The sequence below is a fragment of the Musca autumnalis genome, unplaced genomic scaffold, assembly GCF_047663935.1.
Source record: "Musca autumnalis isolate F117 unplaced genomic scaffold, ASM4766393v1 scaffold_1, whole genome shotgun sequence".
In the NCBI taxonomy this organism is placed as follows: domain Eukaryota; kingdom Metazoa; phylum Arthropoda; class Insecta; order Diptera; family Muscidae; genus Musca; species Musca autumnalis.
Window position 1 is genome coordinate 396,230 of NW_027411644.1, and position 51,349 is coordinate 447,578.

Consider the following 51,349-nt stretch of genomic DNA (forward strand, 5'->3'; position numbering starts at 1 on the left):
AGAAAAAACGACAACGGCGACGAAAATCTTAACAAAGCAAAGATTCCAATTTCTTCAGAAATATTCTTGCTGTTCAAGAGATTAAACATTAACTCCGAATTTCCAGGAGGCGCAAAGGATGGTAAACAACTTAAAAGTTGCGAACTACATAGCAGAGCGTTCTTCAAGTAGTCAGCTGTACCCAGATATCTCCAAAACCACATGTCTGACTCTTGAATAAATTTAAATTAGAACAAAATGTAAAATACATTTGTTTTCATTCCAAAAATTTATAAAAAGGAAGATGTTTTTTTAAAAGACTTCATTTTCGCACAAAGGCGTACATAGTCACGTTTTTCGGGACATTGGCTTTTTTATCTCGAATTCAGTAATACTTACGTAGTTTGTTGTTCAGCAAGAAATATTAAGAACAGAATGGCCTTTAATTTAATGCTTTATATGGACAAAAAGCTTTAACCATTCCAGAGAAATGGGTCGCCGAAGTCGCTATTTTTTTTGCATATTTTTTGCATATTTTGAATATTTTTTGCATATTTTGTGCATATTCAAAATAAATACAAAATATGACCCAGTTATTGAATTCAATTTTCTTTGAAACGAATTTTGGTCCAATCAGAATCTTTGTATCTTTAATATGCAAAATCCGATGTCTACTTATTTGTTATAATTATACCCTACACCACTATGTGGGGAGGGTATTATAAGTTGGTTTTGGCCAAAAAGTTTGTAACGCATCGAAATAATGGTCGTAGACCCATACTTATATACATATACCAAAATAAATGTGTCAACGAGCTGAGTCGATCTGGCTATGTCCGTCCGTCTGTCCATCTAAACCTTGTAATCACGCTACAGGTCGCAATTTTGATCGTCACCAAATTTTGGGTTTTGATGAGGATCCCGGAGGGGAAGAAGCCTATTGATTTTGGTGATGCTCGGATAATATTTAGGTCTCGGAATGGGCAAAAAACTTATTTGGAGAAAAAGTCAACGTTTTTTCCAAAGCGAATATCTGCGCATCTACAATGGGTACATAGGTTGTCGTAGGTGATCAAAAAACGAAGATATCACAATAGTCGCAAATACAACCCAACTTTTAAATTTTGCGATTTAAATCATAATGACGAATATCACAGCTTTGGCTGGGGAGCTTCCAAAAGCACAGCCAAACTTTGAAAGTAGAATATCCCAGCTTTACAATGTTGCAAAGTAGGTTGGCATAGGTGGCCAAATAATGGAGATATAGCAATAGTCGGTAATACATCCCATTTTTCATTTTTTTCCCCGAAATCGCTCTACAGGTCGCAATTTTGATCGGATCGTCACCAAATTTTGGGTGTTGATGAGGGTCCCGGAGGGGAAAAAGCCTATTAATTTTGGTGATGGTCGGATAGTATTTAGGGCTCGAAATGGGCAAAAAACTTATTTGGAGAAAAAGTCAACTTTTTTTCCAAAGCGAATATCTGCGCATCTACAATGGGTATATCAAAAGCAAAACCTGCTAATGAAAGTAGAAAATATCACCTTTCTAACGACGCACAGTGTTGCCGCGTGGACAAAAATCAAAAAATATTATGCAAACTTTTACATATGTTTATGTTTATACCCTATACCACAATGTGGAAAAGGGTATAATAAGTTTGTTTTCCCAAAAATTCATGTAACGCCGCGAAATATTCGTCGTAGACCCCTCATGTGGTATACCAAACTTCATATCTCGACGAGATAAAGCGATTTAGCGATGTGTGTCCGTCCGTCCGTCTGTCCGTCCATTAAAAATTGTAATCAAGCTAGAGGCCGCAATTATGGACCGATTGTCACGAAATTTAGTATGGAGGTCGGGTTTGGACCAGAATAGAACTGATTAGTTTTTGGCGATGATCGTGAAATGTTAAAGGGATGAAATGGACCAAAAACAAAATTTTTGCTCGATTTTGTAGCCGCTCTGTAGGTCGCAATAATAGTCCGATCGGCGCGAAATTTTAAACGTAGTTTTGGTTTGAGATGAAGAAGTAGCGTGCAAGTCAACGGTATGATCGGATAATATTTAGCGGGTTAAATTGATCAAAACTTTTGTGTGAAAATTGGTAAAATTTCTAATGCACATCTTATAACAGCTAGCCCGGAAAGCTAGTGCACAGGGATAGTGGTATAGGGTATCACATGGTCGGCCCCGTCCGACTATAGTCTGTTCTTACTTGTTTTTTTTTACAGTAAACACATCCGATACAAGGAATCTGAAAGAATTTTGTCGATATGTGCATCCATAATGAAGTTATAGCTCTTTAAATATGAAAAATAGTTCCCAGGTAATCTAAGGCGATAATCATATGAAAATTAGACGACATTTAAAATAACATTTTCTGAAAAATTTGTTGATAATACTAAAAGTTTTGGATGGGAATTTGATGAGTGAGCTATAAATATAACGTTTTACTACAAAAAGTTGACATTAAGTGCGCATGGGCAATGTACCGTTATCAAGAAATCAAAATTTAAATTTGATAAAAAAAACAAAATTCTTAATATTTAGTAGAGCAGATCTTTTGATTGCCACCCATTGCCACCTTGGCTCCTGTTTTCCGTTAATTGGACATCTCTTCCAAATCAAAATGTGTAATAACATTCTGCCCATCCCTGCAACCTTATGAGATACATCTGTTCAGATTTTATATAGCCCCCATATATATCTTTTCCCGATTTTGCTACAACTCGTTCAATTTTGATCGAATAGCATTCAAATTTAGTATGTGTTTTTTTCTTAGGCCCCTGAGTGGCTACACCGATTTTAGCAAAAATCGGTTCAGATTTGAATATATATATCTTTCCCCGATTTTGCTATAATTCGCTCAATTTTTGATGAATAGCCTTCAAATTTAACATGGGATTCCTCAGGCCCCTGTTCAGTTTTACCGTTGACCTGGGTTTATGAACGTTTGCACAAGTACTTATAAGGCCACAGGCCTATGAAAACATCCCATCTTAAATTCAAAGGTTATTTTTCAAAAATTTACCGATTTATAGCAAAATCGGTGAATGATATATATGGAGGCTATATCCAAATCTGTACCGATTTTTGCGAAATCAAATCAAAATCGGTAAAACTGAACTGGGGCCTGGGGAAACGTCCCATGTTAAATTTGAAGACAATTCATCAAAAATTGAGCGATTTGTAGCAAAATCGGAGAAAGATATACAGTGCCCGAAATAAACATAGGTTCACATGTAAATTTTTATTTTTTTCATAATTGCGATGACTTTTATATGATTTTATAATTTTGTATTATGGAGTTGGACACTCCCCATGATATTAATATATCAATTATTTGATTTTCCGACAAAATAAAAATTTGTGCAATTTTAAAATTTTTTCCCTTATTTTTGGTGCGAAATAATGATAGGTTCAGGGCAATTATTGGGGATTTGCAGGTATAAATTTGAGGAAAACTTTTTACAAATCTTTGTTTTTTTAGATCGCCGATGTCCAACGAGTAACTTAGTTTAGATGTTGTCTCCGAATTATTTTCAAAATGCAGATTTGTTCAACACTTTAAAGCAGTTTTCAAGAAACAAATTTTTAACGTGGGAGGGGAGGCGAATCTGTGGTTGTCAGAGGCAAGGATCATTTCAAATTGCATGAAAAGAGTAACAATCAAACAACTAAATCCAATTTTTTAAAAAGTTTCATAAATTGGGCGCAAATTCCAACGTCAAAAAGTCTGGAGGGTTCTTTTACGCCGCTTTGACGGCAAGAATCGCTTATTTTTCCCATTTATTGCAGTTAAAATAATTTTGCATCTCAAAACAACAGTCAACTTGATCTTCAGGTATCGAAAATGCGAGGTAAACAAACGTTAGTAAGCTCGAATCGACCAAGGAAGAATACAAAAATTGCCAAGTAAAACTGCAACCGAGCCCAAAATAGAAAACCACCAGATTTCGACTAAAAACTCTATGAACTTTCATGCAAAATGGCTAGGATTGATTTTTTTAATACTCAAACAATTTCCCATCCATTTTTCATAAGCATTTTTACCTAAACCTACGTCTGTTCTTCTTCAGGCTCGATTGCTGTTTTTCTTGACAATTTTTGTATTCTTCCTAGGTCGATTTTAGCTTACTAACGTTTGTTTACATTGCATTTTCGATACCGGAAGATCACGTTGGCGGTTGTTTTGAGATGCAAAATTATTTTAACTCCAATAAATGGGGAAAATAAGCGATTCTTGCCGTCAAAGTGGTGTTGGAGAACCCTTCAGACTTTTTTGACGTTCAAATTTTGCGCCCAATTTATGAAACTTTTTAAAAAATTGGATTTAGTTGTATGATTATTACTCTTTTCATGCAATTTGAAATGATCCTTGCCTCTGACAACCACAGATTCGCCTCCCCTCCCACGTTAAAAATTTGTTTCTTGAAAACTGCTTTAAAGTGTTGAACAAATCTGCATTTTGAAAATAATTCGGAGACAACATCTAAACTAAATTACTCGTTGAACATCGGCGATCTAAAAAAACAACGATTTGTAAAAAGTTTTCCTCAAATTTATAGGTGTAAATCCGCAAAAATTTCCCTGAACCTATCATTATTTCGCACCTAAAATAAGGAAAAAATTTTTTAAATTTTTATTTTGTCGCAAAACCAAATAACTGATATATTGACATCATGGGGAATGCCCAACTCCAAAATACAAAATTATAAAATCCTATAAAAGTCATCTGAATTATGAAAAAATTACAAATTTACATGTGAACCTATGTTTATTTCGGGCACTGTATGTATATAGGAGCTATATCCAAACCTGAACCAATTTTTACGAAAATCAGTGAAACTACTCAGGAGCCTAAGAAAATATCACATATTAAATTTGAAGGCTATTCGATTAAAATTGACCGATTTATAGCAATATCGGGGAAAGATATATATGGGGCTATATCCAAATCTGAACCGATATGGACCAAAGTTGATATTTTTCATTCCTGTGCCCTCATAAGTACTTGTGCAAAAATTCATCAACCTAGGTCAACGCCTTCTATTTTTGTCCACATTTGTATGGAAGCGGCAACACTGTGCGACGTAAAGTAGGTTGTCGTAGGTGATCAAACAACGAAGATATCACAATAGTCACAAATACAGCCCAAGTTTTCAATTTTGCGATTTTAATCATAGTGACGAATATCACAGATTTGGATGGAAACTTTCCAAAAGCAAAGCCTTGGTATGAAAATAGAAAATCCCATCTTTACAATTATGCATAGTAGGTTGGCGTAATGCATTCCGTCGGTAATGCATTCCATTTTCCGATGTTTTTGTAATCACGCTACAGGTCGCAATTTTGATCGGATCGTCACGAAATTTTGGGGGTTAATGGGCGATCCACAGAGGAAAAAACCTACTGAGTTTGATGATGGTCGGATAATATTAAGGTGAGGAATGGGCTAAAACCTATGTATTTAGAGAAAAGGTCAACGTTGTATTTCAAAGTCAATATCTCTGTTTCTTTAAGATGTATATCAAAAGCAAAACATGGCACGGAAAGTAGAAAATATCACCTTTACAACGATGTAGGTTGTCGTAGGTGGTCAAACAACAGAGATATCGCAGTAGTCGGTAATACTTTCTTTCCATTTTCCGATTTTTTTGTAAACACGCTACATGTCGCAATTTTGATCGGATCGTCACGAATTTTTTTGGGAGTTTATGTGTGTCCACGGACGAAGAAGCTTATTAAGTTTAGTGGTGGTGGGATAATATTCAGGAGTCGGAATAAGCAAAAAGCTTATGTGGAGAAAAGTCGACGTTTTTTATGTGAATATCTCCGCTTCTAGTAGGAGTATTCCAATAGGAAAGGCCGTCAATGGAAGAAGAAAAGATCTCCTTTATATTGATGCAAAGAATGTTGGCGAAAGTGGGCAAACAACCGAGATGTCGCAAAAGTCAGTAATATATCCAATTTTTCCATTTTTTGTAATTACGCTACAGGTTGGAATTTTGATCGGATAGTCACGAAATTTTGGGGTTTGATGGTGGCCCCACAGAAGAAAAAGCCTATTGATTTTGGTGATAGTCAGATAATATTTAGGGCAAACCCGTTCGTGGGTATTGATTTGGTTACGAAGTTTTTCGACAAATCACACACACGCGACCCGAACGCAAAGTAAGAGAGCAAATGTTTTGATTTTTTTACTTCAGTCTTGTACTGAATTTCATGCAAGCAGGTTGATGCCGCTTTTTTTTGTTTATTTTTGGGTACACAGAAAAGATTTTGCAGTTGTACAGCAAATATGTGGAGGGAAGAATTTAAAAATGATTTTTGTTTTGTATTAATATTTTTAATGACGCAGAATGCCTCGTCTGCAATGCAACAATAAAAAATGTATGTATGCTTAGAAAGTCTTAAAAAATCATTTTTATATACAATTTGTTTTTTCTCTCAAAAAAATTAACATATGAAGCCTTTACCTAATCAACTGCGTGTTGCGTGTGCGTTCAAAAAAACAAAAACAAAATACATGTATTTGTTTTTGTTGTCAATTTGAAATACATGTATTTTGTTTTTGTATTTTTGAACGCACACGCAACACGCAGTTAATTAGGTAAAGGCTTGAAGAAAAATACTTTTCAAATTATGAAGTTATTTATATTATTTTTAATTTAAGTCATACAAAGCGAACGCGCCAACAATATATTTTTCATTTCACACTCAATATGAAAATCATCACACTGTTTTGTCAGTGTAATTTTACCCACACATAAACAATTTAAGCGCTCGCTCTTCTTGGTCGGCTATGATTTAGGGGTCGTAATGGGTAAAAACGTATGTGGAGACAAATTCAAAGTATTATTCTCTGTGAATACATCGGCTTCTAGTAGGCGTATTCCAACGGTAAAGCCTGTTAATGGAAGAATAAAATATTACCTTTACATTGGAGTAAAGTAGTTGGCGAAGGTGGCTAAACAAGGGAGATACCACAATAGTGGGTAATGCATTCAATTCTTCCACTTTTTGCAATTGCGTTACAGGTCGCAATTTTGATCGGATGGTCACAAAATTTTGGTTGCTTATGGGGGTCCCAGAGAGAAAAAGGGAATATTATGTTTGGTGGTAGTCGGATTATATTCCCTAAAAGAAATGTTTACCAGTGAAAAGCTTATGCAGAGGAGTAGTGGTGTAGGGTATCACATGGTCGGCCCCGTCCCGACTATAGTCTTTGCTCACTTGTTTTTAATTATTCCTTATGTTGTGGTGTTTGTATACTGGTTCTCATTCACTTTCTTCATTTCACTTGGCAAAACCCGTGCCATTTATATCAAAGTCATGTAGAATGTGTATATACAACCAAATAAAAAATGTTAGTTAGTAACAATCGCGTGATCGGGGTTCGGAAGAATAATATATTATTCGCCTGCACTAACAACAGCGAAACGTAATACAAATTCGAGGAAAGATCGCCGAGAAGCATAGCAGAAGACTCGTCGTAGCGATTGATTATAAACAATAATTTTTGAGAATCGTCTACGAATGGCAAATTACTCGCGTGGGTGAATTTTATATAAAAATTCCCTAAAAAATTGCTGGAAAGAAGCGCAGAAGAATAATCTGATCAAAAAATCGTCCAACAATCTTCGAAATGTTTGCAGGGAAGCAAGCTGCAGAGATTTTGTTCTGTGTTTATTGCAAGGCTGTTCAAAGTGCGCACTTTTCCTGTCGGTGTGTGTCAATTTTCTCACTCACACAATTGAAAAAGAGAGCTTTCCCAGTTGTTCGGGTAACTACCCTGTAGGAAGTGTGGGGTCATGTGTTGACATGTCGCCACTTTGTCTACTAATATGGTGACAAAGTCAACACTTTGTCACCAGGTTGTCAACTATTGATACCTTTACCTTAATAAGAAGAAGCATTGTCTATATTGACAGATGATAGCCCAACGAAGCATCTATCATCTTTTTTTAATTTTCTTAATTGTTTGGCGTAAAATAATTTTTGCGGTTGGTGAAAAAGGTGTTTTTGTAAAAATCAATAAAATATCGTGAAAACTTAAAGCATATAATTTCAATAACAAGTATGAGCAAAAGAAAATATAAAAGACATGTGAAAAATAAACAATTCTATAGCAAAGTACGAATTCTGAGGCGACTAACAACATTTGTGGTGAAATTTCGACAATTAGACATTATGTGGAACCTTTAGAGAAGATTATGGAGCCTGATGTATATATTGTCCCGTCTCGCTGGAAATACTGAATGCAACAAAACATAATAATGAATTACAATGTTGAAGAATTATTTGGCAAAAATCGATTGTGAGATTTTGCCAATGTTATGCAGCTGTAATAGGCAAGCAAATTTAAGGACATATTTTTTATTTATGTTTATTTATAAATGTTTATTCTTTCCAATTCCTAGATGTTATATCAACATTCAGCGAATCGCCTGATAAAACATTAAGTGCAACAGAAGAAGAACTATTTTAAGCAGACAAGTCATTGGTGCGACTTGGCCAAGAAAATAAAACGAAAACGTTTTTTATTATTTATATGTTAAAATGTTTAAGCAGCCTTGAAAACATTGTCTTTATTTACTAATTTTTACTTATGTGGAATCTTTGGCTTAGCCATTTAAAAAGATAAAAATACTGTAATGCGCAATATGTACATTTTTAGCGCTTTTAATATTATTTGTTTTATTCTTTAATGAAATATAGTATTTAAACAAATGTGTAGCTTCATCTCCTTATTAAACGTACTATATAGCTGTTTTATCTATGAAAAGTTCCTAATAAGCTAAAACATTTAGTATTGAAAATCTGGTACTATTGACTCACTACCTCCAATGTCTATACTGACTCACTACCTCCATTGTCTATACTGACTTACTACCTCCAATGTCTATACTGACTCACTACCTCCAATGTCAACACATGGTTCCTCAGGAACTACTGACTTACTATTGACATACTAGTTCCATTGTCAGTACTGACTTTCGAATGACACGTTCATACAAAATGTCTATAGGAAATTACATTAGTTGTCTACAGTTTGTCAGTAGTACTGTTGACAATGTCAGTAGTAAGTCAGTATAGATTCACTATTGACATTTCCTACAGGGTAGCGAATAACTAGCAATTTTGCTGGCTACTGCTAAACACCCCTAGTTACCGCCCAATCTACTCGCAATGTTATAGACTGGTGAATTTAACATGGGGATGTCATAGGAAGGGGTCTATTGCCCCCTCACTGCATTACCAGTAACCAGGCAATTCGATAGTCTTGGGAAACTCAATTGTCCCCTCATTGCATTACCAATAACCAGTTAAATCGATAGTTAGAAATGATAGCCAAAATCACTAGTATGTTTTGATCAGCTAAATGGGTAAATGCTTAACGTGTAACGGATATTATATCAGTTTAAAAAAATATAATTATAGCAGTTAATCTGTATATGCGCTAACCACGCTTTATTTAATTACATGACGTGTATATACAGTATCGGCCAAAACTAAAGCACCCCCTCAGTACATATTTTTAAAATGAAATTTTTTTTAAGAAAACAAAGTTGTAATTTGTATTTGTATTTTTCGTTTTCTTTATTTATATCCATATTAATAGAAAACACAATCAGAATGTATTCAGAATGTAATAAACAAAAGTTAAAATTCAAAAATCATTTTAGGTCGAAAATGTAATCGGACAAAACTAAAGCACCCCCCTATTTGAAGTATAACAAAAACCATTGAAATCAATATTTCGTTGGGCCTCCTCTATTCTGGATGACACAATCACATCTTTTAGACATAAAGAATTCTAAATAATTAATTATTGCAGGCGAAATAATTGATTTTCGGAAAATTTAGCTTAAATCCTCAAAATACTGAAAATCGGAACTTATCGCTATATGGGGGCTATACCCAAACGTGGACCTAGGACAACGATCTTTGGTGGATAGGTTTTGTGACCACTAGGAACCCTAAGTACCAAATTACAGCTAATTTAGTGGGGAAATATGGCTTAAAAATTCAAAATACCGAAGATCGGAAGGTACCGCTATAAGGATGGTATACCAAAACATTACCCGATATTGTTTATATCCATTTAAAAAAGATACTACAGCCTCTTCTGTTCAAATACAAAATCGCTTAAGTTTAAAAATTAGCAAAAGAACGATTCACAAAAGAACGGTAGACGTCGGCTTATTCAGTCGACGACGACCAACAAGCAATATTTAGGATTTAACAGTTGCCCACTTGGTACACGTCTTTTACCATCTGAATACATTAAATTAAATATAGCTTCATCGGAAAATAGCAGTATCCTCCATTTTCTAATCCAATTCACTTTTAGTCGATATTAAAGGTTTCTTGCTGGTCGTCGACTGAATAAGTCGACGTCTACCGTTCTTTTGTGAATCGTTCTTTTTCAAATTTTTAAACTTAAGCGATTTTGTATTTCACCAGAGGAGGCTGTAGTATCATTTTCGGATGGATATGAACAATATCGGGTAATGTTTTGGTATAGCATCGTTATAGCGGTACCTTCCGATCTTCGGAATTTTGAATTTTTAAGTCATATTTCCCCACTAAATTAGCTGTAATTTGGTACTTAGGGTTCCTAGTGGTCACAAAACATATCCACCAAAGATCGTTGTCCTAGGTCCACGTTTGGGTATAGCCCCCATATAGCGATAAGTTCCGATTTTCAGTATTTTGAGGATTTAAGCTAAATTTTCCGAAAATCAATTATTTCGCCTGCAATAATTAATTATTTAGAATCCTTTATGTCTAAAAGATGTGATTGTGTCATCCAGAATAGAGGAGGCCCAACGAAATATTGATTTCAATGGTTTTTGTTATACTTCAAATAGGGGGTGCTTTAGTTTTGTCCGGTTACATTTACGACCTAAAATGATTTTTGAATTTTAACTTTTGTTTATTACATTCTGAATACATTCTGATTGTGTTTTCTATTAATATGGATATAAATAAAGAAAATGAAAAATACAAATAAAAATTACAACTTTGTTTTCTTAAAAAAATTTTCATTTTAAAAATATGTACTGAGGGGGTGCTTTAGTTTTGGCCGATACTGTACATACATATATCACAAAGGACTATTTAATTTAATCTTTTGATACTTGTTATTGAAACTTGTGTGTGAATCCATGAACTAGAACTGTATATTTGGTCCCGGGAATGTTCATCTCAAGTGTCCTTCAGATAATTCAGAAGTACCTGAAATAAAATGTAAAAAATGTAATGAGATAATAAAAAAAAATCTATTGTCCCAAAAATATCGATACTTACCAAATATTCTTCTGTTCTTCACGTTTGTTGTATCTTCATTTAACAACAAATTTTCCACATCTACGCATCAAAATACGTCTCAGAAAAAAATTAAATTAAATTAACATTTTTTCTATTTTGTTTTCAAAAAGAGAAATAATAATTTTGAAAAGAGATTACAAGAGAGAAACTTTGTTGATTACACTATCCATCGGTAGTCTATAAAATGGTCAATATATTACACTCCGCATTACCAGTAACTAGTGTATTGACATGGTAGGCAGGGAAGCCCATTTCCAGTGACAAAAGCAGGCTATAGTATATTTTGTGTGCCATTTTTGGGTGTAAAGTAACTAGGATCAATGAGTAACTAGTTACATAACTATGTCAAAATAGACAATTGCTATTTCTTGAACAACTGGGTTTGTTTTTGAAATGAAAATTTTCAATGCACACATTTTTTCCATTACACAAGACAACCCAACAAACCAACATTACTCGAACAAATCATCATATTTGAATTATAAATTCTTGTGTAGCCACTGGAGAATAAACAAAACTTGATTCTCTTGAAAATAATGAATGTGTATGCTAATTATTTGCTTATCCGTGTAATTGTAGAATGTATTTATACGAATTGTTTTTCGTAAATTTTATAAAATCAGACAGAATGGTATGTTGGGAAACTATCAAAATGTTTGTGTTTCAAAACCAACACAATAACAAAATGTGTTTGTATGTGTGTGAGCAGGCCTAGTTTATTGTGACAATGAACACATTCAGCCCAATCATGAATATTCTTGCGGAATACAACTCTCGCGGAATAGATTTTTCTCGAGACAACATTCCTCCTATCATGAATAATGTGAGAAAAATAATCATTGAAATTGGCAGCACTGAAGGGTATTTTTCATACCCTGTAGGAAGCATGGGGACATGTGTCGACATGTCACCACTTTGTCTACTATTATGGTGACAAAGTCAACACTTTGTCAAAAGGTTGTCAACAATTGATACTTTTACCTTAATAAGAAGAAGCATTGTTTATAGTGAACAATTTGGTACCAATGTCTCCATATGACCCTTTATGTACTATTGACTCACTACCTCCAATGTCTCTATTGACTCACTACTTCCAATGTCTCTACTGACTTACTACCTCCAATGTCTATACTGACTCACTACCTCCAATGTCAACACATGGTTCCTCAGGAACTACTGACTTACTATTGACATACTAGTTCCATTGTCAGTACTGACTTTCGAATGACACGTTCATACAAAATGTCTATAGGAAATTACATTAGTTGTCTACAGTTAGTCAGTAGTACTGTTGCCAATGTCAGTAGTAAGTCAGTATAGATTCACTATTGACATTTCCTACAGGGTACCTTGTGTGCCCTAATTGTTGGGAAAACAAAGAGAAATTTTTAAGTGTTTGTGTTTTTAGACAAAATCAACAAATTTAATCAAATAAATTACACTTTTATACATCAAAGACATTCAGAAGATGTTACTAATTATGAAAAATATCAGATGTGATTGGAAATTTCTAAGAAGACAGTGCAATTGACTCCATTGTGCTATGGAACTGCCACTATCATGAATGTGTTGGAAACGAGTGTTTTTTAATTAAATAATGGCAAAAATTGAAAAAATACGAATTCTGAAATAAAAATAATTGAAAATATGCTTTTATCCAGTTTTTTTCAATAATTGTTGGTGCAACAATTTTGTATGTCCAAAACTCTTTCATGCCATCGTTGATCGGTACAAAAAGTGGAGAGTGACTGAGTTTGCAAAGTGATGATATTTTGTAAAATTTGTTCAATTTTTAATAAATTTCCAACCACAAGTTAAAGATTTTAGTATAAAATCCTAACAAAAGTGTTTATTTTGCATGTTTTGTACAAATTTTGTGGGAAATACTAATATTTTTTGTAAACTCCCTTCAGTTTTGCAACAACTAACAAATTTACAAAAACAACATTGTTGTTATTGAAAATTAATTGTCAAAGATAAATATTGAATAATAGGGTCGTTCCAAATTTTTTTTCAGGGAAACAAACAAATTTGAATCAAAATGTAAATATAAAGCATAAAGGACTGTCGTAGGTCATTGCTATTACACGTTTACTGTGAAAAGAAGAATTTTATGGTAGCAAATTTCGAAGTTTCGTATTTCATGAGTAGACCCTATTACATTTTGAAAATTAAATTTACAAAAAAAGTTAGATTACAGCTGATTGTCAGCAATACACAGCTGACTGAACTGGGTTGTAACGTTAGTTTCAAATTCCATACGACATTTTATATATTTATTTCTATCGAAATACATTAGGGATATATATTTTTTGAGGAAAAAATATATCATTCCGAAAAAAACTATTTCCCAGAAAGAATTCTTCATAACAATGATATGTAACATCCTCCAAGTCCGAACGACGAGCCGCACAATAAAGCACCGTTTAGAGGAGGTACAACGTTTGTTAATATGTGAGGTATTTTGTTAAATTTGAAAAAAATAAAGCCATAATAAACAAGTGCTTCTTTGATTTGAAAAACAAAAGATTGAAACAACTTCTCCTTTTTCAATGAATTTCCAGCGACCCGAAAAAATTTTGCAAGAATTCTACTTTCTGCGAGAAATTATGCATTTAGTGGAATGATGTGGAAACATTCAAATTGAAAATGTAACGAATTTTCATTCATATTTTCCAAAATATTCAATCAAATGCGAAAAAATATTAGTTTTATAAATTCCAATAATTTATAGACATTTCCATGTACCGGTGACAGTAACGTTACAAAAAAAAAAAAAAAAAAAAACAAATTCCTTTGTGCTTGTTGTTGAGTTGTATTTGTTGTAGTATTTACTTTACCTTATATTTGTTCTACCATGGAGAGCAGTAGTCAGAGATGGTCTGTATGAAAAGTTGTAAACGTCGAAAACGTCATATACCCGTAGAAAACGTATAAAAAGTAGTAAACGTCATAAACCTCAAAAAATTTATGTTACCTTCATATTTTTCACTTAATATTAATTCTGCAAGCCTGTCTTTGTTATTGAAGAGCGTCCGTACCTTTTTTGAAAATAACAGCATATTTTTATTAATATTTTAATTCTTAAAATAACTGAAATAATTGAACAATAAATTGGATTGGATAGGATACAATATATTCCGAACACTACCACTACTTTACGTATGATTCAAAGAATTTGCGGATGAAGTAATAAAGAAACATACATATGTATAATGTTCATATAATATAAAAAAATATATAAAATGTACATTTTAGAGTGAAATCTTGTTATGCCTGTTTTTTAATGAAGTCTTATGCCAGACTTTGAAAATGTTCATGTCCGTGAAAATGGGTTTATAGGCAAGAGGTGTGAAGGGGGTGAAACTCTGTACACAAGGTTCTGTAATCTGAAATTATTCTTTGTGTTTAAATTCGTAACTCTCAAACCAATTTTAAGCAAGGGAAATATCAAAATTTTCATTTGATTTCATATATGTGTGTGGACGTCAATGAAAAGAGAATAACAAATAATTTTCTATTGAAAATTTTCATAGTCTGGCATAAGACAAAATAGGATCTCAAAAAATAGTAATAATAAAATGAGTTTTATTATTGCTCTGTTCCAGAACCTGCAAGAAGCTACTATTTTTACTACGAAAACATTTTTTCCTTTATGTTATCGGAAAAAATAGTAAAAATTAGTAGATACTTGCAGTACTAGAACAGACCATATTATGAAAAAACTTCGATTTTTAGGTTATAAAATTCGGTTGTTCATTCTGTCAAAAACCTTGTTTGTTTGGCTAGGTTTACGACGTTTCCGACGTATGTAATATACGTCAGAAATGTATGTCAGATACGTCATAATTGCAGACAGTCCATCTCTGCCAGTAGTATGAAAGAAAACACGAAGAGGGCAAGTCCAAGAGCGCCCTCTCGCAGAAGTAGCGGACTACAATTAATAATAAAAAAAATATATTTTTTTGCTTTTTGCAAATTGCAGAGTAACTTTATTTAAACACATACATAGATAACAAGTTAATAACTACGTCGAAATTTCGGTTAATATGATTTTGTAGCATATTCTTGGTATATTATAAAATACTTTTTTTGTTTTTTTTTATTAGCATGACTATGCATGCTTAGGTTCTGCGCTTAGTATAATAAATGTAGACGTATGTAGGTATATCATAGACTAATAAATGTATAGACAAAAAAATTCAATATTTTGTTGAATATTTTTATATGAGGATGTAGATCCGGCCAAATAATAGCAAAATATTGTCTTTTGCCACAATAAATAGTTTAAAAATTTATAGTTATTGCTATTTTAAAAATTGAGTGCATATGCAACGGTTTCAATTCACAGTCAGTGAGAGGAATTTTGTGTCGATACTTTTATTAGTGTATGGATATATGCTTATACGTATGTTATATACATATGGATGTCTGCAAAATGTGTATCGGCACAAATATTTAATTATATTCTTAATTTTATATCTTCCAATATCTGAAAGAGTTTAATAAATTTTCTTTCGATAGCTTGAGTCATGCGGTCTATATCGTTACGAACGATTGCTAATTCCAAGGCAGCATCGGTAAGGGAGCTTCCGTCTCCCCCACACTTCTTGGAGCTTTTGGTGTTTTCGTACCAGCAAGCCATCCCATCAATGTAATCGTCAACCAATTCTGGAGCTATAGAGTCTTCCATGAAAGAAATGTCGCGTCGCTTCACAAACGACGTCATTAGCAACTGCAAAAAATCGCAATTCCAATTATTTTGCTGAAAATAGAAATACTGTAGGTCCTTCAGATGATCAAACATTGTAATTTTAAGCGTGAAAAGAGAATTTGAGGAAATATCAAGCGACTTGAGATGAGTCTGTTTCTTGAAAATACCCTCATCCAGATCGTGGAGGCCTGTAGAACTTAGATTCAAACGTATCAATTCGGTGAATCGGCGAAATGGACTACCTTGCAGAGAACCCAAAGGGTTGTGTGATAAATCCAACACAGTCATATTCGATGCATTCGGAATATGTGGTATGTCTCTTAGGGAATTGTTGCGCAGTTCTAATTCCTTGACAATGGCGTTAGTGGTCAGTTTCCGCATATCGCAGTTGTTGGCTACAATCGTATCCAATACCGAAAAGTTCAGCGTTAATTCATGTAGAACATTATCGGAAAGATCTAAAAATACAATCCTCCGATGGACCTTAAATACTTCCGATTTAAATGACTTGAAATTATTCCCCGCTAAGGAAATGTGTGTAAGATTGAGGTTCGAGTCAAATATACCTCTTGCCAATGATTCCAACCGGTTTCGAGCCAAATTAATATCGATTAATTTCCGCAACGGCACAAATACACCCGAAGGCAGGGACTCGAGCTTATTACCTTCTAGAGAGAGTTGTTTCAGTTCCTTCAAACTCTGAAAGCTATTGTTATTCAACGCTTCCAATCGATTGTGATTTAGCATTAACACATTGAGATTATCTGCTCCCAAAAATGTGTTCCGCGGAATTTCCTTTATGCGATTGTGTCCGAGAAACAAATTCATCAAATTGCTGGCCCCTTCGAACTGTGGTCTCTCAAAAGTTTCAACTGAACAGTTTTCCATTCGCAAGACCTGTAGATTCGGAAACGTATCAAACATCAGATGTGGTATTTTTGCAATGCTAGAATTCACAAAATTTAGTATTATGTGTTTTTCGACTGCACTCTGAGACATTATGACATAGTCAGTGCGCTCAATTACAATACCGCCACAAACACCATCCCGACAATGATCTTGCATCCATATCCGTCGTACTTGGCCGCTTTGAACCCTGCCGATTCGAATGACCACAACAAGTCCAATCCAGATAAGTGTGCACGTAAAGAATTGATTAATTTTGGTAACTTCCATATTTCTACTGTTTCAAAGCTCGCGTAATACGAATTCTATAATCTGAAAACAATATTTGGATTTACTACATACATATGTATAATAAAAATGTTTTGGATTGTTTTCTGGAAGAAAAATGTTTCAAATACGTAATATGGATTTTAATTCTATGAAAACTTGAAATGCAAAATATTTTCTTTATAATACCCTAGACTGACTGCAGCGTTAATTTGCATTAACTGCCTTAATTCAAATTAATTCGTGCATTATGGCAATGCTGTAAAAGAGAGCCCATATTCATGTAGGAGAGAGAGCATATTCATGCTCTGAGACACAATTTGCATTGAAAATCAATTGTCTTTTGTCAAATTTCCATGTTTAAGAAAATAAAAAACGAAAACAAATCAGAAAATTTCGCGTTTCTTTCAAATAAGTAGTGGTCTTTCTCGAATAGACTAGCAGCTAATCGTTTTTCGCGCCTTCTATCAAATCTATTTTTAAAATTTTTATTTTCACAAGCATTTCATTACCCACCATACCAATTCTATCGAAAATAATATCTTCTTCAAATGTTCCTTTAGAGTTTTGCGACATTTTTTAATATTAAAAAGACTCAAAAATATCGCGAATAAATTAAATTTATTTTTGCATTATCGTGGTGAAAATGTCAACGGTTGAAAGTATATTTGTTTCGCATATTTTGGAGAACTTTTGTAAAACTTTATGAAATGGTCTGCTGGGTACAAACAAACAACACAAACAGCTGTTTTATAAATGCAGAAACTATCGTCTGTCAGGTTAAAAAGTTAATTCACATTAAGGAATTTTTAATGCAAATTAACTCTGCCGTCTGTCTAGGGTATAATAGTCCATAGTCCCAATTTACATTAGGCCATTTTCCTTGCGGCAATTGTCAGTTTGATGGAGAGTAAGGTGAGTCATATGGTAACCCTTTGCCTCTCAACACCCTCTCTCACCGACAAACTTGCAATTGCCGCAATGAAAATTGTCTAATGTAAACATGGACATATTTATACCCTACATATAATGCCCTACAATGTGAAAAGGGCATTATAAGCTTCTTTTTCCGAAAATTCATGTAACACCGCGAAGTATTCGTCGTAGACCCCCCATTGTTGTATACAATTTATATCTCGACGACATAAAGCGATTTTGATGCTTGGTTTACATTCGGCGTCGTTTCCTGATTTCGAAAGCGTTTCTTGATTTCGCGCGGAATCAAGCAAAATTTATCATGATTTCGCATACAAAAATTAAATCATCTCATTTCGTGATTTCAGCGAAATCAACATCGAAATTACAGTACTCATGATATACAATCCTGTTAAAACAAGTAAAAAAGGATCAGTCGGCTTTGCCGACAGAGATATACCCTCAGCATGTGTGAATTGAAACATTTTTTTTCCAAAAACGTATATATTTAAGCGGTTATGACAATTTTAAGCGTATGAAGCGACAAATATCGCGTGTACTATTTTAGCTAATATTATCGATTTTTGGTGCGGGAGGTACCGGAAGGAGTGGACCTATAAGCACCACCTTCGAATTGCATCTAATATTCTAATATTCCAATAAATATTACGATATGGGTAAATCCTGCGTGACGAACGCTACATTTGTACGCGTTTTCGGGCAAAAATATTAAAATTTTTTGAACTTTCCAGATAGATGCATTGAATCTATACATGGTATTTAATAGAATTTGAGAGCACTTTCAAATGCCATAAAACAATTTTTTTTAACAAGTATAATAGCGGAAAAAATTGATTATAAGTTATTGTGACGCACGCCACAAAAAGTGGAAGTAGCTTCCGACCTTGTGCTATGTTTTCATAATTTTTAGCAAATTTTGCATAATAAAGCACACAAAATGAAAATTTTAAAAGAAAGATGAGTATAAGAGTATTCTAAAACAAGTTATTTTTGGGCAAAAAATTTTGTATTTTTTTTGCAAAATCAGCGAACCTAATGTGACGCACGCTACGTGATGCACGCTACATTTTTTCCAGTATATAGTAAATAAAAAACAGTGTAATTATTTTATTGTAATTATTTTATTATTTTTATGTTTTAATGAATCTGACGTTAGTGCGATTTCGAGCGCATTTTTGTTATATGACGAAAAATAATATTTGCTTTTAATTCCGGGAATGCTCTTAACGTTAGCCCATCTCTTCGAAAGAATTCCAGCTGATTTTTATATATAACTTCTGCTTATATATAAAATGAAAATACCATTTGTATTCATTTTTGCCAAGTTAAAAAAAATTATGGGCGTTATTAAGAACAATATTCGGAGCTTTTACCATTTTCCAATTTTTTTCTTTACGACAGCTCCGATTCCGTCTACTGCACCCTTTCCGTGAGCAGTTGCAAAAAATCCCACTCAAATTATTCTTTGAAAAAGGGTATACTACTTAAAATGAATTTGTTTTTAAATCGACTTGCACATCCATCAGAAAATAAATATGACTTTGAAATATCATTTCATTTTTTTAATTTCTTAACAATTAACTGAACTCAAATTGCTACGAAAACAGAATAAAACAAAAATAGAATACAAGAGAAAGTGAAAACAGAATTAAAAGGCAATTTTTTTTTTATTTTTTGGGACAACTCAAATCGTGACGAACGCTACAGAAATTAATGCACTGTAATTTTTTTATTTTTTATTATTGTAGATTTTTTTCTATTTCCTTAAAAGCAGGATATTAATTTAATTTAACTTTATAGATGAATTAAAAAAAAAGAAATTTCTGCCCACAGTATAAAAAAAACATAATTTTTCGTGACGAACGCTACACCACTTGGATCTGTCTTTTCATACCTAATTTCACTTTTTCCAAAATAGTAAAACATAATATTTTCTGTCAAAATCTAAGAGAATTGAGTGAATAACAATATAGCTTTTGAGTTTACCACTTATGTTAACACTAAAGTAATAATATGAACATGTAAAAAATGTACAATTTTTGTATAAAATTAAAAAACCTGAGGTAGGGTAGAATTTAGTAATAATTTTTGTGTTAATAATGATAGAAAAAAAAAGTTTTTAACATATTTCTAAAATTAGATATCCAGTCTAATCTTCTGTGAAAAAATAAATTAATTTGGATAAAATAAAAAAATTTTTTGCTGGTAGACTGTTTCTGGGATTTGCCCATATGTGTACAAAATTTCAGCCATCTATCTCAAATCATTAAAATGAAAAAATCTAGTAGAAAGGTTTTTTCTTAAAAAAATATTAAAAATTACCTGATTGGAAAATTTTTAAAAAAATCAGGGAAGGAACTCTATGCCCTATTCCTATAAGTCTTCCTTTATTATAGTTTGGATTTTACGACCAAATTTATAGCGTTCCAATTAAATTAAAGTTAAAAGTGGTCATTAAATATCAATGAGGACATTCTTGGCATTAACATTTAATGTGAACATTATATTTTTAATGTCCCATAATTGATTTATTTTGCGTTTTCACATCCATCCAATAGTAAGAGAAAATATATAATAATGGCCCTGTGACAATTTGCTGCATATTGCCTGGTCGTCGAGTGTAAAAAAATAAAGAGCAAGTGCGGCATAATTTAAATATGAAACTGGTAATCCTTTATTATTTTACCTCATAAACCCAAGCAACCAAGGTACGTACATGAATTACAACAACTAACCCTGCGTTTACAAATAACAGGACAGTTGAGTTCATGTATTGATTGTCAAAAACCCAAAACTTGCCTGTGTGACGTAGGCGTCCAGACAACTGCAAAAGCAGTTGTAAAATTATGAATAAATATCATCAATTTTTTGTTTGTTTTCCATTTACATATTTTGTTTTTGTACATATTCTTTTGTTTTCAGCACATTTGAATTATTATCTCACTTCTTTTTCACAAAAATGTCAAAAATTTGTTAACCCGACTGTCTTCGAAGAAATGATGGACAGCTGGGAGACAAACGACAAATATATGTATGTGTTAGTAAATCAGAGTGGTATTTGAAGACAAACTGTCTGGTGTAAACGCCTAGTAACAACTTTACAAAAACAACATAAAACCTCTTTACTAGGCGTTTACACCAGACAGTTTGCCTTCAAATACAACTCTGATTTACTAACACATACATACATTTGTCGTTTGTCTCCCAGCTGTCCATCATTTTTCCACAGACAGTAAGGAAGACAAATTTTTGGCATTTTTGTAAAAATAGGTGAAATAATAATTGAAATGTGTTGAAAACAAAATATGTGAACGGAAAATAAAAAGAAATCGACGATTTTCATTCAAAATTTTAAAACTGTTTTTGCAGTTGTCGGGACGCCTACGTCACACAGGCAAGTTGTGCGATTTTGACAATCAATACATGAACTCAACTGTCCTGTCATTTGTAAACGCAGGGTTAACAAGAAAATAAAATGTCAAACAAATAAATATTGAATAATATGAGCTATCGTCCTAAAAATGATCATTTAAATTAAATATAAAAACAAGTAAAAAAAGTATCAGTCGGCTTTGCCGACAGAGATATACCCTCAGCATGTGTATATTGAAACATTAAAAAAAAAGACAACGTATGTATTTAGGGGGTTTTAAAAAGTTTGGGCGATTGAACCGACAAAAATGTTGATTAGGATTAAAGATCAAAAGTTTTGCGGAGGAGATACTAAAAAGAATGGATCTCCAGCCACTCCATATGGCGCCATAGGGGTTTTTTACACCCCTTGGGCTATTTGCTCAAGAGGTATGGACTTGCCCCTGAAAAAACTTTTACCATCGTAATTGAGGCAGCGAATGCAAGTTACTTCAACAAAAATCAACGTGATTCCATATCAGGTCTTAAAGTGAACTTACCCGAAATTTTGTGTGGGAGGTACCGGATGGGGTGGACAAATATAGTCCGAACAACTTACAGAACAATTTGTCCGAACATTTGTGAACTTTTATGGGGGAGATACCTGAAGGAGTGGACCGATATGGCTTATCTTCGAACTTAAACTATGTTTCGACAAAATATTACTAAGGCCAAATTTTGGATCGAATCGGCAGATCCGTTCGAGAGTTATCTTGCGTTCCAACCACCTCACACGGTGTCATAGGGGTTTTTTGCAACTTTCAGGCTATTTTCTCAGGAAGTATGGACTTGCCCTTGATGAAACTTGGACCGTCTTATTGGGGGCGGTGAATCCAAGTTGCTAAAACAAAAATCAAAGCGATTCGAGAGATGGCCCTAAACTGAACTTTTCCGATTTGAACCGAATCGGTTCATCCGTTCGAGAGTTATCGTGCGCTCCAGCCAGACAGACGGACGACATTGCTCAATCGACTCCAAATTGTCTGAAACACATTTCGTCCAAACATACCCAGCAAAAAGTTTGCCTCCAAAGAGGCAGTTAAATGATATGTACAAGTGATATGGAAGTGCATCAAATTATGCATTTTCACTCATGATTTTTACAAGAGCGTGACTACTGAAAGAGGCACTCCATTGCACTGCATTTTAACTGACCCTTTGGCACTGCATTTTAACTGACGCTCTGGCACTGCATTTTAACTGACCCTTTGGCATTGCATTTTAACTAACCCTTTGGGGTAGAATAGGAGGCAGTTCAAATCACGTGTTTTGATACAGGCATTCTGCGGAAATTGTGCAAGTCATTACAAAATATGCCAGAACAAATAAAATGCATTTATTATTTGTGTAAAACAAAAATATTAACAACTTTATTACATTAACACAAATTATGAAAATTCTCCATTGAATTCAATCGCAAACATGCGTGTTTCCTCCGCTTGCATTTGTTCCAAGCTGAACTGTTTTTGCTTCATTTGCTAAATGGGTTGTCTTCCCATCACCAGTTAAGATTTCGACATGTTCTCCAACATTCCATTCGGAAATTTTCTTTTCGTGAGTTGCCGGAAAAATGTTCACAAATTAAATATTATTTAAATATTAAATATTATTTAGTTTGTATTAACAAAAATGTTTGGAAATGTTAACACGCTTATCTCTTTTTGGAAAATGTATGCCGCTGCCTGTAGAGATGTACAATCTGATTTATGTACATGTAGGGATCTCTAACAACTGCTAATAAAATGCAGCGAACGGAGTGCCTTTTTCACGACTCCGCTTGGACTGCATCCGGATGCAGTTAAATTGTGAGGAATTGGTGTGCCTTTTTCACGACTCCGTTGAACTGCATCCGGATGTTGTTAAAATGTGACAAGTGGATGTGATTCTTTGGATTGCATCCAAATGCGGTTAAAATGTGAGGACTGGAGTGCCTTTTTCACGACTCCGGTTGAACTGCATCAAAACATGCCGTGACAGAATTAGTCCACATTGCACTACTTCCAATTTATTTTGCTGGGTACTTGTGGTCTAAAACCATTATTTCGATGAGGCACATTTTGCCCGTATGAAAGTGTATATACCCTCGTTAGCATTAATGCTGAGGGTATAATAAAATATATCAAATATAAAAATAATTTAATAACTGTAGGCTCTTGAAACATAGATATTTGGAGGTGAAAAATTAATTCATTGATTGTAACTTCTACCTTTTTAATACAATAAATTTTATTGTCACTTCTTCAGCGTTTGGAAAAACTGAACATCTTTAATTGGGACTGCTGGGTTAATACACTCCACGTCAGTAGAATAGAACACTTAACTTTTTGTTAATGTTAGCGTATTTATCCCAAAACGAATGAATCTACGTTTTTAATCTTGCAGGGATTTAAAGCCTATGATGTTCCGTATCAATCAAAGAAAGAATTATGTTTCTAGTTTTTCGCGAAATGATTTTCTGATCATTTTTCCGATAGTACTATAAAAAATAGGCATTTATTTTCGGTCATCAGGATAGAACAGTCAATTTATTTTCGTGAATTGTGGAGATATTAACGCCGAATTTTCTTTCAGTCGATAAAGCGGGGCTTTCTAATCATTTTTCACCAATAAAACCATATAAATAATTCCGCGGACGCCGAAATAACAGCGTAATGCCAAGTTTACACTTGCGCTCTAAAATCCACTGGATTTCACGAAATCCTGAAATACATCCCGGTGTTTACACTTATTGTTTTGTTGATTTCATACATATCACAATGATCAAGGTAGATGCATACGCGCAGCTGATCGAACATGAATTTTCAAAACAAGTTGTTGCAAATTGAATTAGTCATCAAAAATATACGACAATATAGAACTTTACAACTTTATTTCGAAAATTATCGTAAAACTATCTATATATCGTATTAATTGTGTATAGAACCCGTTCCCGTACTCCGAAGTCTAGCAAGACTTACACTTCTCTTTAAACAAAAATAGCGCCGAATAACACCCTATTCTCCTGTTTTCTGCCATACAATTTTGGCATAGTAGAAACTAGCAACATGTTCATTATCATCTAAATACGATAGCTGATACGTTGATTTACTGCAGTTTTTGCAATTTCCGTCATTTTTTCGTTCCCGTATTTTTTAAGAAATTTGTATGGGGAAGCAATTTTAGACATTTCGCTCTTTTTTCTAACATTACCATTAAAAAGGTACGAGAACGCAATGAAAAATAGCATTGTAACAAAGTAATCTAATATTTTTTACACATTGTTTAAAAATTTTGATTCTAAAAATTTTTGTTGCATCAATTGACCATCTACCTTGTTTATTGTGATACGTGAAAAGTGTTGCAACTTTTGGTACTTTTTCAGTCACAAACAACACCCTATTCTCCTGTTTTCTGCCATACAATTTTGGCATAGTAGAAACTAGCAACATGTTCATTATCATCTAAATACGATAGCTGATACGTTGATTTACTGCAGTTTTTGCAATTTCCGTCATTTTTTCGTTCCCGTATTTTTTAAGAAATTTGTATGGGGAAGCAATTTTAGACATTTCGCTCTTTTTTCTAACATTACCATTAAAAAAGTACGAGAACGCAATGAAAAATAGCATTGTAACAAAGTAATCTAATATTTTTTTCACATTGTTTAAAAATTTTGATTCTAAAATTTTTTGTTGCATCAATTGACCATCTACCTTGTTTATTGTGATACGTGAAAAGTGTTGCAACTTTTGGTACTTTTTCAGTCACAAACAGGGTTGTATATCATGTGTACTGTGATTTCGATGTTGATTTCGCTGAAATCACGAAATGAGATGATTTCATTTTTGTATGCGAAATCATGATAATTTTTGCGTGATTCCGCGCGAAATCACGAAACGCCTTCGAAATCACGAAAAGACGCCGAATGTAAACCAAACATAAACGGGTTTAAATTGACAGATAATAGAAATAGCTCGGATTATCAATAAGAGTCGCACAGCTATGTCATATTTCTTCACAATAAGATAGAATATGACACAGACAACCTCGACGGATACAATCGAGTGCTTCGGATGCTGAAAAGATGGAACATTTTCAAAATAAGTATGAAAGACGTCAAAATTTCTTATAAAAATCTTGATTTTTTCTTCAATAAAATGATTTTTCCGCGAACAAGTCTGCCGTTTTATGGTTTGGACATGTGCTCCACATTTAGAGGAAGATAATCTGATATGAAAACATCCGCTATTTTAATACACTGAGGGAAATTTTAGCACATTTTTTAAATTGAACACACTCTTTGGACTTTGCATTTTATATGTGTTCTTATTTCGGCGTCCGCGACGGTTCTCTATAGTGTTATGTTCCAATAATAATGGACCAGGTTATGCTCTCCATACCGAATTTTACGAATTAGTCGATTTTTTAACTGAACTCGCATATGCAAAAGCCCCGTTTTCGCGGGAAAACACAGTCATGGAAATTGAGGTTTTAGGTTGCGTAAGTTGCTTTTAAAAAGTACTAAAATTTTGCTCACTGTATTAAAATAGCGGTTGTTTTCATATCAGATTATCTTCCTCTAAATGTGGAGCATATTTCCAAACCTTTAAACAACAGACTTGTTCGCGGAAAAATCATTTTATTGAACAAAACATCAAGGTTTTTATAAGAAATTTTGATGTTTTTCATACTTATTTTGAAAATGTTCCATGTTATCAGAATCCGCAGCACTCGAATGTATCCGTCGAGGTTGTCTGTGTCATATTCTATGTTATTGTGAAGAAATATGACATAACTTCGCGACTCTTATTGATATTCCGAGATGTTTCAATTATCTGTCAATTTAACCCCGTTTACGCTGTTATTTCGGCGTCCGCGGAATTATTTATATCGTTGTTTTGGTGAAAAATGTTAAGAAAGCCCCGCTTTATCGACTGAAAGAAAATTCGGCGTTATGTTTAGTTTACATTTGGCGTCGTTTCGTGATTTCGAAGGCGTTTCGTGATTTCGCGCGGAATCAAGCAAAATTTTTCATGATTTCGCATACAAAAATGAAATCATCTCCTTTCGTGATTTCAGCGAAATCAACATCGAAATCACAGTACACATGATATACAACCCTGCTTTTGCCTAAAAAAGTACCAAAAGTTGCAACACTTTTCACGTATCACAATAAACAAGGTAGATGGTCAATTGCTGCAACAAAAATTTTTAGTGTCAAAATTTGTAAACAATGTGAAAAAAATATTAAATTACTTTGTTACAATGCTATTTTTCATTGTGTTCCCGTATTTTTTTAATGGTAATGTTAGAAAAAAGCGAATTGTCAAAAATTGCTTCCCAATACAAATTTCTTAAAAAATATGGGAACGAAAAAATGACGGAAATTGCAAAAACTCCATCATAAACGTCAAAATCAACGAATCAGCTATCATATTAGATGCCAATGAACATGCTTGCTGCTAGTTTCTAATATGCCAAAATTGTATGGCGAAAACAGGAGAAGAGGGTGTTATTCGGCGCTATTTTTGTTTAAAGATAAGTACGGGAACGCATTTTTAGCACTAAACGGAAAAACTACTGCAAGTACTAATATTGTGCAGGTTCTGAGAACAACTTTTACCTATCAAAATTTATTATAACGATGTCTCAACAATAAAATAATTTTTTTATTTTTTCATTTGTTAGTACTATACACAATTAATACGATATATAGATAATTTTACGATAAGTTTCCAAATAAAGTTGTAAAGTTCTATATTGTCGTATATTTTTGATGATTAATTCAATTTACAACAACTTGTTTTGAAATTTCGTGTGCGATCAGCTGCGCATATGCATCTACCTTGATCATTGTGATATGTTTGAAATCAACAAAAAATAAATGTAAACATCGGGGTGTATTTCAGGATTTCGTGAAATCCAGTGGATTTTGGAGCGCAAGTGTAAACTTGGCATTAATATCTCCATAATTCGCGAAAATAAATCGACTGTTCTATCCTGATGACTGAAATAAAATGCCCATTTTTCATAGTACTATTGGAAAAATGATTAGAAAATCAATTCGCGAAAAGCTAGAAACATAATTTTTTCTGTGTTTGATACGGAAGAACATAGGCTTTAAATCCCTACGAGATTAAAAACGTAGATTAAAACTGCTCACGATTTGTTCACAGCATAGCAATCGTTTTTTGACTCATGACTATTGGTATATGCTGTGCTGTAAAAGTATCATAACCACAGCATGGTCGAAAGCATTTCATGTAAAAATGTTTGCAGCACAGCACAGCAATAGTTACCATTTTTGTTTTTAATGTTTTGGCCATGGTGAAATAAGGTGTTACATCAAATCATGTCATTTTGTATGTGATTTTATTCACATTAACGCATTTTGACAACTGGTATGAAGATCAGCTCTTTTTGGCGTTACACCTTTTTATTCCACCATGGCTTTGGCTATGTGCTATTCTGCGATGATTTCACAAGCACAGCATCGACCTTGTGCTGTGGTGTGAATTTGATGCAGAAAAATTTTTTCAGAAATTTACGTTTGACAACATCCAACCAAGGGTAGTTTGGGCTGAGTGTCCGACTGTATAGACTGTGCATCCAACATTCAAAAGTTTTAAACGAATTTTCCTCCTTTGAAAAGTACGTAAAAACTTTGACAAGCATTTTAATTTTACCGACATTTGTCGGTAGCTCAAAAAATTACACTAATAGTACGTTTAAATATAACCGGGTTTAACAAACCCACTGGGTTTCAAATGTCAATTCCTTTGCTTATAAGTCAAATAAATCCTCATTAATAGTACGTTTATATAACCAGATTTAACAAATCCACTGGGTTTCAAATGTCAATTCCATTGCTTATATTTCATATAAATCCTCATAAAGAAGGTTGGTTAACCCTGCAAAAGGTTATAATATAAACATGGCATAAGTTTACATTTACAAAATCCACTCGATTTGAACAGTCAATTCCATTCCTTAAACGTCAAATGAAATCCAATAGATTCCAGATGAGTTTTTATTTGACGTATACGCAAAGGAATTGATAGTTGAAATCGACTGGATTTCGTAAATGTAAGCCAAGCATCTGTCTGGTTACTCAACAGTTTGTCCCAATTTACATTAGGCGAGTTTACTTGCGGCAATTGTCAGTTTGTAGTTGAGAGAGGGGGCTCAGAGGCAAAGGGTTACCATATGCCTCACCTCTCTCTCCATCAAACTGACAATTGCAGCAAGTAAACTCGCCTAATGTAAATTGGGACTTAGCAACAATTTGTACAAATTGTTACAGAAAGCGGCTTGTTAACTCTCTGTTATTCATTGAAAACTTGCAAGCAAGGCCTACAGAAGGTCGGCCATTCAGAATTCTGTTAACAAATTTTTGATTCCTATGAATCTGGGATAACTCATTGAACTGTCTAGACTTCAAATCCATTGAGTAATTACAGAAAAAAATCGAAAGAATGTTAAATAGAGGCCTATTTTATTTTAAAATTACACGTAAGCGGTACCATGGGGAAATATCGCCGGATTACATCAAAACACTCGTTGATTTAATATTTAAAGGCCTCCAGTAGGATGACAAGAAATACAAAAGTCCTTATTTTGTTAAAGAAATAGGAAATTTCTTACGTTTGACGCGTCAAAGCTTGGGTTATTTTGGTAATCTTCATTTATTCCCTAATGGAACTTTGGAAGGGCCTAATATTTTCTGGATTTTGAAGGGCTCGATAGGGTCAATTCTGGAAACTTAAATCAGATTAAATGCGTCAGAAGCGTAAAAGTTATTTTTATGAAACCAAATGACAAAATAATTAACTCAACTTCACAATAAAAGAATAAGTATATTCTTCCACATGAAGGAATCTCTCAAATAAAACGCTTGTCGTTTCACCACCATTTTTGCCACCATTTTTAATTTAAATGCAAGCGTTTTATTTCCATCATGTGGAAGAATGCACTTATTGAGGCTGAGCGACAAATTATTTTCTATTTTAAAGTGCATTTATAAATAAAACTATGGAACTTAATTTTTTAATTATCTTTTATTTTTAACTTTTCAGTAAATAAATTGTTTGAGAAGTCCATAACCAAATTACAGTAAATTTAGGTCGAATATGTAGATAAAAACTTTAAAATGCCTGAAATCGTGTAGTACCGTTAAATAAAGGCTATACCAAAACCTGGACTTATGTCCATAATTTTTGGTGGGGAAGTTTCTGTACCATTGGGAACTTAAAATACCAAATTACAGCCAATTCTGGCTAAAAATGAAGATAAAATCCTTAAAACACCTTAAATCGGTTGGTACCACTATATGGGGGCTATACCAAAACATGAACCTGTGTCAACAATATTTGGTGGGGAAGTTTCTGCACAATTGGGAACTCCAAATGCCAAGTTACATCCAATGCGGACTAAAAATGAAGACAAAATCCTCAAAACACCTTAAATCGGGTGGTACCGCTATATGGGGGACAAAATGGTCCCATATTAGTTTTGGTTTCATATTCATGTATTGTCATCCAAATCTGCAAAGTGTGCAAAGTTTCAGTTCGATTGGTCAACTGCAACTGTGTGGAAAATGAGTTACCAGACTTGAAACGCAACCTAACCTAAATAAAACACTGTAAAAATGGACCAATATTGAGTTTGAATTCATATTCATGTATTGTAATCCAAATCTGAAAAGTGTGCAAAGTTTTAGTTCGATTGGTCAACTGCAACTTTGTCAAAAATGATTTACCAGATTTAAAATGCAAGTTAAATAAAACACCGTTAAAACACTGTAAAAATTGACCAAAATTGGTTTTGATTTCATATGCATATATCATGGTACAATTATTACAGGCAAAAGCAAGTGTTGTTGTACAACAATCGATACAACAACCACATAAAAATTTGTTGTTGTACGTAATACTAATGTCAATGTAATTTTTCAAAAATGTAAAGAAAATATGAAATATAAATACATACATATGTTTTGAAGTTTCATAATTGTAAATTAAAACAAGTAAAAAACCAATAAGTTCGGCCGGGCCGAACTTTTCATACCCTCCACCATAAAATATTCTGAACTAAAATGGAATAATTACTTTTCATTCCTGTCCCCAACTTTAAGTGGGTACGTTAAAATGTCAGATAATGTTTATGTACATTTATGCTTCATTCGGGAGGCCCTTTTTTATGGTGCCTATATCTAACTATGTACATATGTTGACAATTTTTGGTGGGCTAAAAATTGGGAGGTACTGTTATATAGGGGTTATAATAAAACATGGGCCTATGTTGACAGTTTTTGATGGGAGCCTTTAATGTCAAATAACTCCTAATTCGGTTAAAAATTTAGCTAGAATCGGTAGAATCGAAAATCGGTACACAACGTTTGAACTTCAACTGTCATTAGCAGCTGCTAGTTCGGAGGTATCTGGGCTATACGAAAATATGAACTTAAATGAACCGTTATATGGGGGCTATACCAGAACGTGGACCTATGTCCACAAGTTTTGTCATATAAGTTTGTTGACATTTAAGAACTTTAAATGTCAAATTATAGCTACATCGGTCTGAAAATGTAGCTACAAACGTCAAAACACCGCAAATCGGGGGTACCGTTATATGGGGGCTATACCAAAACGTGGACCTATGTCCACAAGTTTTGTTATATAAGTTTATTGACACTTAAGAACCCTAAGTGTCAAAATATAGCCAAATCGGTCTGAAAATGTAGCTAAAAACGTCAAAATACCGCAAATCGGAGGGTACCGTTATAGGGGGGCTATACCAAAACGTGGACCTATGTCCACAACTTTTGTTATATAAGTTTATTGACACTTAAGAACCCTAAATGTCAAATTATAGCTATATCGGTTTGAAAATGTAGCTAAAAACATCAAAACACCGAAAATCGGGGGGCACCGTTATATGGGGGCTATACCAAAACGGGGACCTATGTCCACAACTTTTGTTATATGTATAAGTTTATTGACACTTAAGAACCCTAAATGTTAAATTATAGCTACATCGGTCTGAAAATGTAGCTAAAAACGTCAAAATACCGTAAATTGGGGGGTACCGTTATATGGGGGCTATACCAATACGTGGACCTATGTCCACAACTTTTGTTATATAAGTTTATTGATACTTAAGAACCCTAAATGTCAAGTTATAGCTAAATCGGTCTGAAAATGTAGCTAAAAACGTCAAAATACCGCAAATCGGGGGGTACCGTTATATGGGGCTATACCAAAACGTGGACCTATGTCCACAAGTTTTGTTATATATGTTTATTGACACTTAAGAACCCTAAATGTCAAATTATAGCCAAATCGGTCTGAAAATGTAGCTGAAAACGTCAACAAATGCAAAGTTTTAGTCCGATTGGTCAACTGCAACTGTGTCTAAATTAAGTTACCAGATTTGAAATGCAGTTTAAATAAAACACCGTTAAAACACTATAAAAATGGACCAATATTGGTTTTGATTCCATATTCATGTATTGTCATCTAAATCTGAAAAGTGTGCAAAGTTTCAGTTCGATTGGTCAACTGCAACTGTGTGGAAAATGAGTTACCAGATTTGAAAAGCTAGTTATATAAAACACCGTAAAAACACTGTAAAAATATTAAAAATGGACCAATATTCGTTTTGATTTCATATTCATGTATTGTCATCCAAATCTGAAAAGTGTGCAAAGTTTTAGTCCGATTGGTCAACTGCAACTGTGTTAAAAATGTTTACCAGATTTGAACTAAACGGACACCAAAGCAAGTTAAATAAAACGCTGTAAAAACTTTTTTTCTATTTAGCACGTATCGAAAATTAAAACTACAACACTGTCCAATACTTTGATGTGTGCATTATAGCACGGATGTGTGTTAAAAAGAAAAAAAAACATATAAAATATTTAAAATAATTCGAAAATTAAAATAAACTTATTTTCTTGAGGATAATTTAATCCACGAATTTCAAAATGAGTTAATTTTTAGTGTCCCAACTCTCTATTCGATTGAGAAAAATATTAGTAAGCTTATTTTTCCTATATACTGTCAAGTTTAAAAAATGTAAAAAATGTTTAAAAACGCTATAAAGAAATGTTATTCAAGAGCAATGTTTTGGAATATCAAAACAATACCAACGAAAGCATAACATGTATTAGAAGAGTGTTATTTTATAGATGCAACAAGTTCTGTGCGGTTCCAGACCTTATATAGCGAAAGAGCCCTACATATCGCTTCTGGTCTAATCATGGTGGAGTAAGAAGGTGTTACATCAAACCATGTCAAACGTCAAATTTGCTCACAATAATACATTACTGTGAATTGCTTGTTTACATTTTGTATGTGATTTTATTCACAATAACGTATTTTGACAATTGGTATGAAGATCAGCTGTTTTTGGCGTTACACCTTATTATTCCACCATGGGTCTAATACACGAATAGTAAAACATAACGCATCAGTGTATCAGTGAGGGTGTGGGGCTTATCTTTCAGATATGAATCTTTGCTTTATTTTTACAGTTTAATGGAGTTGTTACTACCTGACGAATAATGTATTGGCCAAGGTAAGCATTGTTCTTTTTACCAAAACTCTGACTTCAAGCATAATAGGTTAATATTTTCTGTCACTGATATTTATTAATGGTGTCAATAACATTGGTTCGCTAGAACGTAGTCCAATCATAAACAATAAATCATCTATTGTGGTTGTAAAGCTGGAAAACTTCTCCAGATGATCTGTTCTTTCAAACATGTTTATAGGAGAACTTTTCAGAGCAAGCGGCGACATATTTTATACAGTTGTACAGAACACGCTAAAAATATTCTAAATCGATTCAACTGAAAGCAGGAATATGCACAAGGGTTTATTATATTGTTACGAATGTAACCGATAGGTTTAAGTTACTTTAGTCTAATTTCCGTTAATTTAAAAATTTGAAGTGCAACTTAAAGTTTTTTATTACGCAGTTACTTTATTTAAGCAACAACAACTACCAGTAGAATTCTCTTCATCATTCTAGTTCTTACTTTACCTTTCATTAATGTGCTATTGTTTGTTTTGCCATAATCATGTAATTATCGTTTAGTTTGCTACTTCTTTATTTCTTGCATTTGTTTGTTGTTGTAATTACGTCATTAGTGTGCATGTCCACTTGTATTGATCTTCGTCCATGTATGTGAGTCTGGTTGTTCGCTTAGTGCGTCTGTGTGTTCGTTGCACAGATTCGAGGTGTTGCCAGACGTGTTCTAGAGGATTCTTGAACGAGGGAATTTTGGGGATAAATACGGGTGGAAGCCGCAATGACGAGTTATTTGCTGGTCTGTTCCTTTACTTTTAAAAATGGTAACAGTGGCAGAAAATGGTAAAAGTGGTAAACTGCTATAATATAAATTGTATGCTATTAAAAGTAAGGGAACACTTTACAGTTTAAAAATGGTAAGAAATGGTAACCTCAGGCAAGTAAAGGAACAGAGCATGTGTTTTAAGCGTTGAACTGAACAGGTCGGTTAAAGAAGTGCTGCGTGCTAACTAGATACTAGCTGTGTGCTTAGTAATTAAAGCATTGTAGAAACGTAATCTAAAACGCACCCTGTTTTATTTGGTACAAATCGTACTGGGCAATAAAACGACGTCTACACGGAGATTAGTTAAACCTAATTCCGTAACAATATTAACAAATACTTTGTCTTTATAATTGCAGTACGACTTTCGGTTGGTGCTAAAATTCATAGTATTGTTACGGAATTAGATTTAACTAATGTCCGTGTAGACGTTGTTTTATTCCCCAGTACGATTTGTACCAAATAAAACAGGGTTCGTTTTAGATTACGTTTCTACAATGCTTTATTTACTTTATTACACTTATTCGGAACCGACTTTAATTACAAAGCACACAGCAAGTCTCTAGTTAGCACGCAGCTATTCTTTAACCGATCTGTTCAGTCCAACGCTTAAAACACCACTACTCCGTCCTTGCCAGTTCCCCTGTATTTATATCCCATAGTCTCCCTGTTCGAGAAATATCTAGAGCATATGGCAACACCTCGAATCTGTGCAGCGAACACACAGACGCACATTCGCACTAAGCGAACAACCATACTCACATACATACATGGGGGAATACAATTGGACGACAAGCACAGTAATAACGTAATTACAACAACAAACAAGTGCAAAGAAGTAACAAACTAAACAATAATTACATGATTATGGCAAAACAAAATAAAAGCACATTAATGAAAGGTAAAGTAACATCTAGAATAATGAAGAGAGTTCTACATAGTAGTTGTTGTTGCTTAAATAAAGTAACTGCGTAATAAAAACTTTACGTTACAATTCAAATTTTTAAATTAACGGAAATTAAACTAAACTAACTTAAACCTATCAGTTACATTCGTAACAGTATTTTAGCTAATTGAATTTTTTTAACAATGTAAACGGAGTTGATTGTTTTCTTATTTTGTGTTTTTAAATTGTCGACAGAATGGACTCAAAAGCTGCGTAAATACTTTCACAAGTTGTTGTAAATTGAATTAATCATCAAAAATATAAAAATATAGAACTTTACAACTTTATTTGGAAAATTATCGTAAAATTATCTATGTATTGTATTAATTGTGTATAGTACTAACAAAGGAAAAAATAACAAAAATGATTTTATCGTTGAGACATCATAATAATAAATTTTAATAGATAAAAGTTGTGTTCAGAACCTGCAAAATATTACTATACTATGTTTACATTTACGAAATCCACTCGATTTCAACTGTCAATTCCATTGCTCAAACGTCAAATGAAATCGAATCGATTTCAGATGAGTTTTCATTTGACGTATACGCAAAGGAATTGACAGTTGAAATCGAGTGGATTTCGTAAATGTAAACATAGTGCTACTTGTAGTAATTTTCCCGTTTAGTGCTACAAATGCGTTCCTGTACTCCGAAATCTAGCAAGACTTGCACTTATCTTTAAACAAAAATAGCGCTGAATAACGAACACCCTCTTCTACTATTTTCTGCTATACAATTTTGGCCTAGTAGAAACTAGCAGCAAGTATTTTCATTGGCATCTTAAGTGATAGCTGATACGTTGATTTTGAAATTTATGCAATTTCCGTCATTTTTCCGTTCCCGTATTTTTTAAGAAATTTGTATGGGGAAGCAATTTTTGACAATTCGCTCTTTTTTCTAACATTACAATTAAAAAAGTACGGGAAAACAATGACAAAAGCATTGTTTACAAATTTTGATACTAAATTTTTTTGTTGTAGTAATTGACCATCCACCTTGTTTATTGTGATACGTGAAAAGTGTCGCAACTTTTGGTACTTTTTTAGGCAAAAACAGGGTTGTATATGTGTACTGAGATTTTGATGGTGATTTCGCTGAAATCACGAAATGAGATGATTTCATTTTTGTATGCGAAATCATGATAAATTTTGCTTGATTCCGCGCGAAATCACATGGTTGTTGCATGCCGGAATAATGCTATGTTTACATTTACGAAATCCACTCGATTTCAACTGTCAATTCCTTTTCGTATACGTCAAATGAAAACTCATCTGAAATCAATTGGATTTCATTTGACGTTTGAGCTATGTAATTGACAGTTGTAAATGTAAACATAGCATAAGAAGGTGTTACATGAAATCAATAATGTATTATTGTGAATTGCTTGTTTACATTTTGTATGTGTTTTTATTCACAATAATGCATTTTGACAACTGGTATGAAGAACAGCTGTTTTTGCCGCTTCCCCTGTATTATTGTGCCATGGGTTGTTGTTTTCAGCACGCAACGCGTCACACAACGGGCCGTAAAGAAGCAGAGCACCTTCGAAAGAAATCCGGAAGAAAACAAGCATTCGACACCCCCCCCCCCAAAAAAAAAACAAGCATTCCTGGCTACGCCCATGATTCGAGGTACAACAAAAACTATTGAAATCAATATTTCGTTGCGTATCCTTTATTCTGGATGACACAAGCACATCATTTAGGCATAGAGGATATTAAATTATTAATTATTGCAGACGATATTGCCTCCCAGGCTATTTTTGCGGCTTCAAATTAATTTTCTTTGGTTTTGCATTCTTTTCGGTTGATTTTTGAGTTAACGATCTCCCACAAGTCCCAATCGACGGCTAAGATCAGAGGATTGGGCGGGCCAATGGAGATCTTCTGTCGAATTGTTTTGGAATCACTGCTTAACCACTTTCGATACATGTTTTGGCTCGTTATCTTCCTCGAATATTTATCTAAGATACATCTCTTCTACAGCATAAGGCACCATCATGCCTTTTAATACGTTACCATACTTGAAACGATCCATAATTCCATTAATTTTATGAATTGGTACAATCCCGCCTTCATGTTTCACAGTGCCCTTACAATATTTAGGATTTAACCGTTGCCCATTTGATCTAAGCCTTATGCCATCCGAATCCTTTAAAATCTACTTAGATTCGTCAGAAAACAACACAGTCCTCCATTTTTGGATACCCCATTTCAGATAGATCTAGGCGAATTCAAGTCTGGCTTTTTCGTTTTTTGGACGATATGAAAGGTTTTTTGCTGGTTATCGACTGAATAAGCCGGCTCTACCACTCTTCTGTGAATCGTTCTTTTGCTAATTTTTCAATCTAGGCGATTTTGTATTTGACAACAAGATGCTGTAACATCATTTTTGGATGAATATAAATAATAACTGCTGATGTTTTTGTACAGCCCCTTATACCAGTACCTCCTGATTTTCGGTATTTTGATGATTTAAGCCACATTTTCATACTAAATTAGCGAAATTTGGTACTTAGGGTTCCTAGTGGTCACAAAACTTTTTAACCAAAAATTGTGCACCTGGGTCCACGTTTGGGAATAGACCTCATATAACGGTACCTCCCGATTTTCAGTATTTTGGGGATTTCTGTTAAATTTTCCGAAAATTATTTATTTCGCCTGAAATAATCAATAATTTAATATCCTATATTCCTATAAGATGTGCGTGTGTCCTCCAGAATAAAGGATACGCAACGCAATAGAACACAACTTTTCATTTTTGCGATTTTAATAATAATGACGAATATCACAGCTTTGGTTGGGGACCGTCCAAAAGCAAAGTCTGACTATGAATGTAGAAAATTCCATCTTTACAATGATGTAAAGCAGGTTGGCGTAGGTGGCCAAATAACGGAGATATCGATTTTTTTGTAATCTCGCTACACGTCGCAATTTTGATTGCATAGTCACGAAATTTTGGGTGTTAATGGGGGTCGCACAGAGGTTTTGGTAATGGTCGAATATTATTCAGGGGTCGGAATGTGAAAAAACTTATTGGGAGAAAAGGCCAACCTTTTATTTCAAAGCGAATATCTTTCTTCTGTAAGAGATATATCGAAAGCAAAACCTTGCAAGGAAAGTAGAAAATATCACCTTTACAACGATGTGAAGTAGGTTGTCATAGGTGGTCAAACAAAAGGTGGTCACACTACACAATTTCGATCGGATCCGCACATTTTGGGGGTTGATGGGGGTCGTCTCACAGAGAAAGAAGCCTATTGATGATTGGCGTACATTTTTATATTTGAGTTGTACTGACGATGAACTTAAATGCGTTTCAACCAAATCGACATGTATTAATGAAGACATTCAGAGCAAAGGCGCTAAGCTATCCAAAATTTTAATATTTTGAATTTTACCAGTCAAAAGCTTATGCACGGGGGTAGTGGTGTAGGGTATCACATATTCGGCTCCAACCCGACTATAACCTTGGCTCACTTGTTTTTTTACAGTTATTTATTTAACTTGCTTTGTTGTCTGTTTAGTTCAAATCTAGTAACTCATTTTTGACATAGTTGCGGTTGACCAATCGAACTAAAACTTTGCCCACTTCTCAGATTTAGATGACAATACATGAATATGAAAGCAAAACCAATATGGGTCCCTTATTTCCTATAGCCCCCATTAGCGGTACCACCCGATTTTAGGTATTTTGGGGATTTTATCTTCATTTTTAGTCCGAATTGGCTGTACTTAGGCATTTGGAGTTTCCAATAGTACAGAAACTTCCCCACCAAAATTTTTGGACATAGGTCAAGGTTTTGGTATATCCTCATATAGCGGTACTACCCGACTTCAGGTATTTTAAATTTTGTATCTACATTTTCGGCCTAAATTGGCTGTAATTTGGTTATGGGATTCTCAGTGGTCAAAAAATTTACTAAAAAGTTAAAAATAAAAAGTAATTTAAAAAAATTAACATACAATGTTTTATCTATAAATGCATTAGAAACTAGAAAATAATTTTTCGCTTAGCCTCAATAATTATATTCTTCATCAGGATGGAATCTTTTAAATAAAACGCTTGCATTTAAATTAAAAATGGTGACAAAATAAAACGGCAATCGTTTTATTTAAAAGATTCCATCATGAAGAATATTATTGAGGCTAAGCGAAAAATTATTTTCTAGTTTCTAGTGCATTTATAGATAAAACACTGTATCTAAATTTTTTAAATAACTTTTTTTATTAAATTTTCACTTTTGTTTATTAAATTCTGAATTCCTTATGTTTCGGTTTTCCAATAATAAGGATATAAATAAAAAGAAAAATACAAAAAAATTACAACCTTGTTGTCTTAAAAAAATAAAATAAAAAATGCCAAGTTACAGCCAATTCTGGCTAAAAATGAAGATAAAATCCTTAAAACACTTGAAATCAGGTGGTACCACTATATGGGGGCTACACCAAAACATGGACCTGTGTCAACAATTTTTGGTAGAGAAGTTTCTGTATCATTGGGGACTCCAAATGCCAAGTTACAGCCAACTCTGCCTAAAAATGAAGATTAAATCCTTAAAACACTTGAAATCAGGTGGTACCGCTATATGGGGGCTATACTAAAACCTGTACCAATGTCCACAATTTTTGGTGGGGAAGTTTCCGTACCAATAAATAAATAAACCTGTACCTACGAGTATGTCCCAAATGCCAAGTTACAGCCAACTCGGCCTAAAAATGAAGATAAAATCCTTAAAACACTTGAAATCAGGTGGTACCGCTATATGGGGGCTATACCAAAACAAGTACCTATGTCCGTAATTTTTAGAGAGAAAGTTTCTGTACCAATGTGGGGTCCCATTGCCAAGTTACAGTCAATTCGGCCTAAAAATTAAGATAAAATCCTCATAATACTTGAAATCGGGTGGTACCGCTATAAGAGGGCTATACCAAAACCTGGACCTATGTTCACAATTTTTGGTGGGGAAATGTCTGTATCGTTGGAAATCCAAAATGCCAAATGACAGCTAATTCGGGCAAAAATGAAGATAAAATCCTCAAAATACCTAAAATCGGGTGGTACCGCCATATGGCTGTAGGAAAAATTGGGCCCATATTCATGTATTGTCATCCAAATCTGAAAAGTGTGCAAAGTTTCAGTTCGTTTGGTCAACTGCAACTGCGTTAAAAATGAGTTACTAGATTTGAACTAAATTGGGTGGTACCGCTATATGGGGGCTAGGTAAAAATGGACCCATATTGGATTTAGTTTCATATTCATGTATTGTCATCCAAATCTGAAAAGTGTGCAAAGTTGTAGTCCGATTGGTCAACTGCAACTGTGTCAAAATTGAGTTACCAGATTTGAAATGCAGTTTAAATAAAACACCGTTAAAACACTATAAAAATTTACCAATATTGGTTTTGATTCCATATTCATGTATTGTCATCCAAATCTGAAAAGTGTCCAAAGTTTCAGTTCGATTGGTCAACTGCAACTGTGTGGAAAATGAGTTACCAGATTTGAAAAGCTAGTTATATAAAACACCGTAAAAACACTGTAAAAATATTAAAAATGGACCAATATTCGTTTTGATTTCATATTCATGTATTGTCATCCAAATCTGAAAAGTGTGCAAAGTTTTAGTCCGATTGGTCAACTGCAACTGTGTTAAAAATGAGTTACCAGATTTGAACTAAACGGACACCAAAGCAAGTTAAATAAAACACTGTAATAAAAATGTACTGTGGGGGTGCTTTACCCGGCGTTTACAAATGCCAGTATTGGCAAGACAATAGCAAAAATACAAACCTTTTTCACAAATACATTTATACATTTTTGAATATGTATAGAGAAAATTATGAATGTATTGGTGAAAATAGTTTGTAACTTTGCTATTGTCTTGCCAATACTGTCTGTGTGTCCGTTTACTCCATTTCGAAGTTTAATTTCCGTATGACTTGGCACCTTTTGTCCACTTTTTCTTTTAATACGTTAAATGTTATTAATTAGAAAATATTATGACGTCTTATACATGTATAACCTCATTTTTATTACGAAAGTCTTTAATTGACACTTTTCATGTAATTTTTGTTTCTGATTGTTGTTCCTTTAATAGACGCCACCATTTTTTATTTTTATTTCAAGCATAATCATGGATCATTTCTTATACATAAAGAAGATACAACTCGAAGTTTTTAACACAAAGAACAACGTTTTTTCATTCGATATTAAAGCGGAAATAAATAACTAAAACAGGATATCATACACAACACACCGCAACAATAGGCCTGTTCGATAACTTCGCAAGTAAAAAGTATTTGCTAGTTCTTGCAAGTACTTGCAACTTCTTCACATTTCTCTTTTACTGAGCAAGTTTGTACAAATTTGTACACAGTTTTGGGTTATCGAACAGACCTAATATTTTATTCGCTTATGCACCCGGAACTATTAATCTCAAGTAAATTGTACCTTTCTATAAATGGTATAGTATGGATGTAGGAATTATGTATGTATGTTTTTCCGATTACTTATTTTGACATTTTTCTTCCAATCTTTCTTTCTCATACGTATAATGAATGTACCCACATTTATCAATCCAAATACATATATATGTATGTATTTTTTAACAGGCGTGTGTACGAATAAAAATTGAATCTTTATTATTTATATGTATCTACATGCCTTGCAAAGGCATTAACGCGTTTGACGGCGGTGACCCGCGTCGTTGATGTGATCTTTATGACCTCTGTTACTCGACTGAGTGCTTTCAATATTTGTGCTTGTAATCATGCTATTTCATCAAATTACCATTAAGCTTGGGTACACTTGTCATTACTTTTGATGAACTGTTCAACCCTTCCGTAGCGGATGTATACAGAGAAACCAATTGAGACGTGGACTTCTTTTGAAATGTTAAAAAAAGAAAAAATTACATCCTGTGCTATTGTAACTTCCTTTACAACCTCGTATATAATATTTTGACGATTTTTTTATTAAAACTCCCTCACAAAATGATTTTATTTATGTGCACTTTGGACCATTTTTTGAAGTCACTGTAAGCTTTTTGGGTAAATAAATATCAAATCGCTTAAATTGCCGATATCTGCCCAAAGTAAAAGCAGAAGAATACAAAATTAATCATTTTCCAAAATCTCTACTACATCCACCTTTTATGGATGCTGACATTTTGAAACCAGATTGTATGTGTTTTTGTATTTTTGATCTAAATGCGCATTCGTGTATTTCAAAAAGCCAATAGTAGGATAAAAGAACTCGCGATTACGCAATAACAAGTTCAAATAAGATATGAATAGGAATAACAAGTACGGTATATATTGGCCATTCTGACCGAGAGAGCTCCTGATCTCCCATTGGCTATCTCTCCACAACTACTATTAGACCAAGGTCGCATATTTGAGACCGCCCACCCACCTTTTCGAAATAACTGACAGCCGTCAAAATATTGAACCAAATAACGATCATTATCTAATATTTTTGTTATTTTATATGGACCTCTATATTCATTTATGCGTTTTTTCGAAACACCTCCAGAAATTTTTTACCGTTACATAATCTCCGATATTATTTTCAATTGTATATGAACACAAAATTGTTTGAAAGAAAAAAATCGTTCCTACTTCTGAAAATTGTAGGCCGTAATAATTTGAACACGTCTGTTCGTTTTAACCAACATTCCAAAACTAAATATTTATTTATTTTCATTTGACATATTTTAGAAAGTACATTGAAATAAATTTTAGTAGGCTAACTCATATACAGTCGAAATCGCTTATAACGTCGGTCAAGGGACCGGCCAAAATCGGACGCTATAAGCGATAGTCGTTATAAATGATATTTATAAAAGAGGTAATATAATATTATGTATAGTGACATTTGGGTATAAATATGTTGTTTTATTAAGTAAATAAATAAAATCAATTCAATTTTTTACTTTTTCATTCTATAAATGACAAAATAATAAAAAATAACGATATTAAATTCATTCTTCAGCAGATCGCCTTCAAAATATGACCTTTAAATAGGATTTGGTTCTATTTCTAAGAGTCTGTTATTTTAGTTTGTGCTTTTGAATTCCGACATAAGTTTTAAATTTAACTCAGATCTGAGTTTTGAAAGGGTTTCCAAAACATATTTTTGTTTGAAACATCTTCTGAGTAAATAAATTTTTGAAGAGTTTCTACAGCTAGACACGCCTCTGACACTTACAGCATTTGAAACTCTGTTCATTAGAATTGCCTCCATCTTAAACTTCCAATTATGTCGTCGTCATTACATAAGGCAGATGTGAAAACTTTGTCATCGATGGCAAATAATTCATGAATATCTTCTACGTGTTGGGAGAAATTAGAACGAAGATAAATGTTTTCAGAAACTTTTAAAGGTCCATTAACAATTATGATTCATCTGACACTAACCCGGCATCCAACACATTTAATTTCGTACTTTGATCCTTTTCTATTCTTGACAGGACTTGACATTGACTTGAGACCGCCATCTTCGAACATGTTGTGCATAAGCGTTATTTATTTGTGTGGAATATAAAGGGCAGAAGTTCGGGACTTTTGGATTTCGTCGCTATAAGCGATATGACGTTATAAACGACGACGTTATAAGCGATTTCGACTGTAATTTGATGTGCATATTGACTATGTAGTCTATCAGCATCACAGTAATCTACTGCCAAAGGCCAAACATTTGTGCTATATTTTTTCTAAAAAACCAATTTGGTTACGGTATTTACAATATCCTTTTGATTGTGCTGGGACCTCAAGATATTTTAGTTTTTTTTACGGTCCTGATCATATAAATCATAGATCGTGAAAATACATCCGCGCATTTTTCTATGGATCATTAAATCAATGAAGAAACTGGCACATAACTCGCGATTTTGCGAAAACTGTGGTTTAAAAAATTTAGTGGCATGGGAACTGTATCCGATATATCCCAAAAATAGTGTGTTTAAGTTCGATACATTGGTTACGCCAATGTATACGTTCGATACATTGTTTTCCCCTTCCGCAGCATTACAATTAACTACGTTAATTGGCCGCTCTTCGAGCTCAATGGGGAAATCTTCTCTGCCTTTCTTTTAGGAGTCATATTCGCTTGGTTCGGATGCTGGGAGAGAATATTCATTCTTTCCCACACTCTCTCCTAAAAGTCACATTCGCTCAGTTCGGATGCAGAGGGGCGCTTTCCAATGCTGCGGTCGTCGTTGTGGATCGCGACCTTGTTAGCGCTATTATGCTCACTGGCAACGACACTTGCTATTTAACTTTCGAAGGAGTCACACTCCTATTGCTTTCGTTCGTAGCTTCCCATACCAAAGGTAACTGTTTCTTGTACCAAGAAACTCACTTTTACCACCAATAAACCGAAAATATATTTGAAACTGATACACTCGTGTTTGTCTTTTTATTTTCTTCTCTTTTCATCCCTGAGCTATCGACGGTCAGTGGTATCACGCCAACATAGTGTATGATGCTACATCTACGGTTCTTAATGGATTTTATCGAAATAGGTTTATTTTGTATTTTTGGTGACTGATAGTGAAATCGGATGTCCATAAAAAAGTATGCACTTTGTGTAAATTATAGACGTTATAGTGTTTTTGCACACTATACTGCTACATCTTAGCGGCCAAAGTTTTTTTTCTTTATTACACTGTGCAACATTTTTAAGGTGATCTTGTGCAAACAATTTTGAAAGTACAGTTGCGTTTTGTTGTGCCAGATCCAGGTCGGATTTTATGGCCCCATCTAAACATGGTTAAATATTGAGTTTTTAAAGAAATTCAGGGCTGTATCTCTGAAACCAATGCGAATCTTCTTCTGACCTCTGAAGCAAATTTGTAGATAAGGACAAGAGTAAAATATTTGGATAAATAATGAACTCGAACAACTACATTTATCGCCTCAAACTTCAAAATATATACAAAAATTCCACAATTTTTATACATTTCGCACCGTATCTCCAAAACCGTTAATTTTTTCTGAATATTTTCTTTTTACCCTGGAATGTAATACACAATTTTTCAGAACATGTCATTGTTGTAAAATGCCTCTATGCCATTGTTTTCAGTACATTTTTCAACGACGATTTAATAAAAATTTCAATAATGTAGTGAAATCCGAAATACGAGAATAAACTGTTGGTGCGAACTGTGTTTGAAATACGTGTTGTAAAAGATATGATGCAAAATACCGCTAAAACAACATGAAGTAAGCATTTTAGAGTTTCAGAATGTTCTAAGGAATTGTTGAGAACTTTACTTGGAAGATTTTTGCAAAAGGGTTCTTGGTTCAACTCCCAATATTTAAGCCGATACTGACCAGAATTTCAGCAATTATGTAAAATTGTCTATATTTTATAGATTTTGATGCCATAGATGGAGTTTTCTTATGTAGTTTTTTCAAACTAGTAGAACTAGTTTAGGGCTACAATATTGCTAATGACAGCAAGGCCAAATTCCCATTCGTTTCTGAGATAAAGGCCTGATAAATGCAAAAAAGTGTAGATTTAGCCCGGTTTAGATGAGGCCATAAAATCCGAACTGGATCTGACAGGACAAAACCCTACTAGGGTTTTTGTAGTCTAAATATGTACTTTCAAAAAATGCATACTAGAAGTTGTTTGCATTTTCAGTGTTGCATAGTTTTATTCCACTTGGGAACATAGTGCTTGTACAATGATTTTAAGTCATGAAAGGATTTATTTTGTTTGTGTAGCTCCTTCATCATTGTTCTACGCCAGGTATTGTTTGGGCGTCCTGGGCGTCGGCCACCCTGTGGGTTCCATTCTAGCGCTGTCCTTGGAATGCTATATTGAGGTTTGCGCAAAGTGTGAGCGATCCAACTCCATTTCTTTCTTAAAATTTGCCGTAATGTTGGTTCTTCGTTTGTGATTGTATTGGGCCAAAATATTCGGCATATTATTCGCAGATATTTATTGATAAAAACTTGTAATTTTTGAGCTGTTTGTGTCATCGTTATCTATGCCTCACTCCCATAGAGTAGTGTAGATTTCACACATGCATTGAATATTCTTAATTTAGTCCTCAGTGATAGCTGGTTTGACCTCCAGTTACTATTCAGTATTCCAAATGCTGAACGACCTTTATTCAGTCTATTTGTATCATCATTTTCGATATTACCATCATTTGACATGATCGACAAGTAGCAGAAAGATTGCACGTAATTTATTTCCTGACCTTTTATTGCCATTCCGTTCGATGTATTGTTGTTTATGAATATCGCTGAATTTGTGTGATATTAGGCAGATATCATCAGCGAGGTCCTCTAGGTGGGCATGTAGTTTCCATACCAGTCCTCTTTTCTTCTGGCATACTTTTGTCATAATTTCGTCCAAAACTACCACAAAAAGGAGGGGTGACCAGTGATGCCAGATAAGTTTGGTCAAAAATCGGCAATTTTCGAGTGCCAAAATCGTCAAAATAATAAGTCTGTCTGGTTACTTTCCCAACAAGAATTGTCCAGCAAGAACTTTCTCAGCGAGTAAGGGGTTTTTATTCTCTTTTGCTAGAAAATTTTAAAAAGTAAACAGACACCTTCCCAGCAAAAACCAGCAAGCAATCAGCTGACTTGCCAAAACAGGACAATTTGTCCGCCAACAAAGGAAGCAAACACGTTCAGCCCTATTCTGAACATTCCCATGGGAACTGTTTCCCATGGGAGCGAAATTTCCCATTCCCACGTTTTCCATATTCTCAACGACGTGGGAACATCAAATCATGGGAATTGAATTTTCGAAATTCGAAATTAGTTACACCAAATTATGATAGCATACTTTTAGGGGGCTGTAATTTTGTTTTGTAGTACAAAATGCCTATTTGCATTGAATTCGTGGTTTTTGAATTAGATTAGCAAAAGCACAACTTACTTAATTCAACAACCGTGCATTGATTTATGGATTTTTTATGTGAATGGAGTCAACGATGTGTGATGTTGTTCTAATAAGCACATTTTCATCAGATTGTGCGAATTGGTGTAAGCATTTTTTAATTAGTAGGCAAACATAATTTTTTTGTAAAAAGTAATAGGAACTTTTTAAGTTTGTAACGAATTTAAAAATTGTATGTTGATACCGAGTAATTTTAGTTAGGGATTTAACGAGTATATCGCTAGTTTTACTTATTCCTAATGATCGCTAGAACTCGTATTTTGCATATTTTTAAAAAAATTCAAAAAGATAAGTTCGGATATTTTTCTCGATTATTACATATTTTTGCTTGATATTACATATCGTCACCATAAATATCCGAAGACGTATCTCAAAAAAAAATAATAATAATAATAATAATAAAATACGTTTGCGATTGAATCTAAAACTAAAACACATGCCCTTGCAAAATTTCAAGCTTCTACGTTCAAAAATAACGATCCTATTTAAGAAAAGGCATTTCGGAAAATGGAATAGCATTGCAATAATTTGGCATATATGTATGTACGCCTGTGATCTTTGTCGTGTCGTTGAGGAGACTAACACGTTTTCAATAAAACGTTGGTCGTCTGATTTAAAAAACCCGAAAGTTATATTACGAAAATGAATAAAAGTTGTAAAGATTGTATATATTATGGTTATTTTCCAATATATTTTAATAATTATTGCCAAAAATTCTTTTGAAATTGATTTGTTTTTACTTGTTGTTCTGCGTTAATAGAATCAACCATGACTCTTTTTCTCGTATTTCAATACATATGGTCTGTTCCAGAACTGCAAAAATCTACTAATTTTTACTACTTTTTTTGTTTTGTTCGATAACATAAAGGAACATTTTTTATCGGTGTAAAACATGTTAGATTCTTGCAGGTTTTTGTATCATATAAGAATATGCAAAATCCGAAGTCTACTAATGACATATTTTACAGTACATTTTGTATGCTTTTATTAAGCAAACACATGGCGATTATAAATATTTGCAATAATTTTGTCGTGCAGATGTCTTAAAATATGAAATTTCATAAAAATATGAAATTTCTTGAATTTTTTTTTTCAAACTCCCACACTGTTTGCTGGGGAGATTTTTCCCACAAAAAGACACAAAATTCTCCCACAATTCAAGATAGAGAATGTATACTTTTTTCCCATGGGAACAAATTCCCAATTCGAACTTCATTCAGAATGAGGGGAGATGGGAAATGGGAAAAAAACTCCCACAAAATTTTGTTCAGAATACGAAAATGTGGGAATGGGAAAAAATTCCCAACTCCCATGCGTTCAGAATAGGGCTGGTTGTATTTTATTAAAAATAAAAAAGAAAATGAAACAAAAAAGTATTTTTCCACTTCACAAATTTGTTCTCCATAAAACAATACAATTAGACTATGTTATTTCCACAATAAAATTGTTTTTAATGTTCACAAACATAAATCAACAAAAAACTAAAAACAGCTGATTGATTGTTTTCAGGAAGAAGAGGAGATTGCAAGTGCTTGCTAGAAGAAATTTGGTCTGTTCCTTTACTTTTAAAAGTGGTAACTGTGGCAGAAAATGGTAAAAGTGGTGAACTGTTCTCATATAAATTGTATGCTTTTAAAAGTAAGGGAACACTTTGCGGGTAAAAAGTGGTAAAAACTGGTAACCTCTGGCACGTAAAGGAACACGACTTTTGCAAGCTCTCAGTGAAAGAACTGTCAAAATGTCTCTCTCGAATCGCTCTCTTTTGCTGGTTTTTTATGTTAACAGACGATTTCCAGCAACAATTGGTACAAATTGTTACAAATTTTAGGGTAACCAGACACAGCTAATATTCAAAATCGGCAAATTAAATAACGTTTATTTCAGTTCAAATTATTGCCATATTTAATAAGCATAAGTTAAAAAATAACATTATAATGTTTGGTTTACATTCGGCGTCTTTTCGTGATTTCGAAGGCGTTTCGTGATTTCGCGCGGAATCAAGCAAAAATTATCATGATTTCGCATACAAAAATGAAATCATCTCATTTCGTGATTTCAGCGAAATCAACATCGAAATCGCAGTACACATGATATACAACCCTGTTATTGCCTGAAAAAGTACCATAAGTTGCAACACTTTTCACGTATCACAATAAACAAGGTAGATGGTCAATTGATGCAACAAAAAATTTTAGTATCAACATTTGTAAACAATGTGAAAAAATATTAAATTACTTTGTCACAATGCTATTTTTCAGTGTGTTATTGTACTTTTTTAATGGCAATGTAAGAAAAAAGAGCGAATTGTCAAAAATTCATTCCCCATACAAATTTCTTAAAAAATAATGGAACGAAAAAATTACGGAAATTGCAAAAACTGCAGCAAATCAACGTATCAGCTATCGTATTTAGATGATAGTGAACATGTTGCTAGTTTCTACTATGCCAAAATTGTATGGTCCCGGGCCACACTACAGTAATTTCACTGAAATTTTGATATGAAATTATGCGTCTCTAGATCGACGTCCATAGTAGAGTAAAATCATAAAATTGCTGTAGTGGGGAATTCGATTTAAGAACACCTAATTTCATGAAATTTTTTAATGAAATTCACGCTAGTGTGGACCGGGACATGGCAAAAAACAGGAGAATAGGGTGTTATTCGGCGCTGTTTTTGTTTAAAGAGAAGTGCAAGTCTTGCTAAACTTCGGAGTACGGGAACGCATTTTTAGCACTAAGGGGTAGTTTACACTATATGTAAATGCCATATGACATGAAATTTTCCATTGTTAAATATTCACTATAAATATGTGGAATATTGGAGATTTTCCTTACGCCATTTATTCTGTGCGTCCACCCCAAAAATATTATAAAATTACGTCTCCACATTGCCTCCGTGAGTAGATATGGAATGTTTTTATTTCGTGTCATATGACATTGATAGATAGTGTAAACTACCTCTAAACGGGAAAACTGCTGCAAGTTCTGAACACAACTTTTATCTATCAAAATTTATTATTGATGTTTCAACGATAAAATCATTGTTTATTTTTTCATTTGTTAGTCCCAATTTACATTGGGCGAGTTTACTTGCGGCAATTGTCATTTTGTAGGAGAGAGCGGTGAGGCATATGGTAACCCTTTGCCTCTCAGCACCCTCTCTCACCGACAAACTGACAATTGCCGCAAGTAAACTCGCCTATGTAAATTGGGACTTATTACTATACACAATTAATACGATATATAGATAATTTTACGATAATTTTCGAAATAAAGTTGTAAAGTTCTATATTGTCGTATATTTTTGATGACTAATTCAATTTACAACAACTTGTTTTGAAAATTCATGTTCGATCAGCTGCGCATATGCATCTACCTTGATCATTGTGATATGTTTGAAATCAACAAAAAAATAAGTGTAAACACCGGGATGTATTTCAGGATTTCGTGAAATCCAGTGGATTTTAGACAGAGATGGTCTGTCTGCAATAATGACGTATCTGACATACATTTCTGACGTATATTACATACGTCGGAAACGTCGTAAACCTAGCCAAACAAACAAGGTATTTGACAGAATAAACAAACGAATTTTATAACCTAAAAATCGATGTTTTTTCATAATAATAGAACTCATTTTATTATTATTATTATTATTATTTTTTTTTTTTTTGAGATCCTATTTTATTATAAAACAGACATACAAAGTTTTCACTCTAAAATGTACATTTTATATATATTTTTTTATTATATGGACATTATACCTATTTTTTATTACCTCATCCGCAAATTCTTTGAAACATAGGTAAAGTAGTGGTAGTGTTCGGAATATATTGTAGATGGGGTGCTAAGTGCATAATCCAATTTATTGTTCAATTATTTCAGATATTTTCAAAATTAAAATATTAATAAAAATATGCTGTTATTTACAAAAAAGCCACGGACGCTCTTCAATAACAAAGACAGGCTTGCAGAATTAATATTAAGTGAAAAATATGGTGGTAACATACTTTTTTTGAGGTTTATGACGTTTACTACTTTTAATACGTTTTCTACGGGTAAATGACGTTTTCGACGTTTACAACTTTCTTACCGTCGAAAACCTAAAAAATCGTCATACAGACCATCTATGATTTTAGAGCGCAAGTGTAAACTTGGCATAAGTACAATAAAACAATTAACAATTCATAAACCAAGGCAATAATTCAAAATATGTATAAACTAGCAAATGCCCGCTACTTCGTATGCGGAAAGGGAACAAAATATATTTAACAATTTTTTTAATACGGAAATGGTGAATACTGGAGATTCTGTTGTACTTAGACCTATTTTTATTACCAATATTTTTTTCGATTGTAGCCAGAATTTACTTAAGAAAAAACTGCCGTATCGCATCCCAACACAACTACCATATTTTTTATTTCGAGTTTCCAAATCTACGTATCATATTGCAAATTTCAGATTTGGTTTTAACCCTTCACTAACACAGCATTCCCTTACAGTACGAATTTCCAAACACTAAACTTTATCTCACCCCTTCACAACAACAATCACGCACATTTACAATGCAAGGTTCTAGCTTCCGTTA

At 33.6% G+C, this 51,349-nt stretch overlaps 1 protein-coding gene across 2 annotated transcripts; it reads right to left on the reverse strand.

Moving 5' to 3' along the window:
- Positions 1-14,434: 14,434 nt before the first annotated feature.
- Positions 14,435-41,608, reverse strand: alrm (astrocytic leucine-rich repeat molecule). Of its 2 annotated transcripts, none has more exons than XM_073981282.1 (2): positions 41,407-41,608; positions 14,435-17,252 (listed from the first exon to the last, which is right to left on the reverse strand). In XM_073981282.1, the coding sequence occupies exon 2, from the start codon at positions 17,208-17,210 to the stop codon at positions 15,783-15,785; it is 1,428 nt and encodes a 475-aa protein (XP_073837383.1). In that variant the 5' UTR covers positions 17,211-17,252; positions 41,407-41,608; the 3' UTR covers positions 14,435-15,782. The 2 variants fall into 2 exon arrangements, with proteins under 2 accessions (XP_073837383.1, XP_073837462.1); XM_073981361.1 differs by having other exon boundaries at positions 15,277-17,274.
- Between the last annotated feature and the right edge of the window lie 9,741 nt (positions 41,609-51,349).

Bases quoted from the DNA above. Each gene is read 5' to 3' on its own strand.
- alrm (XM_073981282.1), bottom strand. From the start codon at position 17,210: ATGGAAGTTACCAAAATTAATCAATTCTTTACGTGCACACTTATCTGG.